The sequence below is a fragment of the Saccostrea echinata genome, unplaced genomic scaffold (genome assembly GCF_033153115.1).
Source record: "Saccostrea echinata isolate AGI-Se365-2 ecotype Australia unplaced genomic scaffold, CSIRO_AGI_Sech_v1 ptg000057l, whole genome shotgun sequence".
Classification (NCBI taxonomy): domain Eukaryota; kingdom Metazoa; phylum Mollusca; class Bivalvia; order Ostreida; family Ostreidae; genus Saccostrea; species Saccostrea echinata.
The window spans coordinates 424,794-496,882 of NW_026889806.1; the positions used below are offsets into that span (position 1 = coordinate 424,794).

Consider the following 72,089-nt stretch of genomic DNA (forward strand, 5'->3'; position numbering starts at 1 on the left):
TTTCAATAATCTATAATATTTGCACATATGTGATAACGAAGTTCTGATTTACAAATCTATTTTCCTAGGTTATATAGCCCTTTAACGTTATTAACGCTTAATGATTGAACAAATTTAAACACGGAGAGTTTTTTTTTTCCAATAATATTTTTAATAATTTTTGTCTATAATAATTGTATAGCTGGCAAATAAGAACAAAGTGGTATTCATCTTCAATTTCTGCACGTTTCACAACGTCTATAAATAGATAAGGTGAAGATATTTTTTTTCTTTGGTATATGGAATTGTTTTTTCTAGATCGTACTGCAGAAAAAAATATCAACCAGATGTCTATAAAAATGTCATTCGACTTCGATATTCATGTTACTTAAAAGTGACGGATTGTATACAATAATTCTGATTCTTTGTTTTATTATGGGAAAACACTCATAAGTTTACAAGTTTTTATCATTCAACATACATCCAGTGCTAACATATTCAAACTATCGTTATACTTCGCCCAGTTTTCCTCTTTAAATGTTTGTAGACTTTTTTTTAGATCGATCACTGCACGTTTGTTAGCTTCGTCTTTATCATTTCATACTCGTTATATAAATGAATATACGTATAATGAAATAAACGATTGTTTGTATTCAAAATCTTGAACCAGGATTAGAACATTCTTAATAATCTGACATAAAACAAAGGTATACGACCAGTTTCATAATACAGCATTTACATTTGTGATTTTCGTATCCTAAGAACATGCCTTAAAAATCTAGATGCGCTTTTTCCATATATGACTTTTATGCATACCCCAAATTTCACAGCCATAGTTTACAAACATTTTTCTTAAATGATCCTACCAACATATTTCCTAAATGATCCTACAAACATATTTCTTAAATGATCAGGAAGTTTGATACTTTCTGGTTGGTACAGGCTTCCTTTCCTGAGGTGCACCTCAGAGTCAGTTCACCTTAAAATGAAGTTCCGGGAAGTTTATTCTTGACGAACCATAGATTTGCTTACATTTTTTCGACCAATCAAATTGCATGTTTAAAGTATGTGTCGTTTTGAATGTAAACTTGGCAGACGCCATTACCGAAGATACAAAACTGCTTTATAAGTAAATGATTGAGTATCTATTGTTTTATAATATTGTTTACCACTTTTAAACAGTTGTTAAACTGTTAAAATATAAATATAATGTGTTGTTCAACTAAACATTATTTTATGAGTCTTTATATTTGTTTGAGACAAGAACTGAAGTGTCAAAAAATGTTGTAAAATTCCTAATTATTTGATAAAATGGTCATTACTTTTGAATTCGGTCTACTCGTGTCTATACGGACCTGATCAGGTATTGGTTAGCCTCGGCCTTCGACCTCGGTCAACCAATACTTGCCATGGGTAGACCTCATCAAAAGTCAGTAATTGTATAGTGTCAAAACCGCAAAAGATGCATAGAATAGAAAACAATTTAAAGTGTTCTTTAAAATTAAACAAAAACAATGCAACAGTTGCAGTCTAAGTAGTGAACTGAAGATATAACATGTTAATATATTGATATCAACTGAGTGATGTGCAAATGCAAAAGTAAAATGATGATTAAAAATGCTCTGGAATTTGAAGAAAACAGGAAAACTTAAATGTCAAGCGATACAAGATAATCTAAAGCTAAGATTTTTTTGATCATGAAATTAAATCGCCTCGATCAAGAAATAGACAGGTTTAAAAGAAAGCTTTTCAGACGGACTATAAATTTCGACTAAAGTATTATAAATAGTTTCGTTTCTATGCACAGTCATAAATGATCTCTTTCATTACAATTGATCGATCACGACGTACCATTAATCAGATACGTTTAAACCTTATCTAAGAGATTTGCATCAAAAAAAGACAGGACACGAAGAAGAGACAGGAAGGTATGTTCTACTTCCATGAAGTTTGCTTTTATGTCTAATTCTTATTTTTTTAAAAATAATTCATTACGATATTTAATTTATTGATAAAATAATATAAACAGCCTTTAAAAGTAACAATCTTAAAATAAAGATATCTTTTTCTTAGCAATAATATGGTTTTTCAGTATGATTACAAGTGCATGTAAGTATTGCATCATAGCAATCCTATTTTCCTCAAAGATATCAAAAGTTCTTCCATATTCCACTTATACAACTGAAAATTCAATGCCGTCTTTATCACCAACACAAAGCAATATTATCACCAAGCAGGAAACGAATACTTCAAACACAACCATTTCAACTATAACAACTGAAAACTATACTGAAACGTCCAATAGAACTGGTGATACGACGCCGACAAACAACTCGTCTTTGCACACTACATCTTCTTCGAATCTTACTATAGCAACCACCTTCAATGCCGTTGCCACCAGTTCTGATGAGGATAATTCAGGCAATGTCTCAACTACCTTTTTAGCCACATTGACTACAGAGGGGGAAACAATGACCAATTTATTTACATCGCCACCGGTAGTATCGTCATCATATGAAACAACTGAGGATACATCGTCTCCGACAAACAATAAAACAACGATTCTTACAGAAGGTTCGTCGATTATGAGTTCGTCGTCGGCATTGATATCCACAATAATGACCAGCAGCCGAACAGCCCTTCTTTCTGAAAATACGCCTGAAACACACTCTTCAAATACCGTTGTTAGCTCTCATCAGACAACTAATGAATATGAGAGCACCGAAATTTCAGACACGTCGAGGGCCACCGTACCAACAGTTACAAACTCTGTAGAGAAAAATAATACTACGCCTGAGTCCACAGGAGGTTCGGAACCACACTCGTTCTCTTCAACATATTCCATAACTACTATTACTGCAACTCAAACATCCTCTTCCGCTCCTCAGACAATGACATCAATTGAAAATAATGGAACGAGCGTCTCAAAGAAGATCAGCACCATAGTACATAGCAGTATGCAAGAGTTAGTAAGAACAACAGAAATGGACACGACCGAGACTGACATCACCGGAATATCAACACACACGCTTTCATCTTCAACCCATTCCGTACTAAGTACCACTCCATTGCATACAACTACTCGTCCGCTATCTTTTACTCCAAATATTGGTGAGAATGTTCTGTACATAGTATTCTTTGCTCACAGAATATTATTTCTTTTAATCAGATGGAATTATAATCGTGAATGCTTTATCACTTACGTTAAATATGGCCATTAACCAGACTTTTCAGATACATTTACTTATCATTATATCTATGTGTAATATATACTGAACAAATACGTTCAGTATCATTTCCACTTAGAAGACTCCTATTATCACTAAGCCCGTGTGAAATTGGTAGATAATTTAAAGGAGATTTAGTTGTTTTCATCGGAACATTTTTCAAATAGAAATCAACTTTTTCTTAATTTTTAGCTCTACTGGTCAGATACCAGAGGAGCTTATGCGACGGTAAGGTTCTAGTCGTTCGTACATCTAGCTGTCTGTCTGTAAGCAATTTTTTTCAAAACGCTATGCCTCCTACAGTTTTAATCCAATTTCAACATTACTTGGTACACAAGTAGACTACATAAAGATACATAACACTGGATAAAGAGCAAGGTTCACTTTATGCATAAAATGGCCCTGTTGGCATACCAATTTATGAAATAACACTCTATTTTCCATTTCAAACATCAAGATATAGTAGAAACTTAGTGCTTTCATTTCCTATTAAAAATTTTCTTCTGAAAATTCAGGTATTGGAAAACAGGCTTCATGAAATTGCAATGTTCTTGGATTTTAAAGAAAACAGGTATATTTGAGTGCTTTGAGAGAAGAAAAATAATATGAGCGCACTTCTTGATCCAAAAAATAAAACACGTTTTGTTATCCTCAGAAAAAAGGTTTATCATTTGATAGTTACATATTTTAGATCAGAGGTTGCGCTCTATATGAAATATCGAAAAGTTGCTTTAAAAACTGGCCGTTTCGTTGAAGTTTCCAGGATATGAGGAAAATGACGCAATTCATGACGTCATAATGAATTGTCTAGCCAGAGAATTACATCATTTTTGATAGATTCGCAATCAACAAGAGTCTAAATGATATGTAAAGCATTGTCAACTAAAACAGAGCAGTTTCACTTTTTCAGAAATTCACAGGGCCTAAAAAGGCCCTAAGTGAACCTTGTTCTTTATTTTGTTTTGATTTCTATGAACGGTGTTGCTATGGTTACTAAAAATAGAAAATTCTGCCAAATTCTTTCAAAATTCTACTTCTCCTACAATTTTGAGTCCGATTTCAATATCACTTGGTACACAAGTAGACTTAACTAAGACACATTATTCTCTGTATCAGTTTAAGATTTCGTTGACCGGTGTTGCCATGGTTACTAAAAACAGAGAATTTGTGTGAAATTCTTTCAAAACGCCACTCCTCCTATAGTTTTTGTCCCATTTCAATATAACTTGAAACACAAGTAGACTAGGCTGAGATACAGGTCTTAGATTTTCTTGAAGAATGTTGCCATGGTTACTAAAAATAGAAAATTATGTGAAGTTCATTTAAAATGCTACTCTTCCTTCACTTCTAGTCCGATTTCAATATAAATTGGTACAAAAGTAGACTACGCTAAGATACATTATTCTTTCGTCGGTGTTTGATTTTATTGAAGGGTGTTGCCATGGTTACTAAAAATAGAAAAATCTGTGAAATTCTTTTAAAACACTACTACAGTTTCAGTCCGATTTCAATATTCCTTGGCACATAAGTAGAGTACATTAAGATATATAATACTATTTATTAGTTTTTGATGAATGGTGTTGCCATGGTTTCTTAAAATAGAAAATTCTTGTGAAATTCTTTGAAAACGCTACTCCTCTTTCAGTTAAAGTCCGATTTCAGTATATCTTGGCACACAAATAGACTACACTAGGCTGCATGATTCTGAATATCGATTTTTGATTTTTATGAAGGTGTTGCCATGGTTACTAAAATTATAAGTTTTTGTAAAGTTCATTCAGTTTTAACTCTTCCTGCAGTTCTAGTCCGATTTCAGTAAAACTTTGTACACATGTAGACTACACGTAGATACATAATTCTCTTTTTTTGATTTCGATGAATGGTGTTGCCATGGTTACTAAAAATAAAAACTTCTCTGAAATTCTTTCAAAATGCAACTTCTCGTACAGTTTTAATTTGATTACAATATACATGTAACTTGATAGACAAGAAGACTACACTAAGATACATAAATATATTTATCTGTTTTTGATTTCAATGAGTGATGTTGCAATGGGTGCTTAAATAGAAAATTGTCGCCGACGTGGTGCAGTGGGTTCGAATCCCACTGTGGGACGTGAAGATCGTTCATTCGAATTAGACCGTATAAACCGAGGTCCCCTGTCGCAGTAGGTGCTGGCACGAAAAAGATCCCTCACTGCTCAATGGCTCTCAGTGCCGAGTATAGGTCAAAATTTGCAGCTCTCCATCGGCAAGTGATGGCGTCTCCATATGAGTGAAAAATTCTTGAGAGGGAGTTAAACAACAAACCAAGAAACAAAAATAGAATAGAAAATTCTTTGAAATTTTTTCAAAAGACTACTCCTCCTACGGTTTCAGTCCGATTTCATTTTAACTTGGTACACAAGTCGACTACACTAACATAAATGATTCTGTATATCAGTTTCTGATTTCGGTGTACGGTGTTGCCATGGTTACTAAAAAGGAAAATTTGCAAAATTCTTCCAAAATTTTATTCCCACTAAAGTTTTTGTCTATTTGCAATTAAACCTGACTCTGAAAGAGACTTAACCAAGGATCATTATTTTATTTATTGCTGTTCCATAGTTTCAAGTCCAAGGCTACTTTTTTCTACTTGTGTTAAGTAAAAACCAGTAGATCCACATTCTCGTCAGAAACTTCTTGTTGAGATTTTAAAGCAATCATATTACATCAATTGACTTAATATATATTTTTTCTTTTATTTGAATAATAGCCCAACAAATTCACTGATTTCATTTATTTATTTGGGAAGGTTAATGTAAGTTTTCGAATTATTTTTTTATAAGTACACTGTATGTCTACCAATTTAGTTGACAAAAACAATTAAAGTAAGTGGATTCAGTGTCAAATTTCATTCCTGTTGAAATAAATAAATGTGTACAGTTTATAAATATCAAAGATGCATCATACTTAAACACATTTAATACTTAAGTTTTAATATACCTCAATATAATTATTCTATGAATCGAATTATCTGATTGGTTCTAGACAGTCAAATGATAGGCCATAAAACTTATTTCCTTGTCGTCGTCATGTACCCACTACCTCTTCGGAGACCTCTTCCATTTATCCACAATACTTATCGTTCGTTGAACTAAAACTTTCGAGAGCAACAGACGTCACAAAATTCAAAATAGTACAAAGTTGTCATCTACCAAGTAGTGACAAAATTAGCAATCTTTTTTTCCAAAAATAATGTATTTTAAAATCAAAGATATCGGAGCTAATTGTTTGCGAAGTGACCATGTATTACATTTACCAGTAAAGTGTTGACTATTCGTTAAACTGAAAGTGAAATTGAGAGCGGTTCCGAATTTGAAAATTTGTTTTCGTATATCTCAATTTCTGCTTCTAAAAATTGCTACAGAACAATGATTTTAGCTAAACAAAGGCATATAGAAATTTTTGAAGTAATTGGAATTAATAATTATTGAGTTTTAAAATTTTTTAAAGTTTTAAAATATATCAAATAAATATCGTAAAATGATGATTTTTCAAACAAACGACAATCTTATTAAATTTTGAAAGCTTCCAATATAATAAAGAGAACTGAGCCAAAAAAAAAATCATATTCCCCTCGTGCGAAGCCCACTAAAAGAATGATTTTTCCTGACAGAATAAATCTTCATACTTTCAAAAAATTCAAGTAAAAATACATATTTTTGTCAATTGTACAACATAGCAAATGGTGTGGGGTTTATTATTATTCCAAGGTTATAGTTACAAATAAGACAATATAAAACATAAAGGATATTCGTTTTTATGTTTGATTCTAAAACCTATTGCAAGTCAAACGTTGCAACACTCGATCTTTTCCATTTGCATTGTAAAATTTTCCATTTGTATTGTATAATTTTTATTTGTATTCTATAATTGTCCATTTGTATTGTATTGTTTTTCATTTGTATTTTATAATTTTTATTTGTATTCTATAATTCTCTATAATTTTCTATTTGTATTTTACAATGTATAATTTTCCATTTGAATCGTATAATTCATCGTTTGCATCTTATATTTTCTATTTGCATTGTATAATTTCTTATTTATATTGTGAAATTTCTTATTTGTATTCGAAAATTTTTCATTTGTATTGTATCCAAGGATTGTTTACTTATTTCGTTACGATGGATTTCATTGGTCAAGATTTAGTCTGTATCGTGTTGAAAATGAGCGAGATGCCCCGGGTGCTCAAAGCAAACTTAGCCTGGTTCCCTATCTCATCCTTGCCTTGTGTCGCGGAGTATTCGAAGCATAACAGGGACAGGCAACCATGCTAAAAGCAAACAGGGCGCCTGTTTTTTTTTTATTTGCGTGCGTGTTAGAGGACGGCCATTTAGATGAAAAGGGAGCGCTGGCAGATGGCAAATAAATAATCTGTCCTTAGAAATGTTGTCTGAGAAAATAAATAATTTGATCTTAACTGGTTGAACCCCCCCCCCCCCCCCCGAAATGGAGATTTACTTTTTTTCTTCTCCTCCTTATCTCTAGTCATCTTGAACATAAGTATTCTCTCCAGCAAGAGCATGAAAATAAATAATCTGATTTGTCACCCCCCCCCTTAAGAATTAAATGACCGTCCCTTAGCATCCACGCATATAGAAGAACCCAGTTCGCTTGTTTGAACACTATACTACAAAAAAGACTAAATCTTGACCAAAGAAATCTTTTGTTTAAAAAAAAAAAAAAAAAAATAAAAATAAAAACAATCCCTTATCGCATACAAATAAGAAATTATAAAAAACAAATAATAAATTATACAATACAAATGTAAAATATAAAATACAATTAAATGTCATACAATCCAAATGGAAAATTATACAATTCAAAAAAAATTTACAATACAAATGAAAATTGTACAATACAAATGAAAAATTATACAATACAAATGGAAAATTATGCAATACAAATGGAAAAGACAAAATATTGTAACGTTTGACATGCCATTAAAACCATTATCTTACTTGTTAAACCCTCCTGGCTAATACTTGTTTTATTCAGATAATGCTGTGTTCACTATTCATTTCGATATTTCACTGAAAGAGTGTGTAAATGAATCTGCAGCTGATGAAATAGTAAGTAGTTTGTTTTAAATACTGCAATACATTATTCTTTTGGGAAATATGCTGTTCATTTCAAATATCTGAATCATTTAATTTTTTTTCTAAAATCTGTGTATTTTGTAGGAATTACACATCAAGAAAAATTTGACTGAGAATATCATTGAACTTGTCTCTGTTAAATTATTGCGCCTTAAATGCAGGTATGAAATTTTAAAACGAGAATTCAATTACTTTTTTTAAATTAATAACTTGTATAAAATAGTGGTAAAATGAATTATGTAGTATCGCACAAATCATTTACTAATCATTGCATACTTCAACGTACACTACAGCCTCTTTTGTGTGTGTGTGGGGGGGGGGGGGGGTCGTTTAGAGCATCTGTATTGCTTTTTTGTAAGTCAAAACGATGATTTAGCCACCTAAGGAGTACATTATTCACCGAGAATTTAGGGCGAGATGAAGGTGGTTGAATCATCTTATTGACTGAAAAAAAACAGCAAAAATTGTTTCATTTTATGATTCAATGATTAAATGGTACAAACTCTTTAAGCAATTCATGCTTGTTTACATTTGTTGAAGTTCTAGCCAAACGCAATAAGAGAAGCAGGTTAACATAAACAGTACCAGTTGTATTTAATAATTTTGAATTTTTTTTATCAGTTTTAGTTGTTATAAAAATAAGTCAGGCTCTTTTATAGGATCGATTTTGAAATTTCCCTAGGAACCTGTTTTTTTATGACTCTTGAAATTTCCCCAATTTTTAAGGATTTATATGAAATGTAAATAATTTTTTTTTTTTTTTAGTGTAATAAGAAAGATACATTTTAAAAGTGTTCTATCAAAGTAATAAAAGAAACTACATTCGTAAATATATTTGCTATAAACACACGCAGATATACATAATTTCCATTTTGCTGATTCAGCATTTTGCTTTATTTTACCAATAATCAAGTCGTTATTCTTCATTTCACCTTCTTACTACAATTGTTGCATCTATCTCACATAGAAGCAGAGGAAAGCCTCTGCAATTTTTAAATTCCTATCCGTTTCCAAGCAACAAAAATGGATAGTTTGGTATATTAATATAAAGATGTAAATTGTTGGGGGAAAAATCGTATAAATTATTTTCTTTGAGTACCAAAAACAAATTTGAAGAAAATGAAATATACAGTAGTCTTCTGTGTAAACTAGACTATTTTAAAATTTTCTCTGTCCCTGGCAACAGCAAATTTTCCTTAGCAGCTATGCAAAGGAGTTGTATTCAGCACATATTTATTTAATTTAAAAAAAAAACAACAAAAAACCCATATATTTGAGGAAAAGAGCAATTGCCCAGTGAGAATGGCGCCTCCACTTCTTTGTCGAACCTTCCTACGTTATTGAACATTGCAACAAATATCTTTATATCCCACGCAAACGAAGTTAGGGGAAAGGGGGGAATAGAAATCACCTTGACCGTCCGCCTTATGGAAAAACACTGGAAGCTCATACTTAGTACAGAGATTGCATAGGACCCTAGAGTGTGTCTGTTCTTGACACAAGGTCATGCCGTCAGGTTCAAGGTTACAGTCAAAATTTTTTGTCCATTCCATAACTTTGTAATGGAGAATCAGTGGAAGGTCATACTTGGTGCAGGGATTGCTTTAGATCCAAGTGTAATATGACCTTAAACAAAGGTCATTCCGGAAAGTTCAAGGTAACTGGCAAAAATGAATAAAATTCTTGTCTGGGCTATAACTTTGATTTTCTAATGGAGAATCTCTGGACGCTCATACATGGAACAAAAATTGCTGATGATCTAAGGGTGTATCTTGACCCAAGGTCATCTGGCGAGTTCGTGGTCACTGGCAGAAAAAGATAAGATTTTTCTCGGGCTATATTTTTGTAATGAAGAATTATTGTAAATTCATACTTGGTACAGAGATTGCTTTTGACCCGAGAGAATCCGACCTTCACCCAATGTCATTTTGACAAGTTTAAAGGGACACTGTGACGGACAAACGGGAAAATTGACAACAGTAGAATTTTTGCATGACACATGCAAATTTTGTTCAGTTCCTGAAGATACAAGGTTTCAGAAAATTACAGGTTTCAGAACCTAAAACATCTAATTTAATGGAGAAAAATAAAAGTAAAAAATCTTTGTATAACCCATCACAAAAAAATTCCTTTAGTTCTTCCTCTTTATTGTACGCATGCGCTGAAAAGTTAAAGAATTAACCATGGTTTCAATTCCATAGATATAAATGTCGGATGATCGAGAATTTTGATACAATCTTCAAAAAAGATGATCATAACTTATTCCTTACTTCTGCTTGCCCCAATTCAATGGCAGAATGATAAAACGTACGCTCAACTAGGACCTTAGGTCACCGGCTCAGTTCACAACTATCAAACCTGTTTACTCCGCGACAAAATGTAGTGCATTGAAACCGTAAAGTGAAAATAGAATAAATCGCACTACTGTGAAGCCTTTACAGTGTAAAACAACAATCAGAAAATCTATTTTTGTCAAAGGAATAATCATCTGATATGAGGAAAGATACAGGGGGAGCAACATTGACTCTAATATATTATAAAATATAAGTTATACAGCAATGGATTACGTAGGGTGACCTGCGGTCTCCCTAATGATATTATTATTCCATGTAAGGCAACGATATCTATTTAACACAGTATCTTACCTCTGATCTCCTTATTGATATATCAGGGTAGGCGACCTCCTGTCTCTGCATTCGCAGATCTAACAGGCAGGAGGAAGAGGTACATTGTAGGTCTTGCCCACCACCCCGCTCGGACTCTTCACTGATCCTTAAAGATAATGGAATAATTATTTGGTAATAAATTATATTAGGTGTCCTTTGGTCTCCCTTTTGAGGTCATACCTCAATAGGCGACCTTATCAGTTTAACACTCTAGTAAACCTCTGGTTAATATTAATCTTACAGAGTAGATGTATGCCCAGTCTTGCAAGGATGGAGGCTGAAGTTCTCCTCCCCTTTCCCTGGAATTTACACTTATCAAATTCATAAACGAATCAAAACTACTAGTATATTTTCCAAAATAATAAACTTAAAAAAACATGGACCCATTGTCAATTGCTTGTGGGATACATATACTGTATATGAAGGAAAAGTTGTCTAATATCATCCCCCATCCAATTACATAAATTTAGAGAATTAATTTGAAGAAATTGTGAAATTGTTTGCTTGTAAAAAAAATCAGGGTCTCAATTTTTGTTTGGAGTGAATTTGAAAAATAATTCTTCACATGCCACATTTTTTAAATTGTCTTCTTATTACCATGATAACTTCAAGTGACCTCATGTTTTCCTAATAATAAACAATATAAGATTACCTCTGGTCTACTGATTCATATACCACTTCGTCTAACCTTTGATATCCTTATTGATGTACAATATAAGACAAACTCATGTTTCCATATTCTTTATGTGGGGAGCAGAGGTAACATAAAGTTTATATGAATAGGGAGACCATAGGTCCCCTTATATTGTACATCATTAGGAGGACCAAAGATCACATTGTATTGTACATCAAAAGAAAGACAAGAGGTCCCCTTATATCCTACATCTATAGGGAGACCAGAGGTCCCCCTATATCCTACATCTATAGGGAGACCAGAGAACACCTTATATTGTACATAATTAGGGGGACCAGAGGTCACCTTATATCCAATATTAATAGGGAAACCAGAGGTCCCCTCATATCCTACATCTTTAGGGAGACCAGAGGACACCTTGTATTGTACATCAATAGGAAAACCAGGGATCATTTGTACATCAACAGGGAGACCAAAGGTCCCCTTATACCCTACATCAGTAGGGAGACCAGAGGACACTTTATATATTACATCAATAGGGAGACCAGAGGTCCCCTATATCCTACATCAACAGGGAGACCAGAGGTCCCCTTATATCCTACATCCATAGGGAGACCAGAACACACGTTATGTTGTACATCAAAAGGGGGAAACGGGGATTTATTATATTGTACATCAATAGGGAGACCAAAGATCCCCTTATATCCTACATCAGTAGGGAGACCAAAGGATACCTTATATTTAACATCAATAGGGAGACCAGAGGTCACCTTATATTGTACATTAGTAGGGAGACCAGAAGTCACATTATACTGCACATGAATACGGAGACCTCGGGTCCCCTTATTTAATTAATCATTGGGGTGACCATATTTCATATAAAAGTGTTTATAAATACGGAGACCAGATCGCATCTTATGTTGTACATTATTCAGAGACCAGAGGACACATAAAGTTGTGTATGAATATGAAGACCAGAGAACATTTTATATTGTTCATCATTTGCAGACCACTGATCACATAAGGCTGTGTATAATATGAATATGGAGACCAGAGGTCTCCATATGGTGTACTTCATTAGGGTGACCAGAGGTCCCCCTATATTGTACATCCTTGGGAGACAGAAGTCACCTTATATTTTACATTAATAGGGAAATCAAAGGTCACCTAATATTGTACATCAATAGGGAGACCCGGGGTCACCTTATATTGTACATCAGTAGGGAGACTAGAGGTCACCTTATATTGTACATAAATACGGAGACCAGAGGACACCTTATAGTGTACATCATAAGGGATTTCAAAGGTCACTTAAAATTGTACATCAATAGGGAAACCAGAGGTCACCAATTTTATACATCAATAGGGAGACCAGGGGTCACCTAATATTGTACATCAATAGGGAGACCAGAGGTCACCTTATGTTGTATATCAGTAGGCTTATGTTGTACTTCATTGTGGAGACCAAAGGTTACCTTATGTTGATCATTAGAGAGACCAGAGGTCACATAGAGCTTATACAAATGCCAAGACCAGAGGTCCTCTTATATAAAACATAATTAGGGAGACAATGCAGAGGTCATGTAAAGTTGTGAATGAATACGGAGACCAGAGGTCTCCATATATTGTACATTACAGTGTTATAGGGAGACCAGATATCACAAAAAGTTTATATGGATGCAGAGATCAGGCTTCTACGATACTAGACTCTGTTTAAGTAAAAGACAACTCAAAAACAAAATAAAGGCAATAATTATGGAAATAAGCTTCTGAACATTTAATCATGTGAAGAAAAAATTACTTCTTTCACTCCATAATTTCTCATATCTTACATAAACAAAGATTGCAACAGTTCTTTTAGATCAGTACACAAATAAAGATTATGAAATATGTGGAGATAACGAACAGTATTCGAGCTCAAAAGTCCATTAAACATTACAAAATAGGAGCGGAGCAAACACGGACCTCCTAAATATCAGAGGTGGGATCAGGTGCCATGGAGGAGTGAGCATCACATGCCGACCTGTCACACCCGCCGTGTGCTCCTTATAATGTTCGGGAAAAAACGGAAAAATCCGTGGACAACTCAGTGCGAATATTGGGCTAACAATGAGTTTGAAAAAAGTCAGTCAGCATTTGACTTAATTGCCAACAAGGTCATTGTATCGACCATAGAACTTACGAAATGATAACTTTAAACGAGACTACTGATATTCTTGCTTCATCAACTGTTTGTCAATAACTTACCTCGTTTTAAAAATTGTTCATACGTAGAACATGCTCTTCCGTATTTCATCAACTGAGAGATATCATTATGGAGATCAACTTATAAAGTACATTAATAGTACAATAGGTACATTAATAGGGAAACAAGATGTTCAATATAAAGTAATCTCTGGTCTCCCTATTCATGTACAATATACAATATTAGGTGATCTCTGGTCTCCAAAATTATGTACAAAATAAGGTGTCCACTGGTCTCCCTATTGATGTACAATATGAGTTGACCTCTGGTCTCCCTAATTATATACAATATACAGTGTCCTCTGGTCTCCCTATTGATGTACAATATAAGATGACCTCTGGTCCCCCTAATTATGTACAATATAAGGTGACCTCTGGTCTCCCTATTGATGTACAAAATAAGTTACCTCTGGTCTCCCTAATTATGTACAATATACAGTGTCCTCCGGTCTCCCTATTAATGTACAATATAAGGTGTCCTCTGGTCTCCGTATTTATGTACAATATAAGGTGACCTCTAGTCTCCCTATTGATGTACAAAATAAGTGACCTCTTGTCTCCCTATTGATGTACAATATAAGGTGAACTCTAGTCTCCCTATTGATGTATATAATAAGGTGACCTCTTGTCTCCCTCTTGATGTACAATATACAATATAAGGTGACCTTTTGTCTCTCTATTGATGTACAATATAAGGTGACCTCTGGTCTCTCTTATCATGTACAATATACGGTGACCTCTGGTCTTCCAATTGATGAACAATATAAGGTAACCTTTGGTCTCCCTATTAATTACAATATGAGGTGTCCTATGGTCTCTTTATTGATGTACAAAATAAGTGACCTCTGGTCACCCTATTGATATACAATAAATGGTGATCTCTGGTCTCCCTAATAATGTAAACTATAAGTTGAATACTGGTCTCCCTATTGATGTATAATATAAAGAGTCCTTTGATCTCCGTATTGATGTACATTATAAGGTAACCTCTGGTCACTCTAATTATGTACAATATAAGTTGTCTTATTGTTTCCGTAATGATGTACAATATAAGATGGCCTCTGGTCTCCGTTTTGATGTGCAATAGAAGGTGACCTCTGGTCTCCCTAATTATGTATAATATAAGGTTACCACTGGTCCCCCTATTGATGTACTATAAAAGGTGACCTCTGGTCTCTCTATTGATGTATAATATAAGGTGGCCTCTGGTCTCCGTTTTGATGTGCAATAGAAGGTGACCTCTGGTCTCCCTATTGATGTACAATAGAAGGTGACCTCTGGTCTCCCTATTGATGTACAATATAAGGTGACCTCTAGACTCCGTTTTAATATGAAACATTAGTTTACCACTAGTCTCCACATTGGTGGTATCTGGTGACTGTTTTGCACACTCTTGTCTCCATATTGATATACAATACCTGATGACCTCCGGTCTCCGCATTGATATGACACATTATTTTATCATTCCATATGCAAGATATTGCTCAAAGCAGGCTTGTGACAATAAATTTGATGTGACAAGGGATGATCCCTCCCATGCATCTGATCCTATCTCAGGAATTTAGGAATCTGTGTTTTATACTCTGTTTTCAAATTCCTTTGTTAATAGGATTTTTGAGATCAATCTCTGTTTGGTATCTCAACCTTTTTATTTGAATTTGTAGTTGAAAATCAGTTAATTTGAAAACAAATTCAGGATATTAAAACTAAATTTGGACTTAATTTTATTCTCATTTAAAGTTCTTAAAGTCTGTGGATTTTCCTTTTTCCTTTTTCTATAGGAACAGATGTAAGATAGGATAAATTATAGAGTGAAAGAAATATTTTCATTCTTTTTTCCTTTATTTTTTTTTTCGTTGTCTTTTAGTTAAGCAGAGTTAAGTATCGTAGATGACTGATGATAATACTGAACCATTGACCTAAATTAAACACTTTAGGTCTATGACTGAACGAATGAAGAAAAAGTCTCAATTTCCCTGTGTGTAATTTTTAACACAGTAACAAAGACATTGGTTCTCAAACTGCTGATAATAATACATGTATTGTTTGATAAAGTTAACCAGTGAAACATTTGTGAAAGGGGGAGGGGGGGGGGGGACGTCCGACACCAAGCCTTAATTATGACATCAATTTGTTGTCATGTTTTAATGTTTAAAACCATACCTTCACGTCTCTGTTAATCTATTAGAAAGATCTATATAAAGTTATTAATATAATTGTATTGGAGTAAGACAGAGAAAACTGTTTTTTTAATAAAATTCAATCAAAATATAGGGTGACCTGAGGTCACCATATTGGTACAGATGAATTTACTTTTGTGCCTTTAATGCCTGAAGAGTTCATATAATGTTTTATTACTACGCAAAATGACGAACTATTTGCGGGTGACCCGAGGTCCTAGTTGAGCGTACGTTTTCAATGTTTCCTTTAGTTCTTCCTCTTTATTGTACGCATGCGCTGAAAAGTTAAAGAATTAACCATGGTTTCAATTCCATAGATATAAATGTCGGATGACTGAGAATTCTGATACAATCTTCAAAAACATGATCATACCTTATTCCTTACTTCTGCTCGTAACTTTGACATTGTTGACATTGACGATAAAAACAAAGCGATAGATACAACATTTGTTTTTCCGGCACTTATATTTTGCAGTTTTTTTTCTTGCTTTACAGTGCAGTTGAGTTGTCAAAACTTTGCTATATTCATATTTCACAGAAATCTTTTGTTTTGTGATACAATTTTCTTAAAAGAAACACATGGTTTTGACTCATTATGCAACTTTAACAAATTAATGTATTTATCATTATTTTCCATTTTCAATTTAACAAACATCTTGTGTAAATTTTAAATCAAATTTTAGATCTATAATAATTATAAAATTTCGGATTCATCTTAACATATTTGGAATCAATCAAATCAATTATTCAAAAATTATCTAGAAAAAAGTCACAACAGCTGCTAATACATTGAGGTATCAATCAAATCAATTGAACTAGCAAACAATAATTAATCACTTACTTAGATTTATAATTATTCAAAATCATTCTCATTAATGTTAACTAGAAAAAAAATCACAACTGCAACTATACTGTTCCTTAAATACTACGTAGTTTTTAGCTCACCTGAAACCTTGAAAGCTCAAATTTATGAGCTTTTCTCATCACATTTTGTCTGTCGTCCGTCTATCTGTAAACTTTTTACATTTTTGACTTCTTCCCTAAAACCATTTAACAAAACTTGCCACAAAAGATCCTTGGGTAAAGGGGATTCAAGTTTTTTTTTTTTTTTTTTTTTTTTTTCCAAATGAAGGGCCACATCCTCTTTCAAGGAGAGATAATTAAGAATTAGTGAAAATTTCGTGACATCTTTTTTTAAAAAAAATTGTCCAAAGAACCATTGAGCCAAAAAAATTAATCTTTATGAAACCTTCATTACATAGTGTAGATTCAAGTTGTTTAAATCGTGACCCCGGTGGTAGGATTGGGCTAAAAGGAGGAATCGAAGTAAGAATATAAAGGCAAAACTTTTAAAATCTCAAGAATAGCAATGCAATGATGTCATACTGGTATTGAAGTCCTCAGTAAGTGTAGGTTCAAGTTTGTTTAAATCATGACTCCTGGGGTTGGATGGGGGATCAAATTTTTACAAATAAATATATAGGGTAAAATCTGCTGATGAAGAAGAAAAGGGCCATATTGACTTTGTGAGCGATGAACGTTGTGGCCCATGGGCCTCTTGTTAAATAAATTTAAAGAATACCTCATTGATATAATTTCTAAGGAGGGCATTATCTCTCTTCGCGTACGCCCGCGAAGTATACTCATTCATGATATGTTGCAAAATCATTTTATTCCATACGTATAAATGTGATGAAATATTGAAAGTCTTAGTCATCATTTACACTTCTACTATTTTAGCGTGCATTCAAAAAGAAATCGGAGGTAGGTTGTCTTTTTTCAGACTTTTCATTCTTTCATCTTTTAAATATTCTATCTTTCAAAAACTCCTTTTAACAAAACTCCTTATAAATAATATTCAAAGTTATTTTCAATGATACCGTCTTTATACCAAATTGAATAATAAAATAATTTCATTTGAGCTTATTTTTTTATTTTTTCATTAACTATCACAGAGTTAATTGTCAATACCATTCTGCGTGAACATCTCTTTTATACCCACATGTACACATGTATTTAATATCGTGAGAACACAACTGATATTTCACATTATACACAGATCTAGCCCTTCTGGGGAAGCTGAAGCTTTTACCGTGACTACAGGGTTTAGAAAATCTGCAAAGGGTAATGAAAGTCAGATTGCAGGAACCATAGGAAAAACAGTAGGAAAAACATATGAAATAAATGTGACAGGTATATATATATATATATATATATATATATATATATATATATATATATATATATATATATATATATATATATATATATATATATATTTGTTGTTTTGTTTATTAGAAATTACAAAAATAATTGGAGTAATTATTTTCTTTGATGCTAGCTAAAATGGCACGTTACTTTGAAAATCATTGGAGAGAGATACGAGCATATATGAATTCTTCAGACTTGTGAAATATGTGTGAAAAGACCTTAATATTTAGTTATAGTGAAATGGTTATGAAATCGATATTGCATTTCATTCAATTTTTTTTATCACTGTATATTTTAGTTAAAGAATGTAACATATGATTTGTTAAAAATAAAATAAATGCCTGATAAAAAGAAGTTAGCTTTTGACTCCTCTAAGAATTTCGAATTTAATTCAGGAGCATTTTTTACAAGAAATAATTTTCAAAGCTGAATTGGTCATGAAAAGTAGGCATGAAATGTATATTTTTACATGTTTTCTATTATTGATAGAAATTGAAAGTAAATTGGAAAAAGAGTTCAATAATCCGTGTGGGTCTGATGTGTGCAAACATGGAGTACTCAACAATAAGGGATACGAATGCAAAGCAACAGAGAATGGAACTAAATGTCTCATACAGTCGGTATGCCTCTATGAAGAAGCTTACTGTAAATATGGTGCTCACTGTGAAATCAGAGTGGTAGGAAATTCGTATCAGCCCGGTTGCAGGTGAGTTTTATATTCATACCGTGTCATTTCAAACCTTTTTTAAAATTATATTAAAGAATTAAATGTTTAGAAGGCATAAAGCTTTAGTTCCATTTATGTTCTTTTAAGGGAATGTAAATCAAACAAAAATTGAAATTTAGAATAATAACCACTGTTTATAATTTTATTGGAATCTGGTATATATTTTTGAGTTACAAAGACGTTTTATTTTTACGTGCCAAAAATAATAGCATGAATCAACTCTTATTTACACGTATCCATATTTCAGCCCCATGTACAGTCATTATCCATTTATGGATTTTCTCTTTTGCCTTATAATTTCTATGATTTGAAACCACCTTAACCCTCCATCTTTTCCTTGCTAAAATAAACCACACAAATACTTTAGTATGTTGCACTTCGCCACTTCTGTGACTTTAATTATTGATGCAGATAATTGTAATTGATTAAGCAAAAATTATTTTTTAAAACAATAAAATTATGAATTTGGTATAATTATATGCCTATTAGGAATAGACTCAAATAAAACCAGATGATAAATATGATTTGAAATTCAATTATATTACAGATGCGAGGACACTCTGTTCTTCGCATTTACAGGATTACATTGTGAGAAGAAGTCTCTGAAACTGGACGTATCTCTATACACTGCCGGGGTTATCGGGGCTCTTATTATCATTACGTTTGTAGTGATCATTCTGTTAATGAGGAGATCATGGCTAAAGTAATTATCTTTTTCTTACTTAATCATATAAAATAAAGGAAGGAGTTTTTTCCCCTGATAAAAGGAACAGTGTATTTTGATCAATTTCATGCTTAAATTTTTTTTAAAAGATCTGTGTACTGTATGGTATTAATTTACTTTCAAATAAAATTAAATCCTAATGCTCCACTTAAAAGGAAATCCGTTCAGAAAGAGCCTTTGATGTTGGAATCTCCAGATGGTCATGAGGAGTTAACAAACATTCAGGTACACATGTACTTATCTATATACGTATACTTAATTTTTATAGGGCATGTATCATAAATGAAGTTGCAATGCGATATTACCTTTTTGAAAATAACCATCTACATTAAGCTACTGTTTATACAAAATATCACACACTATTAATGTTTATTTATAAAAAGCATGTGCAAATAAATTAAACTGGCAATAAACTTTTGAATACATGAAATTACTCTTCAATGTTTAGAGCTTTGACAATCAGTCTTATGACAGAGACTATGAGACTAACTGGGATATAGAGAAAAGTGCTCACACTTACGATTATATAGACACTAAGCTAAGCGAAGTCAACTACAGCATGCAGGTATACAACATATTCGAAATATATTTAAGAAAATTTTCTAGTCCTGAAAATAAGTACGTGGGTTTTTAATGATGTTCTTATTCACTGTCTTCTTTTTGTTGTTTTCTAGATCAAACGTCCAAAGCTGGTCAGCACATACTACTAAGTAAGGTGTAAGTAAGTCATTTAGTAGTACTGATGTCTCAACAAGTCTCCACATGCCGGGCAATTTGGTTTTTATGCCCCCGGATCGAAAGATCCCGGGGGTATATTGTTTTTGTCCTGTCTGTCTGTTTGTCTGTTTGTTTGTCTGTTTGTCTGTCTGTTGTCAACTTTAACCTTGCCCATAACTTTTGATTGGTTGGATCTATGACTTTCATATTTCACATGTGTATTCCTTGTGACAAGACCTTTCTTTGGGTACCATCATATTTGACATTTTGACCTTGACCTTGGAGTTTGACCCACTTTTGCAAAATTTTATGAGACTTTAACCTTGGCCATAACTTCTGAACAGTTGGAGCTTGGGGTTTCAAACTTCACATGTGTATTCTTTGTGACAAGGCCTTCTTTTGGATACCAACCACTTTGACCTTTTGACCTTGACCTTGGACTTTGACCTACTTTTGAAAAACTTTAACCTTGGCCATAACTTTTGAACAGTTGGTGCTTAGGGTTTCAAACTTCACATGTGTATTCCTTGTGACAAGACCTTCCTTTGGATACCAACGACTTTGACCTTTTGACCTTGACATAGGAGTTTGACCTACTTTTGAAAAACTTTAACCTTGGCCATAACTTTTGAATGGTTGGAGCTAGGGCTTTCATACTTCACATATGTAATCCTTGTGACAAGACCTTCCTTTGGATACCAACGACTTTGACCTTTTGACCTTGACATAGGAGTTTGACCTACTTTTGAAAAACTTTAACTTTGGCCATAACTTTTGAATGGTTGATGCTAGGGCTTTCATACTTCACATATGTAATCCTTGTGACAAGACCTTCCTTTGGATACCAACCACTTTGACCCTTTGACCTTGAACTAGGAGTTTGACTTACTTTTGAAAAACTTTAACCTTGGCCATAACTTTTGAATGGTTGGTGCTAGGGCTTTCATACTTCACATATGTAATGCTTGTGACGAGATCTTCCTTTGGATACCAACCACTTTGACCTTTACCTTGACGTTTGACTTTTATTTAAAAAACTTTAACCTTCACCATAACTTTTGAACAGTTGTATCTAGGTCTTTCAAATTCCACAGGTGTTTTCCTCGAGACAAGATCTTTCTTTGGGTATCAACATTTTTTATCTTTTGGCCTGGATTTTGACTTGCATTTGAGAAACTTTAACCTTCGACATAAGCTGCCATACGGGGGCATAGTGTTTCACAAACACATCTTGTTTTTTCTTTTAGATGACGGAGTTACTGTACACGTATTCCTTTTATCCAGTTGTTTAAATCAAGACATTTATAGCTGTGGATGGTACATGTACCGTATGTTATGACTACTTTAATAACGAATCAATTGGGAGAAACAATGTATAAATGTTAAGACTTTTCATTACATTTTTTTTTTCATGAATGTTATGTGTAAATTTATATGATTTTGAACTATCAAACTTGAAAGCATAAAAATATTTTAACAGTAATTACAATTCTTTTCCACTTAGCGAGAAGTGTTAGTTATACAAAAGTATAAAAACAAATTGAGAAAAATCATAATTATTTTTTTCCTGAAAAACAAGAAATTGCCAAGTCTATTTTTAACTGGTAATTTTAATGAAGGATTCTTTCGTTTGATGTTCTCTATATATTACTAAATGGCCACTGCAAAGGTCTAAAATTAAAAAGAATTTAGCAGAATAATAACTTGACTTACAGATGATGGCACTGTCAACATGATGATACATACCATGTATTGTAAATAAAGATAATTTAATTTGTGTTAATATTTCTTTACATTGTCCTGACAAGAAAAAAATATAAATGTTAATCTTACATTTTTTGTAATGACAACACGACTATCTACGCTCGTCTTATACAAATTCTACTCCACTGTATTGATATTGCTTGAAGCTGATTCATTATTTGTACTTTTGACTTCTCTCAAACCCCGAAAAATCAGTATTCTCAAACTGAATTCAGCTCCACAAGACCACTAAGTATGTCCACACTCAGTGACATAATTTCTAAGGGATATCCTGACTTGAGGTAATTTATATATTTGTAACTCTGTCATATAAGATAAATAATATGCTGAATTCTAAAAGAATTCTTCTGAACAGTGATGCTCTTTGTGCAAGTAAATTTTTTTTTTCAAATCGATATTGACGGCAAAATTAAGATTACGGTCTGAAAATTAAAGTTAAGCATGCTAGTATTTTGTTAGTAGAACAACGTCATTATTGACAATGTGTGACGAAATCACACTTTTTTAAAAATATAAATGAAAATTAAACCATCCAAAATACACAGCATATTGTGTTAAAAAGAAACTTAGAACTTCGTCGAATACAATCGCACAGCGATCAATTAAAAAAATTAGTGACATACATGTATACGTTACCCTTGTCATTTGATCAAATGATATAATTGGCACGTCATTTTTCCCGAAGTCAGTTGTGAGAATTCTGCTAATCACACAGTAATAAAATTTCATGCATATCTCATAAACTTTTTTTCTGTGACACAAAGGCGTAGTCGTTCAGCACGTATCACCTGTCTAAGGAGGATGTCATGTGTAGTAATCCTATCTTGTTCCTGAACTGTGTGTTTCCCATCAAGTTCATGTCTTCATAAAATTTCGGTACAGTAAGCGAAATAAATGAAAAGAATTTTCTCTATTACGTCATTTTTATTATACATTTAACATCAAATGTATCTGAATTTTAAAATACAATGTCAATAGTTAAGTGAAATAAAAACTGGTTTAATTAGAACAATTTTCTCAAGCAAGACACGCGGAAGACTCGAAGACCACGTGGATGCTGGGGAGACAACAGATCGATAGACGAAGGCATACCTGTGACTTATTGATCTAGCACAGGCGCAGTAAAGTAGAGGTAGGGTCCAGGTAAACACAGAGAGAGAAGGCACTGTTACGCCGGATATACTGATCTCATTTCATGATAGGACATCAATTACCGGACCAGTACCTTAGTACAGCAGTAACAGCAACAGAGAGGATCTGTAACTGAATATAGAAGATTTTATCATTCGATATAAAACTTTACCTCATAATGTTGATGTACATGTAACTGTACTTTCACTGAATTGAATGATGCGGAACTTTAAATTACTGTGATTTAGTTTAGACTGTTTTGGGGATATTTGAAATTGAAGTTCCCGGGTAAGTAAATTAAGTTTGTCAGTTACCTCTACTTGGTAAGAATGTTTTTGAATCTTAATGATTATCTCCTTCAATATATTGCTGAGATTGTTGCAATGAAAATTTTAAGACTTTCTTTTGGTAACTAATTTTAAAGATGTAAAGGGCCCTTATTCGCTGTAAGATGCAATCCAATACTAATGAAAAGGCAAACTGAAAAACAAAACCAGATTGTGTCTATCAAAATAATCAACGCATTTCATTGATTTCTGTGAATGTGAGTTTATTGTATTTTGACACCATCCCTTACTCGAGGATAACTATCGGGTGCACAGCTGTTGATTTTTTTTTCCTGTATCGCCATCAATTCCATGAATGTTACTGATTTTAACTGTAGTGATTACCACTACTAATACTTTAAATTTAAAAAAAAAAGCCTTATTAAAATATCAGTTTAGAAGCTGATTCATTTACTGAATTCATAAAATTTAATTTGAGATGACTGTTTATCAAATTCAAGTTCTCTATTTGCGTATTTGATTACTCAACAACGCTTCAAAAATTGTATAAAAGTTTAAATGTAAACCGAAGTAACCTTCTAGTGATGAAATCATTTAAACGTTGGATACAATACATTGTGTAGCTAGTCATAATGAATAGGAATGAATTTTAAAATTGACATTATAAAATATACTGTGTGATTTTTGTAATTCTTTATGACCTTCATATCTGACTATAAGCACATAATCAATGGTACTGCAAAAAATCTGTTGTATTGTGTAAGAGAGAAATGCGGGTGCATGTACGCTTAGGTCTCATCCGCTTTAAAGAAAACAAATGTATTGATTATATTCCGGGTGCAGATTTCAAAGTCTTTATCACATTTCTCAAGAACTTACATGCATTGTGCATTTTTATATGAATTTTTTTAAATTTTGAGTAATATATGATATCAGTTGAAAACTATAAAATTTTACTTTGTAATTCCTTAAGCTTTCGGTTTGTAGTACATTTACCTATCCTTCCTGAATATTCCATCTCTCAAATTCGGTTAAACTATATTTTGTCTTTTTCTTTGATACTGATGTGGTATATTTTTCAGAATGTACTCCACAGGAGGACCTTCTACTTTAAAGTACTTATGTGAGTATTGAAATGTCTAGGAAAAGCTTAGTTGATAATTAAAGTTAATGTCATAAAAACTTGTGTAAGCATAAAGTTTCATATGGTTAAAGTTATCTAAATATTTTTCAGTAGCAGTATTAATTGTTGTCATAAGAGTTGGATCATCTACAACACCAGCAGAACCTCAAACAACGGAAAGTGTATCACCCTACACCACAACAATTGAAACCGCAACTGTGTCAACAATGTCTTCAACAGTCTCTACATTGGCATCGACTGAGAAAGAAACTATCGCATCGACGAGCGGACCTACAGATAACGCGACACAACCAACAAGCGAGCAAATGACAACAATAACAACAACTCTTAGTAATGGTGATGATACAGAAGGGACACGGGAAACAACAACAGTGATTACAAGCACGGATACAGCACAGACACAAGAAACAACTGAAATAAGTACCACCAGAACAACAGAAAATACAACTTCCTCCACTGATCCAACAACATATTCACCTAATTCAAGTGGAATTTCTACAAGTAATAATGACGTATCTACCGAATTAACAACTAATGACTCTTACAACACTACTAGCTCAACTGAAACAACATCACTATCTAATGACACGACCAGCTCAACTGTACCAACTTTACTACCTAATGACACAACCACAACAGCTCTAGAGTCTAATACCACAGCAATAACAAGTTCACCAAACACAACATCTGAACAACCCAACACAACAACTGAGGAACTACTTACCACAGACATAACAGAACAAAACACGGCCTCAACCGGTAGTGTCGACAGTACAACTGAGATGACATCCACGATTAAATCAACCAATCAGCCAATGGTAACAACAACAAAGAAAAATCATATTGAGGCTATCTATCCTAGCATTGGTGAGTCTCTTTTTCGATTGTCTCGGTATGAATTGTCTGTGCTTCAGGTTTTCAAGCAATAATTGAAAATTGATAACGTACATTATATGTTGTGTCATATTGCATATTCAACTTTTCTACATTGGTTGTGGTTCTATCTCTGTTTTAAGATTTTTTTATGCCACAATGATTGTTCTTTCAATACTAGTACAGGAACTACTTTCTCACACTTTTTTTCCCTAGAAAATGCTGTGCTGGATTTTACATTTAGATTACAGTTTGAGGATTGTTCATACAATAAAACATCAATTGAGAAAGAGGTAAGCCTTCTGACCTTAAATTTAAGTTTAAGAAAATATTTGACGATTAATGAATAGTTTGATGATATTTTCGTTGTTGATAGGTAAACAGTGAAAGCTACAAGTAAAAAAAAATGGGGTTCTAGGTATCACACCGGTAATTGTTTTCACTATATAATTCTATATAGAATAAAAAATCATCAAAAATCAGGTATTCGAATTCATGATAAAATATTTAGCAGGAAGTGTTAAACGTTACCAGTCACATCAGCTGACACCAAAAAATAGGGTACGTACACGGCATTTTCTGATGTTTTCCATCCACAAACAGGAATACCCTCAAAACCACGTGTATTCAATGTGTTTATAAACATCCTGTGTGCACCCTAGGAAGTGGCCTCCTATGCCCCGAAAGAAATAGTTCCTGTCAAACACCTTTAATACTTCACAAAGTACATAAAATATCCTAAGCACAGATACCAAAAATGTAAAAATAGAATAAGGGAAAATATAAAATTTCTCACAATAAAAAAAATATTTCTTTATTATGTATGGAACTAAGTTCATTTTGATTGGTCAATTACCGGTGTGATACCTTGAATTCTAGGCATTTCACGATTTCCGTGTTTCTGTCATTCAGATCAAGATATTTATATCTCCCGCAAACGAAGTTTGGGGGGATATAGGAATCACTTTGTTTGTCTGTCTGTCTGTTCAAACCTGTCCTGTCAGTATCTTTCTTACGGAATAACATTAGAATCTACTACTTCTCACAAAGATTGTTCATGACTTGCGGGTGTGTCTTGACCTTGAACCAAGGTCATTTGGGCAAGTTCAAGGTCAATGACATAAAAAGTTCTTAATTCGTGTCCAGTCCGTATCTTTCTTATGGATAATAATGTTCGGATGTTGGGAGTTCCCATTTTTTACAAAGATTGCCTATGACCTGAGGATGTGTCATGATCTTGACCTATAGTCACTGTAGAAAAAATGTATAAATAATACATTCATACTTTCCAAAAGAGAAATACTTGAAAGATTGTTTGTTTGGTTTGTTTTTTTTTTTCAATGTAATAAAAACAATATTAGTAATACTAATTAGTATTGATGTTTTATTAGGCTGCACCTTAGTTTCATTAATTAAAAAAAATATTATGAGCAATTACCGGTAAATTTTCAATCTAAATGTTAAAACAAATTATGAACACCTCTTAGATCCATCAAATACTAGTATTAGTGACTTGGAACTTCTCTGAAAAACCCTGCGAGGGTATTTGTCCATTTTGACAGTCCTTGTTTCTTACAATATCCCCTGGAAGGTTTCATAAAACCTTATGATTTAACGTAAATTATTAGAGTTTTTTTAAAATATGTAAAAACCATCGCTTTTCGTCGTATCGTTTTCATCGAACACTATTTGTTGATACATGAATATGCTAATACCAATGCCTAATCAGCTAAAAAAAAATAGTAATAAAAATAGATTTAAGACAAATAAAATAGAAATTAAAAATTCGCCTCTTGTGGATTTATTCAAAACTTCCAGATATTCTGTTCAATTATAGTAGGAATTAGGTCACTTACGGTAAAAAATCATGGGAATTTGAGAGCTCTGTCGAAAATATCTCCTACGTATTTGTAAAGGAACATTTCTCATAGAGATATCGATGCTTTTTTAAGGTGAAGATAACAAACAATGATCGATTTAAAAAAAGAAAATCAAAAACAATACAAATCTGTGAGCAGGGCATAAAAAACGGATCCCCTGAAATTCCAGAGGTGGATTCAGGTGTTTAAGGGGAGTAAGAACGATTTACCCCACCTCTGATGATTTTTCGATGAAATCCTGGCTTACGATTGGTTGAAGTCTGTCACGTGAAGGGGGTGTATTAATTATACCTAGTCGCTTGAAAATCAATACATGGATGATGCGGAGTTATCGTTCTTTTGTAACACTTCGAGCAACTCAAATGCACGAGGTTCGCGGGTATCTGTTGATAAGTAAAAAGTTAATCAACGTAAGTAACGAGATATAACCTTTTTCTCACTTTACTGAAAGTCTTCGAAACAGTACTGTCAGTACGTTATGAAACACTCGCAAAACAACATTACGTAAAACAACTTGACGTCATAATAGGCATTGTATGAGTGATGAAACATATAGCGGAGAAAAACAATTTTACAAGCCACAGACAATACATAAATATTTCATCGGTGGGGTAAATTCGTTACATAGTTTTGTAGTGACAGGGTACGGGGTTCTAACCAGGTATCATCCCGTACCCTGTCACTACAAAACTATGTAACTAATAATACACAATGCAACAAAAACCACTAACTTTTAATGTCCCGTGATTTTATTTATCTACAATATTATTAAAAAAATGTCTTTATTATACCAAATTTCTTATTTATATGAAAAATTCTATTTCAGCTTACAGTTGTAGCCAGTACTGTAAATGGATGCGAGTACATCAGGGTGAAAAGCATAAAAAGGTATCAGTTTTGATAAGCTTATCATAAATCCATTAAAAAGATTGTTAATACAGTATACACATTAAACGCACACAAAATTGTCCGCTTGAACACTTTTTCCAGAAGGAAACATGATTGTAACTTAGCTTATTGACGTAATACATTATTGAAATTTGAAAAAAATATTTGCAAGCAATAAAACATGTTGTAAATTAATTCATCTCTAAATATTTCAAAGTGTTACTGATCAATACATTTGCAGCTGTGCTTCTGGGCGGAGGAGAAGGTAAGATTTCTGACTAATCTATTTACGTTATAATCCTCTATTGATTCCCTTGTCTAACGTGTCCAGAAACTATTTATTACTCTTCGGTCACCGGGAAATGATTAGTGTCACCGTGACAATCCGATATGATTTCACAAGAGTTTGTAATTCTTTTGATTATTTTCTAAAACTCATCTTGGCTCTTCTCAACCTCTTTAAATCTATGACGAAAAGGAGAATTGCGTTAACTAAACCATAATAATAGTATCATGTTTAAAAACGGGGTTGTCAGCCCTTATTTCCTATTTCCTTCATTAAGTCCTTATTTCTCGGAACTACACATAGGTTTTACTTCTTCTAAATTTGCTGGGGAAAAGGTCCCCGCAAACCATTACTCAATCCTACAACAAAATTTACAGAAATTTATAGAGAGATTTATTCTTTAGCAAATTTAACAATTATTGTTTTTTATGATTTTCCCCCTCATTAAAACTATCCCTCAGTGTCGATGTTTTGAAGATTTCATAATGTAACATTTACATATTTTCCGATGAAAAATATAAACCATATTCATATTGAAGTGTTTTAAAGAGACAGTAAATGTGGTGCCATGTAAAAGGAGATTTAAAACCCAGAAATATTATTAATAAAGAAAATGTCGACTGAAGCTTATTGGTGTTATATTTTGTAAAAACAAAAAAAAAACATTTTGATTGTACACACAAGTACTCTGAAGTTGATATTACAAAATGCTTAAGTTTCTGAATAGCAATATCTATGTGGTTTCTGGAGACCAGGTCTTCCAACATCTATTGGAATTCCCATGGGTACCATTGCGCCCTATTATTAGCAGATCTATTTTGTATTCTAATGAAGCAGAATTTTATCAAAATCTTATATATAAGAAGAAGAAAACACAAGATAATTTTTCAGGTTATCTAAGAATAAGAAAAAAATAGGTAATGATATAACAGCAGATCATTATTTTTTTTAACATTTTAAGAGTGTTTTTGAGAACAAGAACGAATCCAAAAATATTGATGACAGTGTTGAACAGTTTTGCTGTTGCATTGAACTCGACATTTAGATATATCGTCAACGTATTAACACTTATTAGTTACTTCCATTCATATGTCGACACAATATATCCCGATGAGCTTGAATTAAAAGATACCACAGATTCTGACACATCCGTTTCATATCTGGATATTTAACTAGAAAAAGACGTTAATGGTAGCCTAATAACAAAGACAAAGCTTTCTGATAAATTTGATAACTTTAACTTTCCATTCATTAAATTTCCTTACTTATGTAGCAATATACCCTTATCACCTGCATCCTGGGTATGTATCTATCAGTTGATTCGATACGCAACAGCATGCTTTACGTATGAACAATTTCTAAAACGATGTAAGTTATTGACAAACAAGTTGATTAAACAAGGATATCAACAGTCTAGTTTAAAGTCATCATTTCTCAAGTTCTATATGGTCGATACAATGACCTTGTTAGCAAATACAATCTACTATTAAGTCAAATGCTGACTGCTGCTTTAATGCCCCTGTATCGAAGATTCGGGGGTATATGTTGTTTTTGCCCTGTCCGTCCGTCTGTCTGTTTGTCTGTTTTCCTCAAAAACTTTAACATTTCCCATAACTTTTGATTGGCTGGAGCAATGGCTTTCATATTTCACATGTGTATTCCTTGTGACAAGACCTTTCTTAAAGTACCATCTTGCCTTGACCTTGAGTTTTGCAAAATTTTACCTAACTTTAAATTGGTGCTAGGGCTTTCATACTTAACATATGTAATTCTTGTGATAAGACCTTCTTTTTGATACCAACAACTTTGACTCTTTGGCCTTGACTGAGGAGTTTGACATACTTTAGAAAACTTTAACCTTGGTCATAACTTTTGAACAGTTTGTGCTAGGGTTTCTTATTTAACATGTCTATTCCTTGTGACAAGGCCTTCGTTTGGGAGCAATTGCAATCCGATACCTTGACCTTGATGTTTGACTTACTTTTGAAAAACTTTAACCATTTCCATATCTATTCAATGGTTGGTGCTAGGGCTTTCATTCACATTTCTTTATTTCTCGAGACAAGACCTTACTTTGGGTACCAACATATTTGATTTGCAATTCAGAAAGTTTAACCTTTGCTCTAAGTTACCAATGGAGGCATCAGTGTTTCGCAAACACATTTTGTCATACTAATTGTTAGGCCATTATTTACACAATGAATGATCTACAGTTTCTTCTGTTATTTCCCGATCATGACAAGGAGCGCACGGCGGGTGTGCCTGGTCGGCAGGAGATGCTCACTCCTACATGACACCTGATCCCACCTCTTATGTTTTAGAGGTCCGTGTTTGCTCTGTTCCTGATTTGTATTGTCTAAATGGACTTTTGAACTTGAATACTGTTTGTTATCTCTATATATTTCATTGTAAATATTGAATTTTCAGGGTGGCAGTAACTGCTACCCGGTAAATTCAAAATTTTCAATATGACAGTAAGATATGTTGGTGTTCTTTAGATATCTAGAGATACTGTAGTTCTTTAATACTTAATTGGCAAAAAACATAATTAGGTAGAATTGAGGCGTACTTTTTTTTCCTACATCTTTTTGACAGTGATTGAAATTTCTGAGTCAAATTAGTCAGATTTATTGAATTAGGAATCTGTGAGTTTATGTTTGGATGAATAATCTAGCCTAGAACAAAACAACATGGTGTCATGAATTATTTCAATAAAAGTTCCATTTTACTAAAGAAATGCCAAAAAGAAATTCCATCCAAATATGAATTTTACTTTCTATCACTGTATTTTCACTGTATATTAATTCTTTAGGTCAACAACAGGATTGTATGTGTCAGTAAATAGTGTGTTCGGTATTGACGCCAAGATCGGAGTGGGAAATGGGTCAGATGTATCCAACGAATTGTATACCGCCTTATCGAATGTACCTGGCATTGATGGGGCGTATTTAAATGATTCAAGAAATAATTTAAGTAGTAAGAATATCTCATATATTTAGATAGATATTATTAATACCTTTCATTATGAAGGATTAAATTATATTAGGATCGTGAATACGGTCTGCAGTCCTTTAATCTAACTATCTATATTTGTTTCTCCAATACCATTACATCAATCAGAGAAATGCAAGTTACAATGCTGTTTAGTATTTTTTTTTTTTTTTTTTTTTTTTTTTTTTTTTTTTTTTTTGACCAAGAAACTTGCATTTTATAATAAAACTAATTTATTGCAGATGCTTTAACGTCACAGTCTATATGTGACGCAGACACCTGCAAAAGTGCACTGATTGGTCGACCAGGATATGTGTGCGTCAGTGAGAATTTTAACAACACGCAGAGATGCGCAATTATGTATTACTGTTACCGTCAACCTATTGACTGCGGAGAAAATGGAGAATGTTATGTGGAAACTGAGATTCGATCTGGACAGACGTCCTATATCTCTAAATGCAGGTGCGATGCGATTGATTTTAATTGATTTACTTCCATTGTTTTCAATTGATACGAACCATCTGTTGCCTATGAATTGTTTGTACCTGAGGTAGATTTAGGAACTGTGTAAAAAAAAATATATGACCCTCCCATGCATATATGAATCTTTATTGCACAATTAGTCATATGAATACATTTCTGGTGGTGAATAATGATTTTAAGAAGTGGGGGTTTTACTTAAAAAGAACTACTTGAGGAGCGTTGTTCAACCATTTTTTGAAGAAAAATTTATCATTAGTAAGCACTTATTATCTTAACAAAAATGATTTTTCCTTATCGCATTTTATTATCATTATTTTTTTTTACGAATTTTAATAGTACTGTGGTTTCATCAATATTCGTTGAGCACCAATTTTCGAGGATTTCGTTGTTAAGCAGATCGACGAAATTATATGTTCATCAACTTAGGAAATATGTTACTCATTTGTATAGGCATTGTTTTTGTCCACGAAATTACTTATCCTCGAAAACTTCTGTTTTACAAAATACACGAAAATTGATGCCAACGAAAATTGATGAAACCACAGTATTCATGAAACATTTTCAGATGTAAAAAAGAAGAGTACTATTGGTATGAAGGCACTCAATGTACTGAAAGAGTCATCACGTGGCAATTAGCTGTAATAATCTGTGTTTCCGGTGCTGGAGTACTAATTCTCATCCTCCTTTTCGTCATTATATCACTCTGCTGTAGAAACTCTTCTAATTCTGCTGATGTGTACGTATAAAAATGGAACAATTAACCTATATTTTCCTTATTATTCATCGACATTTTGGTTGGGTTGGGATGAATATTAAAACTCAGTTACCATTTATATTTTAGATACAAATACTCATCTGAGATCAATAATAAATTTCATTTAATTTTTAATAGGAAAGTTTCCGTTTAAAAAGCTTCTATGAGTTAATCGATGACTCAATCGACTTTTTTTTTTAATCTATAAAGAGAATTTGTTTTTCTTAGAAGCTTTGATGAGTCTGAATTGATATACAGTCCATCCGGGATAACCAGCCTAAATCAATATAAAAATGGAAGGACGAGAGAATCTTTCAAGGTAAAATAATGAATTTATTATGCCTTATTACTCAATCGATAAACCTACAGAATGAAAATTGTGTCTCTTCTTTGGAATTTTAAGATCGAAATAAAATTATAATTAAAAGTACATTCGTAGTAAAATTCAAATATTTTATGAAAACATATTCTAATACTTTTCACATGTGTGTAAGTGTGTATTTATATGTGTCTGTTTATTTGGTGTGTTATTAAAATAGCATTATTCCAATATGTTTAGGGAAAAGATAATGGGGCTTATATGGAAGTTCGCGAAACATCAGCAGGCGGAAGTTGGAGACCCGAGGACAGTGCTAACACGTATGCTAATATAGATTCCAAGTTACGAGAATCTAATTATAAAATACAGGTAACACCTGCGTGTCTGAAAACATCTAATGATAGATTCTAAAGCCGAGAATCTTATCATAATCTACAGGTATCATTATCTGAATTGAGTATTTGGAATCACATAGTGTCATTGTCCAAGCATCAAACCTTCAAGTGGTATAATTATATATATATATATATATATATATATATATATATATATATATATATATATATATATATATATATATATAATCATCTTACGCATCCATACAATTGCTATATGACCATCAAAGAATCTATCTTATATACAAAAACGAGTAGTCTGTCGCCGAGAAATTAATCACAAGTGAACGACTAGAAGAAGTTTTATTCAATACTTTAAAAAAAATCCCTATAATATAATACTGACTCTTACATTTGGTGTTCATAATGCTTTTACTTAATCAAATGGCCCTCTCTGCATTTACCGGTCAACGTCCCTTATCTGAAAATAGAGAAATTAATTATACCATTATCTTAATGATGTTTGTACAGCATGATGAAAAGTTCAAAAGTGTTCAATACTTCAAAGCAATGAGTATAGACAGTAATTTGGCTCATTAAACAAAATTATATTGTGTTTAGAATAAATATGGAATATAATTGTTGGCACGCTAATATAAAAATAATGATTATCTCAGTCTATACTTAACCTCAGGTATCTTATGTGAGCAAGACAAAAGACAAAATAAAATAATTTTGAAATTTTGACTTGTACCCAAAACTAGCATATTCAAGTTCTTACTCCATCTGTGACCACTATTATTGACTGAATTGTTTAAAGGAAATGTCACCTTCCATTAAAGATTTGAAATATTGGATTTTCTTTGAACTATTTGAAATTCTTTGATATTTTTACAGATAAAAAGACCACAGGTTTCGCAGTATCGAAAGTCAGACGAAGTGAGTATTAATAAATACAAGATGTCTATAAGCAACAATACTAACCTGCATTCCATGAACTTCAATATTGTCACAGTTTCTTTATAACAAATATATGTATTACATCTTGCTGTTGTGAAGGTTAAGTGTCTTCTACGGAAATTTTATTCTACCTTTATTATACCCCCCTTGCTTGAAAAACGGGAGTATAAAGTGATGGGATGTTCGTCCTTCCTTACGTCCATAACACTTCGGGGTCCCCATCTCTTATCCGTAACATATACTATACCACTGAATAAAATTTAATGAAACTTTCAGAGAATCTTTGTTACATAGTGCCATTGTGCAATGTGCACGTAATAATTTCTGTTCTGATTGGACAGATATTTTGGGGTTTTCATAGCAAACTATGGACTTTACCAGTATACTCATATGGGAGCGGGTGATATCATTTTGTGAGCTCAGTGCTCATAGTACCTCGAGTTTGTGAATTATAATCTAGTCCATCTGGAGTCCAATTTTAACATGTAGACTTAACCTTCATTACATATAAAAATGCGTACAAACAATAATTTTCTCTTTCTGTTGTTCTATGGATGAAAATACCTCAATAAGACTCTGACACAATTATCATGCCACACTCCAGTCCAAGAATCAATCTAAAATTACATTATATGAGGATATGTATTATATATATCCTGCTGATTTTTTTTTCTTCTTGAGTGAAATATGGAGATAACGAACAGTATTCAAGCTCAGAGTCCATTTAGACAATACAAATCGGGAGCAGAGTAAACACAAGCCTCCAAAAACATTAAAGGTAGGATCAGGTGCCATGGAGTGAGTTTCCCCTGCCGACCGGTCACACCCGCCGTGTACTCCTTGTCATTATCGGGGAAAACGGAAAAGTCCGTAGAACAATTCAGGGGGTAATTGATGGCCTAACAATCAGTATGTAAAACGTCAGTCAGCATTTCATAGGATGTATTTGCTGACAAGGTCACTGTATCGAACATAAAACTTGTGAAATGATGACTTCAAACGAGACTGTTTATATCTTTGTTTCATCAACTTGTTTGTCAATAGCTTACCTCGTTTTAGAAGTTGTTCAGACGTAGAGCATGCTCTTGCGTATCGAATCAACTAGGAGACAAAAACTCCATACGCAGGCAATAAGGGTATATTGCTACATAAGTAAGGGAAGATGACAATTGAAAAATTGAAACCATCGTGTTTGTCATAAAGCTTTGTCGTAAGTTACCATTAAAGTCTTTTTCTAGCAAAATATCCAAATATGAAACAGATGCGTCAGACTCTGTTGTATCTTTTATTTCAAGTTCACTGGGATATATCTTGTCCACATATGAGTGGAAGTAACCATTGTTAATTGATAATACGTCGTCGATATATCTAAATGTCGAGTCCAGGGCCACAGCAAGTGTTTTCTTCTTCTCATGTAGAAGTTTTCAATAAATTCTTCTTCATGTGAATACAAAAATAGGTCCGCTTAATAGGGGGTGCAATTGGTATTCATGGGAATTCCAACAGATTTTGTCAACAGACTGTTGAAAGACCTGATCTCCAAAAACTACATAGACATTGTCTATCAGAAACAAGCATCTTTTTAATGTCAAATTCAGGGTACTTTTGTGTATAATGACCTATGACAAGGTAAGTTGTTTTCGAGTTCCATTTTTATTGAAAAAACAGCTGTCTGTGATGTCAAAAAGCCTGGACTTTAATTCATCATGGGAAATGGTTGTATAAAGTGTTGAAAAGTCGTACGTTTTGATGTTACTGATTTTGTTAAAATTTGGTAATTTCAAATTTTCCAAACCTTCATTGGAGTTTTTAAGTATCCACAATTGATTTACACCACTTCTCATACTGTTGTACAGTACTCCTGAAGCAAGTTTGCTTTTACCCTCACCAAGTAAATTCAAAATTTACAACACGATATACCTACATGTTTTGTAGTATTTATGTCCATTTTTAGCCATGAAGCAATGATTAAGACTTACTGGATATGATGCTTCATTGGAATTTCGTCAGATTACTTTACTTTGATTTATTATTTCTCTGCTGCTCTTAAGAATGGTTTAAGATTGTTCCTATATTTCTCCCTATATATTCATATGTAAAACTTTTACCCTTGTTGTGGTCCAACCTTTCTGCACTGGGATTTTCAATTTGGAAATATCTTTATTTACACAAATGATGGGATGCATGACTAATAATGGAGCTCCTGTTATCGAACTGAAAATTTTAATTCTATATTAATTTTATGTTTGAGATTATGAAGAAAACAAATTAATTCGTTGCTCCAGATAATGACATAGATATTAACGTAGACTTAAGTAATGAAACTAGTAGTATCCTTAATCAAGCTATCACATGTGAAGAAATTAAGAACACAGTAAACAAGCTAAAATCCAATAAAACCCCAGCATGGTGGTGACTATCTTGTACACGAGTATATAAAACAACTATTTCAAGCTTTTTGCCGCTACATGTAGAATTATTCAACGTAATTATTTTTAATAATAGAAGTAAGAATTCGAAATATGATTAAAAAAAATTAACAGAAAGCTTGCAACTTAATTTTCTTTCTTTTTTTATGCCCCGGATCGAAAGATCACTGGCGTGTTTTGTTTTTGTCCTGTCTGTCTGTTTGTCTGTCTGCTCGTCTGTTTGTCTGTCTGTCTGTCTGTTGTCAACTTTAACCTAGCCCATAACTATTGCGCTGTCAAGGGTAAGGCTTTAATATTTGACATGAGTGTTCATTATGACAAGACCTTTCCATTGGTACAGAAATTTTTGATCATGTGACCTCAACTGTGACCTTTGACCCACATTTGAAAAACTTTAACATTGGCCATAACTATTGCACTGTAGTCTACGCCCCACACCAGAATTGTGTTACCATCGGGGCATAGTGTTTCACAAACGCATCTTGTTTCTTCTCTTTTTTAGAAAATGTGTTAAGTTAGAGTAGTGAGCTTTTACCGATTCTGCAATAATTCTGCAATTACGAAGTAATATAATTTTCGACTTCTCCAGACCCATGGACCAATTTTAGCAAAGCTCCCTACAATGCATTATGAACTGAAGGATTTCAGTTTGTTCAAATGAAAAGGCACATTCTCTTTCAAGAGACGTTAATTGAAAAAAAAAATACAAGCGAAAATACATGTACGGATGTCATTTAAAAATCGTCTGGGCCAAAGAAGGCAAAACATATTTGAAAGCTTCCTTAAAATGTGTAGATTTAAATTTATTCATGATCCCACGGGTAGGGTAATTGCTTCAAAAATTCATTAGTGTGACCAGTATTCATGAATTTACGTATCCTCGAAACTGGATTTTCCTAAACCAACGAAAAATTAAGCCCACGAATTTTGACGGAGGTACAGTATATAGGAAAAAGTATCTTTATTTTTTTTAAACAAGATTATTCATATTAACACGCAAGAATCCTCAGGTAGTGCAGGTTCAAGTTTGTTTGTTTAAATCATGGCCACAGGGTGGGGCTACAATGTGGGGTCAAAATTTTCTACAGGAATAAGAATAATGGCGAGATGGTGAATGCTTTGGCCCATTGCCTCCTTTTGATAATGATAATGTATATATGCAGAATGTTATTCATGAAATTAGGATTTATACATTTAAAAATTTAAATAACTTGTAAAGACTAGCAATGTTACTCTAATACCTTTACTTGGAAAATTTGGTGGAATTTACTTTTATTTTTCCAGATCACCGAGTTTTAGAGACAATCAATCAAACATGCATCTATCGACATTTTGAGATACGTACGACCTCAACTAGCAGTCTGGAATATTTATTTAACTGCAATTGTTATTCCCCACACTGATTACAAGTGGAACATACCTTTTTTAATTGAAATGACAAAGTGTGACACAAATAAAAAATGTGATAAGCAAAATATCGTCCATTACTAAAATCAAATAATAACATTTGCTGTAACAAATATGTATTATTCATGTAATTTGAAAGGGACAAAGTCGAAAATAATGTATACTTTATTTGTAAAAGGATTATTTAGATTAAGTAATGAACATTGAAATTTTTAATGTAAGGTATGTGCCTTCGTTGATTTTTGTTATTCATTTGTAACATCCTCTCAAATTTGTAAACTAACTAATATTACCTGTCTAACCATTAAACTGGTGGGTTGTCTTGATCATTTGTATTTCCCAAAAAATGCTTACTTTTAAAAAAATTCCTGTATTCCATATATATATATATATATATATATATATATATATATATATATATATATATATATATATATATATATATATATATATATATATATCATCAATATGTTTATGATGAAACTTTATATTTCATGTACAATTTGAAATGTTTTTATACTGTGAAAATTCTGTGGTGGATTTAAAAGGAATTGTTTTATTGCAAAATATAAATTATTTGTAGCAAATTGTATGTTGGCTAATATTGTTATGATCAATAAAATATTTAATTTTTGAAAGTGTGCTTTAATCACCTGGTCACTTTTTCACTTTTTTCCTGCTATAAAATATAGCCAGGTGATTCACGAGAAAGTGTAAATATGTAGGTATGCTGACATTTAAGATTCTTAGAGCAAGGCCAGGTGCAGAATTTGAGTTGTTTTACATTTCGAGTCAACAAATGGACATTCCTGTCATAGCCATGTGCTCTAGACCCATTAAACAAGAAATACAACAAGGGTCATGTGATAAGTTTCAAGGCTATAATCTATCATTTTTTTAAATGAGTGAATTGTGTTATTTTACCGTTTTATCGGGTTTCTAAAATCTTGGCTTGTCATAATATCATTTATAATTTTACATAGGGGTACATGTAATTAGTTATTGTGTTGAAAACTTTGTATTTTCTTTGTTTTGTTAATTCAGAATGGTTGACAAGCTTGAATTTTTTAATCTACCAAGAACAGAATAGCTATAATATGTAATTTGTCACAATTATATGTATACCGGTATTCAATAATCTTAATTCTTAAATGATTTGTTCAAATATGACTTCAAGGCCTAGAGTGGAGCACAAAATGGGGTCAAAGTTAACAAAGGGGGAAACATAAAAAAAATTTCTTTAAATTATAAACTGCATGATTAAGAACAGAAGGGTTAAAATTAGTAATAATTAGATATAAATATTTTCATATGTAGATATCAGTGGCAGATCCAAAAGTTATTGTAAAGGGAACGGGGGAGGTGGGGTTAAGACGTCAGGCCAATGACAGGGTTTTTCCCCTTCCTTCATGGGAGGGGGGCTTCCCCTGAGATGCTTTTTGAACGGATCAAAATGGTGCTTTTTCCAGCATTTAAGATTGAATCAGTTTGAGTTTTAATTTTCTTCCTGAGGAATTTTTTTAAAATTATGTTTTACAGGAATTCGCAAATGAATGCAAAGTTTTTAACTTTCTTAGATTATATCTTACACGGTCATATTTCATGGTAAAATTCAAAACTATTTGAAATATATTCTACAAATGTTACATGTCAGTTATTGGACTCCATAATTATTCATATTATTGGAATTAATTCTAAATATTCAACTCTTATATTATATAGCATATGTTGCTCATGTGAATTGGGTGTTAAAATTCTTTTCAACTCTTTTTGTCTTCTGGGTGAATCAGTAAGACCGTGCGTTCTAGATAGCGTAGCTGGGGTAGATTAAATATGAATTTCAAACTAGAATTTCAATCCAATATTTTCTCGGATGTCCGTGTCGAATTGTACCCGCCCATTTCATTTGTCTTAAAAGTTTTGACTAACTGATGGAAATGACGTAAGCTGCATACTTTCACTCTATTTGATCAATTGGAACTCATGTACGTCACTCAATTTTAAATTTGTTTAATCAACACCATAAGCAGTTGCACGCTTAACAACATTGTAACGTCCAAACCGACGTCGAGAAAGTTTCTCAAAATTACTATATAGCCTTTTCACTTCACACATGATTTTTAGCGTCCTACCCATTCATAAAAATGTATCCATAACACTTGACAATTGTTCGAGTAGCTGAAGTTAGATTGTCAGTCTTTTCAAATTCTTTACTGTGTAACTCTGCTTTCACAAGTTCCGCAAAGTGAAACGCACATCACGTTTCGTGACGTATAATTAACTCTTGTCAAGATTTTCAACTATAATCTATTTCTTCGTCCGATTCAAAGTCTCTACCACTTAAAAACTGTCTTTTTCATGTATATACAAATGTACGGCTCATTTCTGATATAGTTCCTGATTCCTCCAGGATTTCAGAGTTTGTTTTGTCCCTCCACGACATCGTTTTTTGCTTTTTTTTAATGAAGTCTTTCTGTCTTTAGAATTTGATATCATGTTAACGATGGAATTTATTATTATTCCTATTAATTTTAAACAAAAATAAATAAATATACAATTTTTAAGCTCGGTGTCAAGTTTTAACATAATTTAAATTTCTGAAACTTTGGAATTGAATAAGTTGTTATACACTAAAAGAAGTTTCATTTATCTGAATATCTATTTTTTAGAAGTGAATGTTCTATCCCTTGGAGCCTCTTGTTTCTATTTATGTACAGCCACTAGGTGAGTCTAAACAGTAAATATGTAGTGACATTCATTGTATTTCAGGAGATGCTACAAGAAAAAGGGTTAACTTATTTTTATTCAAGCCAAGGTCAAATCCAGAGAACAGAAATCTTTATTTTTATATCCTTTTTTCTCTATTGAACGAATGGACATCCGTATTATACCCATGTGCTATTTCAACAAGAAATAAACATTAAATTAAGGGTCATGTGACACATTTCAAGGCTAAAATCTATTTCAGCTTTTTAAAGTATTAATGAAATATGTTATCCATCCAATCATTAACCTTGGTTAAGATGTCGGCACCTTTAGTCCTTAAATGAATATGTATACTTAAAAATGAAGTGTTTAATTCAATTTTTTAACTTAAATATGCATGTACAGGGAGAAATCTACACATTGCAATTACATTTTATCTAAATTATATTTATAAAAGTGCATGACCATTTATGTCTACCTGAAATGTGCATAATGATTAAATTAATGCATTAAAATAATTAGAATGGTTGTTAGGAAAAAATGGGGATATTTTTATTAACACATTTTTAGAGGACTAGTGTAAATCGACAATAATATTATTGTTAGAAGCCTCTGCTAACCTCTGGGTTCGTCTAATATTTGTAAACAAAAGGTTTCACTTCCTAGAAAATGTAAATCCTAAAACAGCTGTAAAATAAACAATAATTTAGAAGTTTGAAAAGGGGCATCATTAATCGGGTACACACTTCTGATAAATAATATTAATCTATACTTGTAAAACACAGATGGCATGAAGGGGTGATATTTAACAAGACAAATAAATAACGCTATTTCATTTCTTTGATTTAACTTTTTATAGGTAAATAAATATAAATAAATATCTCAGAAAAAGGTCTTATATGCATTTATTCATCACGTGGTTACATATTTCTTGATCGCCAGTGTAACCTTCGCATTCCTCATGTGCCTCATCTGATCGGGCTCGGTAGGGTGTCCTTGACCGTAGATTATAAATACGTTTGGGACTCCTCGGAGTTATACAGTAAAGCAGGAAGTTTTGATGTTCTGACACGTGTGTTTCAAAACAGAAAATTTTTAACATTTCCCCGAAGTTTTTAGGAAAATGGAGACTAAAAGTGTTGTCAAAGTGGGTTCTCGTAAAAGTCAGGTATGTATTACTATTTGTTAAACATTATTTTACACAGAAACACTGTTAAAATGTAAGAATTTCGAAAAACAGATGGTGCATACATCCGTTTCTGTTTTGTTTACATTTTGCGATCTAAATACTGAACTAGGGAAAGGCGAATGAATGTCAAATAAACAATTTTGTGTTCAATAAAAATATTGATAGGCAATTTAAAGATAAATTAAAATAATGATATTAAAGCATTGTAAGATTTAAAATTTTATTTAATAGTGTGTGCTCCCCTTCCCTGATGTATGCATGACATCCTTATCTAATATCTTCTTCTTGAGAGCTCCATTAGTAAATTAATGTATTAAGATCGCACTATAACAGAGAAAATGAAGAATATTTAATTACATACATGTAAAATTTAGTGCATTCCAAAATTTTCCAATTAGTGAACAACAGTCAATACAGATGTTGATCAATGACTAACATGCACTGAACACTGTTGAGGTGTTGTAATAAGACAAAATTTCAAGCTTGTAATGTTTAATTCCTATAAGTTAAAAACTGCTTAAGAAGTCAGCTTTTTGAATGAAGATTAAAAAGTTATTGTTTTCAGTAGTTTGGTAGCTTTTTCAATCACTTCTAACAATAATCTGTTTAGTCCAGGTTCTAGTTTATTAACACCATTTCTTTATTCGTGAGAAGTAATTTTTAAAATCTCTGTTTTATAAATTTATATTATATACATGTACAGTCAAATCTCATTATCTCGAACTCGAAGGGACCAAGAAAATACTTCAAGATAACCAAGGATTCAAGATATCCAGGGTAAAATACTCAAGGAATAAACAGTTGGGATTTCAACATGACTTCGACATATCCATGGTATTCGAGATATCCGTGTTCGAGATAGCGAAGTTCAACTGTATATATTTTTCTTTTCATACCCCTATGTACATGATATAAGAAGATTTATGTTACTTATTCTGAGTTATCCATTAGGTTACTTCCTTCCTCATAGTACCTCATTTCCTGTTCTAAAAACTTATGAATGTACTTAGAATGAGATCATTTACACAGGCATATTTTTGTCTCTCATTCTATCCCTCAAGTGTGTGTAGTTTTGAACATTGATCCTTAGATCACGTACAGAATAGATAGCAGAGTAGGTCAGAAACCAGTTGTGTCATTCACAGATTAATTCATCGTTTACCTGTAGAGGACTAGATTCTACCTAGAATTTGTGACTGTGTTATAAATAGTTTCTAAATAATGCCATCCCCAGTATGTTTTAAAATTGAATATTTTTTCATAACACCCTCAGAATTACATATTCCAGATTTATTTAAGTACAGGGCATGTATACATGCATTGTACGTACAAAAAAATAGATTGACATTACATGGAACCAAAGTACATTAATGTACAGTAGATTTGCAAAATTTCACTCTCAGTTTGTATAATACATAATTCTAAATAAAGTGTTAACAAGATTCTTTTCTCTCTTGTATCATAAATATACGTAAGTGCATTTTTTATTTTGGATTTGTTTTTTTAAATGTATATGCAATGAATAAGAACTGCTTTTTGTTACTGCTTATCAAAGCTCAGTTTTAAAGATTGTTATATGTGAAATATGTATATATAGATTAGTGTTTAAAAAACACAGGAACATGTTTGTACTTCATTTTTTAGATTTTTAGCTTTATTAAACTAGTATAATGTTGATATAGATTATAGGTGGTTAAATTCAGGTATGACAAGCACATACACATAATCAATAAAATATCATTAATGTACATATTAAAATCATTCAGGTGTTTCAAAGGTTTGTAGAATATTTCTACTGATGATTATGAAGCAGACATAAACAACACATTTTTTTTACTTATTTTAAATTTGAGCAGTAAGTAAATTATTAATATTCATATAATTGATATAAAGTCCCAAATTTGCTCACAGTTACATGTTTAACACTATGTCTACCTCTGTATGTCTACTAAATACATTGATTTGATGATTAATATCCAGATCTTGATATATTTTTGCTTTAGCCTTTGTAAACTGAATGTTATTTCTTTCTAAGAAATGTATTATCTTTCAGATGTAGGTATCAATATCAACTCAATTTTCTTTTCTTTTTCTTTCTTTTTGTGTTTCATTATTTCCCCTCCCCCTTCTTTTTTTAATCTAATCTTCTTTAAAAACTTTATGGAGATATAATGTACATGTATTTATAACAGTAAAAATTAAATGACCTTCAAAAATCATGTGACGATTGACAAAATCTCATCTTCAGAAATGTTTTGTAAATATGTGTGGGATCTTCTGATCATGTGACACATGCTCTGTTGTCTTTTAAAACACCTATCATGTGACAGCATATCCATGAAAACTATACCTTCAGTGAAACACTTCACTGACATGGAATGGCCATTTTGGTTGTTTCTCACATGACTTCTGGCTTGTTTTGTTCTTGTGGTCATGTGACAGTAACTTAACATGTTGCCACACTGTTACCACAGGACTTGTGTATTACCTCTCTAAGGTCATTTTTACCTGTGTTTACCTGTCAGTAGATCATTTAAGGACATACAGTCTGAGTCATTAGTCGATAATTTCACGGTCTATTGCTGCTGAAGTGACAGTTTATGTTTCATTCATGTTAAGAAGATAAACATAGCACATAAACAAGATTGTAAGTGAATTGTGTCCTTAGAAAATAGCTGAAAGTAACTGTCAATTGCTGAGTGATAATGTCTCAGTGTCTGTGCTGTATAGATATACAATTTTTCAGTTAAATTAACAGGTTTCAGAGTTGTGGAATGTATTATATGTACTCATGCATGAATATGCATGTAGTGTGATAATTTACATTTTAAGGACTACTCTTTGCAGGTTCAATAACACAATATCTGACATGCAGAAATACCAGTTAACCCTTTAAATAGTACTCCACTGATTGATTATACATAACTCTTCTTTGTTCTTAAGATACATAGAGCTGGGAAAAGGGGGACAACTTAGGTTCTATCACTTCAGTACACAAACAGAAAATAATATTTCCATGCTCAAATTGTTTTGTACATATAATTATAAGTTGACTTTGCCTTTCAATATTTAAATGATTTTTAGCATTTGCAAAAGAATCATTATGTAAAGAACAAATATTAATTTCCAAAACCTATTTCCTTCTATATGATTTCTGCTTTCAGCTTGCCTTGATACAGACAAACAGTATAATCAACAATCTGAAGAAACTCAATCCACACCTCACTTTTGAGATAAGTAAGTGACTGATACATGTACTTACATTGTACATGTTTTAGTTAATTTTGTGAACCATATAATTGAAATCTACATTTTGATATACATGTATATGTGTTAGAGGAAAGGATGAGAGGAGCTAGGTGATTGAATGAGGACTAAATTTTAAAATTATTTTTGAAAAATTGATTTATGAAAGATGGATTAATTTTGTAAATGGTTTATCAATGTCCTCCTATTAGTGTGACACCTGCAGATATTTTCTATTTAAAGTATGTTTGGAAAGATTTACAGAAAATTCTACAGAGAAAAGAGGGGGGATGACAAGCATGCAGTGTTGATGTTTTTTTTTATTCTTCCTAAATGATACCTCTTTCAACATGTTTATTATTTCTACAAGAGGCTGCACATCACTAATGATTTGAATATGTCTACAATTTTTTATCAACCTAAAGATGTTTTGTTTTTCTTTTTTTACAGTTTCTATGCAGACCACAGGGGATAAAGTTTTGGATGCTGCTTTATCAAAGGTAGCTTATATTATAATTGTAAATATTAGAGCGTACATGTTATAACCCATGTCAAAAACTTTTTGTTGTATTTTTTGTAATTTCTGGAAAAAATCGTAAATATCAAAGCATGATGTTTTTTAATATTCATGTAAATTAAGCCTGTAGTTAAGACTCATACTAAAGAGCTATATTAAATATTGACAAATGTGTCTATGTGTCTTGGTTTCAAAGTTTGTCCATTGTTATTTGAATTGCAAGAGAAACATAACATTAACATAATTCTGTTAAAAAAAAAAAATAAAAATATTCAGAGAAAGCTCATTATGAGGTAATTTTATATATATATATATATATATATATATATATATATATATATATATATATATATATATATATATATATATATATATATATATATATATATATAAAGTTATGGATAAATTTTTTTCCTTTTCTTTTTACTTTTTATTTTTGGTGTACAACAAGCAAGTTTACTCTTAAATGCATAGTAGAGATAAACATATCTGTATTAAATACTAAAGTCCTTTGTCTCTTCTATAAATCACTAAACAGTAAGTCAATCTTATAGATTGGAGAGAAGAACCTGTTCACACGAGAACTGGAGGTTGCCTTAGAGAAGAATGAAGTGGATTTTGTGGTTCACTCCCTGAAGGATCTGCCTACATTATTACCAGAGGGCCTTCTTATAGGTTGTGTCTACAAGTAAGTTTATATACAGGATCTGCCTACCTCATTACTATAGAAACTTTTTGTAGGATGTGTCTACAAGTAAGTTATTTAAGGGATCTTCCCACCTACATGTATTGGTCCTTATTCTAGGTTGTATCTACAAGTAAATATATTCAAAGGATTTTCCCACCTCATTATTATAGGAACTCCTATAAGTAAGTATCTTTGAAGGATCTGCCCTCCTCACTTCTATAATAGGTCTTTCTTATAGGGCGTGTCTACAAGATAACTGGAAATCATGACATTACTTTGACAGATGATATACCAATGTTAAAAAAAAATGCTAACATAAAACATAAATTTCAAAAAATACTTATATTTTGAAACTGTTGGATTGATTTTTAGGAGAGACAGTCCTTTTGATGCAGTGGTAATGCACCCATCTAATGCTGGCAAGAAACTGGAAGACTTACCATCTGGAAGGTATGAACAAGTTTACCCCTACTATTTGAATTGCTATAAAATTTGGAATATAATATGTTTTATATCATATGTGATATTCAGTATGAATTTTTGTCTTTCTTTTACAGTGTAATTGGAACAAGTTCTCTACGAAGAGCTGCACAGTTGGCCAGGAAGTTTCCGAACTTTCAATTTGAAAATATTGTATCCTTTATACCAGCCTGAGTACTAAATAATCATATCATTGATGTACAAGTATCTATAGTAAAGACAACATTGATTCTATGTACATGTAGAACAGTTAATATAGAAGTCTGTTATCCGCCAAGCTAATTTGCCCTATATGACAATAATTTTTTTACATAAAAAACTCTCATCTGGTTGATTCCTTATTGCAAAATTAAAAGGACGTTCAATGACAATAGTAATGGTAAGTAAAGCAACCCTCTCTTATTTATAATGACGACAGTCTCTTATTTATAATGACGACAGTCTCTTATTTATAATGACCACAGTCTCTTATTTATAATGACCACAGTCTCTTATTTATAATGACCACAGAGACTTGTACATTTAGTAATACAGTTGAACTTCGGTATCTCGAAAATGGATATCTCGAATACCATGGATATGTCGAAGTCATTTTGAAGTCCCAACTACTTATCCGCTAAGTATTTTACCCTGGATATTTTGAATCCTCATTTAAAATCTCAAAGTATTTTATCGGTCCTTCAAGTTCGAGATATCAAGTTTTGACTGTATATATAAATGTCCATGATTATACTATGGTAAAGGCCAAGAGTATTAAGTTAGTGAAGACATTTTGAAATGAATGTTCCAAACAGTGTGATTTCCTTAATGCTGGAATAGAGAGGAAACTTGAACACACGCTTTAGGAAGTTGGATGAGGATAATAAATATTCTGCCATCATTCTGGCTGAAGCTGGACTTCACAGAATGGGGTGGCAGGATCGAATCTCTCAGGTGAGCAGGAATAAAAGATAATATAAAGGGGGGAATGTAAATCTTCCTCATTGCTTACATCAGTAGGGATGCCTATTGAACAGATTTGCTACCTCCCATCATATGAACTTAAGTTTTATTTTTTTTCCTGCTGTAACAGGTTCTTGATAAAGACACATGTATGTATGCTGTTTCCCAAGGTGCCATGGCAGTAGAGTGTAGAAGTAATGACCCATTCACTCTTGGTCTCCTTTCCCAAATCCATGACCCAGAGACTGTGATTCAGTGTGTGGCTGAAAGAGCATTCCTCAAGAAACTGGTAAATACTTAGTGTAAATTAGCAATTGAAGCAAGTGGTTAACAAACCAAAAGCTTTTCAAATTTTACAAGATGAAAACAATGCATAATTTACATGGAAAACCAATGATGTTACAAAGCTTTTTTATATGATAGGAGGGAGGATGCAGTGTGCCAGTGTCAGCGTACACAGAAGTCAAAGATGGGAAGGTGAATGATGATTTTAAGTAATAAATGAGCTGATATTGATAAAATCTATTACCAAAGCTTGTGATGCTATACAATAAAGTGGACCATAATAAATAAAGCATTTATATTCCTAAAGATTTAACAATAACACTGTTCTCTCTTGTAGTTGTCTCTGACTGGAGGGGTATTCAGTATTGATGGTACTCGAGGCAGGATAGAGTGTGTTTGTAAAGACCTCCCAAAGTCATTTGAAGAAAAAGAAAAGGTATTTACATACAATCATATGGGTTTGAAATCTTTATTCCAACCTTATCATAAAAAGTTGAAAAAAAAAAATAAATCCACAAACTAGGAGAATTAAAAACTTCACATTTCGAAAGCTTTCCTAGTCATTTTTTTTCTATTTATAGCTCAATATCTCTCCGAATGGACCTAGACAATTTGCAGGAATTGTTGGAAATGAGAAAGTTTCTATTGAAACATTAGAAGTTGCCCAAAAAGTAGGTGAGGAGATTGCAGAGCTTATGTTGAAGTCCGAGGCCAAAGACATTCTCGCCAATGCCAAGGCTGAAACAGCTGCTGCCATCATTGCAGAGAAACAGAGAAAAGAAGCAGAGAAAAAGAAAAATGAGGCAGAGAAAATTCAAACTAATGGACATAATGCACATCTAGTAACAGCAAATGGGCATTAAATCTGGTTCTATGACATGTTTTACTGGGCATTGCATACCATTCTGAAGGAACATTCTGATAAGGATGTTATCAACTTGAGTGTCAATTAATGGCTAGTCTTATAGCTTATAAGCTCAAGTCCTTTATAAAGAATTGTTATAAATAGCTTAACTTTTTTTTGGCTTTAACTTATGATTAATTGGTGGGACTTATCTGCAATTTCCTTAATTTTGGGTTCCTGCAAAAGTTCTTGAAAATACATTATTAAGATTTAAATATTGATCCATATTAATTTATTAATGGTTTTTACAAATGACAATTTTTTTTCACAGGGGTGGGGGGGGGGGGGGTTTCTTTCAAATAAGACCATGGTAATTAGGAATGCAGACTGTATTTTTCTTTGTGTAATCAATGATCATAGTGAATGTGATTATAATTTACAAAGTTTTATTTATTAAGATGTGCTGTAGAATACAAGAGAATGATGCAAAAGGGATAAAACTAAGTGCTCTGCATGAATATATTTTCCATTAGGAGTTATCTTTTTTCCCCTAATGTACATGTTTAGAATGCGTTATTAACATCTCTATTCTGAATCTTTACAAAACTCCACTATTTAAAATATTATATGAAATAAAAGATCAATTGAGGATTATGAATTTACAGGAATTCCATGCTTTCTATGGTGTATTGTGAGGCATATCTCATTTTTATTCATTTATTGTATTCATTGTATATGAAATATATACATTAAGTGTATATAAGAAAAAGAAAATTCATATGAGGATCTTAATTGAATATGTATTTTGAAGTGCTGAATAATTTATTTCTCAAGTTCTGATTAATTTATATCTTATGTGATAATTTTACTTGTCACTGCCTGAATCCATGCATTTTTACATGGATCATTTGATTTAGTGTTTTCTGCTAGCATGACAAAAGAGGTGTATAGTAGTTTTGTGATCAGAGAGTGTGAGAGTTTAGAAGAAAGGACTTTTATATTTTCAGACACATTAAGATAATTAGGTTAGCAAAGTAGACTTTAAAGATTGTGTGTTATCCTTGTTCTAGTTACTTAACTAATTAAAACGATTCAGTGTAGTATTGACGAGCAATGTCTGAAGGATTTGAATTTCTCATTTAGCCTTTGAACTTTCGCTTGATGTACTTAAGGAGCTGTGTCTTGGGGTGCTATTTTCACTATGTCTCAGGCTTTGTATTAAGTGATATGGTTAAGGCTCCTTAGTAAGATCAAAGAACATAATCAGTTAATGGACACAAACAGTTTACGGAACTCATTTTACGAGTATCTGTGATGTTCAGTATTTATTTTTAGATTTTTTTTTTAAATATAAAGGTGAGGATACAGCTTTAATATCTCAATAAACCTAAGGAAATGATTTTCTTGCTACGCTTATTTTATAATGTCAGAGTTTGCCATATGTCCCAGTCTGTCTGTTAAAGGGTGGTATTACGTGTACACATTGTTTAAAATGTCATGAAAGGCAATTATTTTGTTTGAATTTTCCTGTTGAGACAAATGCAGAGAATGACAAAGATATGCATGAGAGTTTTTTTGAATGCTCACGAAAACATGATGAGTTTTGCAAATACCTGGAAGTGCCTTTCAGACTTCAGTTAAAACACAACTAAGTGTTAAGGTGTTAATTTCACGGAAGGAAAATATAACTCATTGAGAACCATTCCTGTAAACGGAAATATATACAAAACACAATTAATTCCCCACATATTAATTTTATTGCATTTAATCAGATTTACTAATGATATCTCGTTTAAGAAAACCAATTTAAAATGTAGTATTTGTATGCTTGTCTATGTTTGTGTTCTGACGTTTCTTGTTTTGTATGTTATTGAATAAATATTTTTTTATAAAAAAAAATCTAGTTTGCAGTGATTTTGGATTTTAACAGGAGGAAAAGTATTATTTATTATTTTGGAAAAATATTGCATGGATTTTGTGTAATGATTATTTAGAGTCATGATTATCTAGCCTACATCTCTTAAACACTAATGGAATTCTCTTGCATACATAGTAAAAAGTTTTTCAGATGAAATCTCCAGGGACAAGTGAGGTTTTGCAAGCTCGTGCATTTTACAGCCAACTCGTGTCAATATTCACCAATATAAGTTCAATAACCCCATAATACTACACCAACAGAACAGTTCAATATTATGAATACACTACACCAACAGAACAGTACAATATAATGAATAGACTACACCAACAGAACAGTAAAATATAATGAATGTACTACACCAACAGAACAGTACAATATAATGAATAGACTACACCAACAGAACAGTACAATATAATGAATATGCTACACCAACAGAACAGTACAATATAATGAATAGACTACACCAACAGAACAGTGCAATATAATGAATAGACTACACGAACAGAACAGTACAATATAATGAATGTACTACACCAACAGAACAGTGCAATATAATGAATAGACTACACCAACAGAACAGTACAATATAATAAATAGACTACACCAACAGATCAGTAAAATATAATGAATAGACTACACCAACAGAACAATTTGGTTTAGTAAGAACATCGAAAACATTAAGTTTAACATAATTTTTTTTTTCTTGCACCGTCCAATAACCGACTCTCCTGTTTTTAATAAAAACAGCACAATAAACTACAATTACATGGTGTTTGCAGAAGTTTCGCCTTCTGTTCTTTTGAAACACGAGAAACCCGCCAAAATTATTAGTGTAGTATCTTACTGAACAGCAGTTTTTGTGGCGTATAGTAAATAACTATAGAAGCGGAACCAATATATTGATCGACAGTAATACTAAAACTACCGATATTACACCGATTAAACCGTTCTCTGTCATTTGATTTCTGTAATTTTTTTATCAACTCAAACTGAATTAGTACTAACTGTAACGGAAACCGTTACATATGTTCTCCAAACGGCTCCTCAGACCTAAAATTTTCACCCGAATAAAACTATTGTCAACCGAGGCACAGCCGAGTTTGACAATAGTTTTCGAGGGGTGAAAATTTTCAATGTTACACTCAATTACATGCAATATTTATTATACTGAATGTTTTATACAAATACATGTAACAGTGAACCTTGCGCGCATAAATCCTCGCAGTCACTATTTTTTGGAATATCAACTGTCGTCAAGCAATGTTGACTGTTGCTACGCTGGAGGGCGTGGCTTCATCGTTCAGAGGGTAATAGTTTTTTTAACAAATGTTTCTCGAAGAATCAGATTCAACTAATTTACATGAAAGTATAATATATATGGTGCCTCATTCCCTACAACCTTCATTAGATTAGACATTACTTTTGTACTAGTCGCCCGCGTGGCGCAGTGGTTAGAGCTTTTGCTCTAGAGTCGCGGAGTAGGGAGTTCATCCTTACGTCGCGGGTTCGAATCCCACTGTGGGACGTGGAGACCGGTCCTTCGGATGAGACCGTATAAACCAAGGTTCCATGTCGCAGTATGTGCTGTTACGAAAAAGATCCCTCACTTCACATTGGCCCTGGTTGCCGAGTATATGTCAAAATTATTTGCAGCTCTCCACTGGCAAGTGGTGGCGTCTCCATATGAGTGAAAAATTCTCGAGAGGGACGTTAAACAACAAACAAACAAATAAAACGTTTGTACTATAGACCTACACTTTATTTTGTTAAGTATTTCATTGGAAAACAACCCTGATCTACATGTAGCCTATGAGTATTAGCCAATCAGATTTCAACGCATGTGCATGCATGTGTTTCCTACATTTCTCACATATTTCAACCTACATTTCTCACATATTTTAAATTAAAGTGTCTCGATCACAACATATATACCTTTGTTTTAAATTTCAAAGAATTCAATTTTAAAAAAAGACATTTAAGAATTAGTCAATTAAAATTTAACATGTCCTTGCATTCATATTTGAGTGTACGTACATAATGTAGGGACATTATACTTATCTATATTTCTAAATTTTGTCCTGTTTTGTTAAAAATTAAGAAAGTTGTATCCATTTAAAGTTTCAGCCAATCAAATTGCAGACCACGTGCCTGATGCGTTTTCAAAAATTGTCGTATATATATATCGTATTTTAGAATATAAGTAATGTATACTTATATTTTAAATTTTAAACTATCTCGTCAAAAAAGAGATTTTTGTGCCAGCCAATCAGAGCCAGACACAAGTGCAAAGTATTTCAATTATAATAGTCATTTCACTCATTGCACGCGCATGCATGTAGGCGCAAAATGACTTTTTTTTTCCCCATCTACACAACATGCCTGTTAATATCCTAAAAAGGCTTCACTTCAATCGGATGAGTAGTTTCCCATAACATTTGCGGACAAAAACGTATCGGAGAAGAAATTTGAAAAAAGGAAATTAGAAACACTAAATATTACCAAACTTCGTTCAGGGAACAAACCGGTCTCGGTAGACTAGTGGAAGGGTTCGCATCCTGATCGGGGGGCCCGGGTTCGATTCTCCTCAAACCGTAGAAGTAAGCATATGTAGTGGCTGTTCCCTTGCCAAGCGCCTGGCATTAGAAGTGAAAGTCACGGGTCTTTCTGATGAAACCTTAAAAACCGAGGTTCCCTATCACGGTAGGCGTTCCATTTCAACTTCAACTTTTCTATCGTCAACTTCCCTTATTAATGTAGCAATGTATCACCTGCAAAAGGAATTTATGATTCCATGTTGATCGATACGAAAAACCATGTTCTAAGTACGACAAGCCGAGGCAGGCTATTGACAAAAAAATTGATGATGCAAGGATATCAACAATCTCGTTTAAAGTCATCATTTCGCAAACTCCATGGTCAATACAATGACCTTGTTTGCAAATACAATGTCGTTAGGTCGATGTTTACTAATGTCGTTCATACAAATTGTTAGGCCATTATTTTCACACTTTTTTCCCTTTACCCGATCATTTTAAGGGGCACATGGCGGGTCTAGCTGGTCGACAGAAAATGCTTTTTTCCATAGCACCTCCATCCCACCTCTATTTTAAGAGGTCCGTGTTGGCTCTGTATTTGTATCATGGTTTTGTCTCAATACATTTTATATTGTTATATCGCCGCTTGAAAAGCGGGGGGTGTATAGTGATTGGTATGTCCGTCTGTCTGTCTGTACGTCCGTCTGTCCGTCCGTTTGTTACGCTTTGGAGTACACATCTCTTATCCGCAACTCCTGTTATACCACTGAATAAGATTTAATGATATGTTCACAGAATCTTAATTACGTAGTGCCATTGTGCACCTCCTATTTTACTTTTTGATCAGATTCGGGTTTCAAATAGCACAACATGACTTTGCCATTATAAACATATGGGAGGCGAAGGGTTGTGAGCCCAGTGCTCACAGTTCCTCTAGTTTAAATGAACTTTTTAGCATGATCACTTTTTTGTTATCTTCACTTTTCATGTATAAAAAGGGTTGTTTGCTAGATGCCAATTATTAATTAAGCAGATTTTTAAATTCATCTTATAAAATGAAGCCCATCCTGGGGTCTTACTACCAAGAGGACATGAATTAAACAATCTTGGTAAAGGGCTCTTTGCTTATTATAATCATGCCAACAGTTTGCCTGCTAGAATTTCACGAGTAAAGAAGATTTTCAAAGGCATAATGTATTTTCGATACATGTGTATGGCCAACTTAGTTAGCTCCACCTTAGGACGTGAACCATGAAAAAAGAGGGCATGAATTTCTCAATTTTGCTAAAGGCCTGTTTATAATAATTATCGTGGAAAAGTTTGCTTGCGAAATGAGTAAACAAGAAGTCCCACACTAACCATAGACCCAGAAGCCATAAATTGATAACATAAATAACATGGGGCCATGAATTTCACAAATTTCTTAAGGACTCATTGCTTATCATAATCATGCCAACAGTTTGCCTGCTATATGCCAGGCGTAAAGAAGATTGTTTTCAAGATTGCATTAATCTTAATCTTTGATTGTTTTTGACCATCCCTCAAGTCCCAATAAGAGAGCCAATGAAATTCATTATTTTTGTCCCCCATAACCCATAGCATGGCTCTGATGACCTAAAATGGATTAGTAGTATGAATGATTACCCATTCTGAGACAATAGCAAAAATTAAAAAAAAAGAGAGAGAGAGAATGGTAAATTTCGAGAAATTTCAAAACATTTTCTTTGCTTCTACATTTTATGGACTTGCAGTAATTATAAGGTGTAGTGATTGTCAGTAATTTGGTTTAGTGCTTGAATATCTGAAATCTGACCTGATTAAGTATATATGTGCACATTTCAATTTATAAATTGTGTGTCAAATACCTTCACAGTATCTCACTCGGGACCGCAGGCTTGTCACGCTAGAAATTATTTCGATATCAATCAAACTGATTAATGGAGAGAAATCGCAAAAATATTTGTTATTTTGTATTATAGCAAAACATTTTTCAGATTTAGCACGATATATATCACTGGGTGTAACCAGTCGACAGGGGATGCTTACTCCTCCTAGGCATCTGATCCCACCCCCTGTTGATTCCAGTGGTCCGTGTTTTGCTCTATTCACGATTAGTTTTATCTACTGCATTTACGAGATTAATCTCTGTTCGTTATCTTTACCTTAATTTCGTTTAGAAAAATATCACTTCATCATGTTACTAGGTTGAACAAACAACCAGATACCTATAAAATTCAAATATTAATTAATCAATATTTTTAGGAGGAATATATCGTTTTATTTAATTAAAAAAAACTCAAAAATCATTTCGTTTCTATTGATGATGTATAAAAACTCATTTAGGATAAATGCTGGCAAAAACAAGAAAACACTGTTCAATTTAAAGGTGTTTGGAGTACGGTCAAGGTGTTAAACCCACCTTACCACCTCACTTGCTGTTCTCTTTTTCATTGATTCAAATGCTGATATATATCATATTAATTGTTAGGCCATTATTTACACACTGAATTGTCGACGGATTTTTCCGTTATTTCCCGATCATGACAAGGAGCACACGGCGGGAGTGACCGGTCGGCGGAGGATGCTCACTCCTGCATGGCACCTGATCACACCTCTGATCTTTTGGAGATCCGTGTTTGCTCTGCACCTATTTTGTAATGTTTAATGGATTTCTGAGCTTGAATACTGTTCGTTATCTCCATATATTTCAGTATAAAGGGCAAAGAAAGATACTGTAGATTCCTTATTTTACGCGAGTACTTAATATCGCGAAATGGCCCAAGGGCGTCAAATCGCGAGAAAAATAATTCGCGAATGGGTGATTTATCTAGAGATTTTACATATATTAAAGCGTCATGAAAATTAAAGCGAGTAATTTTATTTCGCGAGTGGTGCTTCTCGCGTAATTACGCGATAATTAATTCCTCGCGTATATTTAGGAATCTACAGTAATTTACTTCAACTGCTTGATTAATTGGAACATGAAAATTTCAAATTGAACATATGCTTTTCAAAGAAAGAAACGCAAAATAGGAAAAAAAAAATAACACTTCATCATATACGATAGTTTTGACATGCAATTTTTTTTTAAGATGGATACTATTCATTCGAATAAAATGCATTATTTTTTAAAGCTTTTGTTAACTGCAAACTTTACTGACAAAAGGACTTGATTTTCCAAAATGCTTAAAATTTGGGGGGGGGGGGGGGTCCCATTTTTTTTTCTTTTCTTTTGTTGGTTTCTGATCCACATCCTTCAGGTGCAAACGGGCTAGGGTTCTCGATATTTTGATTCTGGTTTTATCTGAAAATTGACGCTATTTAAAAATGCTGCATTTGAATGTTGCATATCGCAAAAAGGAAACTGGGCGACTGGAAGCTGGTGTACCACAGTGTACAATTGCAAGAGGTTTTAGTTTTGCACAAAGCACCATAGTTAACCTATAAAACAAAAACCAACAGCATGGTACAAAACATATGACAGACCACGCGTGACATCAGCAGCACAGGATCGCTTCAGTGGTTTGCATAATTTTCAACAATGTCCTTTACAGCATTAGCTATCCCTGAACTGCATAGAATATTAAATAAGACCGTTTGCTATTGGCTATGGAATGCTGGAACTATTGGCAGAGGACTTCTTCATGCCATTTTTCTGACCCCACAACAACAAATTTCGACTTCAAAGGTCTCAGATCAACAGAGTATGGTCACAACAACACCGCTGAACAGTTTGGTATAAGTTACTAGTCAAAAAATGTGAATTGCATACCCTGATGTAAGAGTCAGAGTGCAAGGGCTTCGTAATTAATCCGGGAGGTTGATAGATTTGGTGGTGGTAGAGTAATGATGTGGAAAACAGTATAAGGTACTAGTAGGACTGATTTGGTTCATATTCAAAGACTTTGAAGGAAAACGGTACTCTAACGATGGCCTACCTGCACAAAGTCATGCCTTTCCAATATTACAGCATCCCAGAGCCGTATTCCAGTCTAACAATACACGGCCACATATGGCACGTTTGACAAGCACATTCTTACAAAACTACAGCATCCTGTTCTGATTTGGCAATCTAAATCGCCAGATTTAAACCCCATTGAGTACGCATTGGACAAAGTGGATAGGTATGGTCCGCCAAAAACACTAGCAATCCGCAGACTCTGCAACAGCTGATCAACTGTTCTACATTTAGCGTATGATAGCATTCCCATAGTGTTTTAAATACATTCATTTGCGTTGTTTAGGATGCCATTTTAGGCTTTCATTGGTCTCTGTGGGGGGTATACCAGATCTTGAACTGTCTATGATTCTAAAGTACTTTAGTAATTGCTGTATGACATATGGACTGTAGACCTATTGTTTACCAGATATCTTTATTATTTTAAATACATCATTTTACTAAATAATCTTTATGTTCAATGTGTCACTAAATATATATATATAGAAAGCACAAAGAAATTCACTTTTTATAAGGATACCCACTTCCGCCCCAGCCCGGGGGTTGAACTCTCGACCAACGGAACCTGTCTCCTAGCAGTACAGGAACAGCGCGCTAGACCGCTCGGCTATCTAGGCAAGTAAAAACTTGCTTTCGATGCCGATGGAATTCTCGCGGCGCTGCCCTACACTACACAGTCATTGAGAATGGAAGTGAGATACAGTTATTTGGACATAAGTTTTATTAGAGGATCGTTACCAATACACGTTGTAATGTAATTAATTTTTATTTATAAAGCACATTTTACAACAACTCTTTAAACTAACATAACTGCCCTAAGTGAAGAAATATTATATATATCAATATATTATTATTATTATTATTATTATTATTATTATTATATATATATATATATATATATATATATATATATATATATATATATATATATATATATATATATATATATATATATATATATATATATATATATAAATTAAAATAAAATCCAAGATAAACAAACAGGTTCACATTTAATTATTACACTAAGCGCTTTCGCCGTGAGGCTCTTCAGAGTGTAACAAAGTTTATAAAAACAATACAACTTGGTTGTTATGACGTCGTTATTGTGACGTCATAAAGGCAGCATTATATATTGGCGCAGGTAAATGTCATTAGGGCGCCAAAAGTAGAGAATTGAATATATGTACATTGTGGAGAAATAGACTGCTAATTTATTATTTAACCCCCGGAACCTTAATATGTATAATTCCGTAAAACAGTGCTTCCCCATTCTACAACAATCCCAAAATCTAAAGGAATTAATTGACCTGAAGAACATAATCTATAGCCGGCGCCAACCCCCAAACCTGAAGAAACTCCTTACAAGAGCCAAATTTTCGTCAAATGAAGACATACGCACAGTGGCCAAATGTATGGACCCCCTATGTGGAACCTGTCCTTATTTAAAAACAGGAGAGACGTTTACTTTTAAATGTGGTAAAACATTTACCGTAAATGCGAATATGTCATGCAAATCTAAAAATTTAATATACTGTATGACTTGTACTTCATGCGGGGAAAACTACATTGGACAGACCGGTAACAAACTAGCTGACCGCGTAAGAGTCCACAAACAACAAATACGGGACCCTTCTGTCAGGAATACGCCATGCAGTGAACATTTTGATTCATGTGCAAATGGAAACTTTTTAATATTTCCTTTTTATAAAGTTCTAGAAAATAATGAACAATTACGGAGAGCCAAGGAAGATTACTTCGTTAAATTATTTAAACCTAAACTAAATGTAAATTGAACATTATAGCTTAAAATTAGCAGTCTATTTCATCACAATGTACATATGTTCAATTCTCTACTTTTGGCGCCCTAATGACATTTACCTGCGCCAATATATAATGCTGCCTTTATGACGTCACAATAACGACGTCATAACAACCAAGTTGTATTGTTTTTATAAACTTTGTTACACTCTGAAGAGCCTCACGGCGAAAGCGCTTAGTGTAATAATTAAATGTGAACTTGTTTGTTTATCTTGGATTTTATTTTAATTTATAACCTACCTATACCGTGGACTTTTACTACAATTTCACTATATATATATATATATATATATATATATATATATATATATATATATATATATATATATATATATTTTTTTTTTTTTTTTTTTTTTTTTTTTTTTTTTTTGAAGAGTATATATATATCTATATATATTCAATTTGTATTTTTTAAATCCCCTTCATAGATAAAATGAAGAGATTGTATTCGAGTGATAGACATATTATTTGTTGCATTAATATTAATAAGATATTTTTATATTATTAATTTAGAACCAAAATTGAATCCGGATAAATATTCTTTGTTTTTATATGCTATACAATTTAATTAATATACATATTGAATGTGTGATATGAATAAATTATGTGAGACATTGTATTTAGATATAAATATTTAGATATAAAGCACCCTGCGTGGTGCTGTAGGGATTACTATTATATATTGTTATAGAGAGAGCTTAGTCAGGGCCCCATCCCTGGTAGCTGCCCTATATATCATCTTTAATGTAACTAGACTTTGACCCGTGCGTGCACGGGTTGACATTGTTTTGAATGCATCCATGTGCATATCGGACATTTACAAAATAGATACATCGACACATTCATATTGTAAGGTACTTTTGAAATAAACAATGAATGTGAATATAATTCTGTTTTTTGTTTTTTGTTTTGTTTTTTGTTTTTTGTTCTTAAAATTGGTGCGTAACGACGTAGCGCAGAATGGGTTTGACCCCAAGTTTAGCTATAAATCAAGTCATGAGTTCGAATCACGCCGGAGCTTACATAAATTTCACCTTTCCAAACAAATTTAATAAAAGAAATTATGGATATTTATTGAAAATATGACAACAACAAAGAGTTGAGCACTGCTGATACATATCAAGCAAAGTAATGAAAATGAAGAAATGTGCTAAGCTGGTATTTTTACACAATCAGTTATTAAGCTAAATGTGTAATAGATTTTGTAACAATTTTAACACTGCAGGTCTCAACTTGTTCAAAATATGACCTCAACAATAAAAGAGTTATTAAGCACTGCTAATACGTATACAGGTTATAGGCATGTATATAATCTGTAAAAGCAGAAATGAAAATGGACAAATGTGCTATACTGGTATCTCTACACTATTTAGCAGATGTGAAGCAGAACAGATTATTTTGCAACAAATACCCCCCCCCCTCCAAAAAAAAAACAAAAAGAAAACAAGAGGCCCAAGGGTCTTAACGGTCACCTGAGTATAATACAACAATTTAGAAGTTAAATACATTGATAGATGAAGCTTTGTTGCCCTAAAGCAAGAAAAGTAGGAAGATCAAGATCAACAAAATAATTACTCTAGTATTCAGTATCAACTCATAACTTAAGTTCTAATCTTTCCCCCACTTAACACTATCACCATGCAGACTATTAACAAACTCTATTAGTGCTTCTGTACTGTTTTTAAACCCATATTAAGACCTCTAGCATTGACCTCTCTTATGGTCTTTGAAGAACTTTTAATAAGATAAGTTATTTTTGTCTCATTTTTATTTATCTATTACTTACAGGTCTACCTGATTATTAAAACTAAGAAAATACTTTTTGTATTATATGATAAACATTCTTGCATAATTATCTTATTCTATTAACCTTTCAAATACATTATTTACAGTGATTAATTATCAAAGGTGAACGGAAAAGGGGAATAGCTTCTCTCAGTAGAATACAAATTAATAGAGCCCTGCCCAGGACTAGAATGCTCAGACAAATGGTCCAGATGCTCAAAAATCTGGTAGAAAATACGCTTACTTATATCATTTAAACTTTTACTCAGTTTTCTTCCGATATGCCCAGAAGCAGAGAAGAATTTCACAGGTACAATGCATTTTCACTACAGATTCAACAAAGCCTTACCCTGACACAAGAACCCAAGACCAAGGGTCAAGAAATTTACAAATTTGGATGAGTTACCCTCATCATCATAACTATGGACTTCGAAGTACTAACACTTTTCCACTATATTATCAAAAGCCCCCCCCCCCCCCATTATGCCAGAACCCCTGACCCTAAGACCACAAGATTTAAAAATTCTGTTCGAAACTCCCATTTTCATCATAGCTAAGCAATTTATTTATCAGCTCAACGCTAAGGAGCAGACAGGATTAATTACTGATTAATTAATAGAATTAATGCTTTTTCACTATATAATCAATAGAGCCCCCCCCCCCTCCTTCCTCAAGAACCCCAAAAACTGAGGCCATATATTTAAAAATTTTGGAAGAGGCATCCTTGCCGATCATAATCATGCACTTAGTTTGTTTAGATAATCTCCAGTAGCAGAGAAGAAGATTTTCAAAGAATCAATGCATTTTCACTATATAATCAATAGAGCCCCACCCTAACACAAGAACCCCTGACCCTGGGGCCATGAAATTCACAATTTTTGAAAAGGCATCCTTATGCATCATAACCATGCACTTTGTTTGTTTAAATAATACCCAGGAACAGAGAAGAAGATTTTCAAAGAATTAATGCAGTTTCACTATATAATCAATAGAGCCCTGCCCTAACATCAGAACCCCTGACCCAGGGGCGATGGCTTTCACAATTCTGGAAGAGGCCAACCTCCTCATCATAACTATGTACTTAGTTTATCACCTTAATGCCCAGGAGCAGAGGAGAAGATTTTCAAAGAATTCATGCATTTTCACTATATAGTCAATAGAGCCCCACCCTAACACTAGAACCCCTGACCCTAGGGCCATGAAATTCACAATTTTGGAAGAGGCTCTCTTGCTCATCATAACTATGTACTTAGTTACTTTATTCAATACACAGGAACAAAGAAGAAGATTTTCAAAAAATTAATGCATTTTCACTATATAATCAAATGAGACCCGCCCTAACACCAGAACCCCTGACCCTGGGGCCATAAAATTCACAATTTTGGAAGAGGCTCTCTTGCTCATCATAACTATGTACTTAGTTACTTTATTTAATACCCAGGAGCACAGAAGAAGATTTTCAAAGAATTAATGCATTTTCACTATATAATCAATAGAGCCCCACCCTAACACCAGAACCCCTGACCCTGGGGTCATGAATTTCACAATTTTGGAAGAGACACTCTTGCTCTTCATAACTATGTACTTAGTTACTTTATTTAATACCCAGGAGCAGAGAAGAAGATTTTCAAAGAAATAATGCACTTTCACTATATGATCTATATAGCCCCACCCTGGGGCCAGAACCCCTGACCCTGGGGCCATGAATTTCACAATTTTGGTAGAGGGCTCAATGCTTGTTACAATGATGCCAACAGTTTGACTGCTTGATGTCCTGGAGTAAAGAAGAAGATTTTTAAAGATTGCATTATTTTTGGTGGTTTTAGCCCCACCCCTCAGGCCCCAGGGGGGCAGGGACCATGAAATTCACAATTTTTGTTCCCCTTCACCCATAGATGCTATATGCCAAATTTGGTTGAAATTGGTTAAGCGGTTTCAGAGAAGAAGCTAAAAATGTTCAAATGTTAACACACGACGCACGACGCACGCCGACGGACGAGAACAGATAGCAATAGGTCACCTGAGTGACTCAGGTGACCTAAAAAACATACTGGTTGTTCAAGAGATCATAATAAAAATTAAGAATATCAAATGTACTTTATCAAATATATGATATAAGAAAATGCTCTCATGACTGTCTGTTTTGATAAAAATTTATGTAATATCCTTGAATTAGTAATATCTTGAATCGATTCGATTAAAACCCAAACCTCGGTTTTTGAATAATTTTGATTCGATTTTTGGAAACAATATGTTTGCTTCAGTTGTGTTTAAACCTGTTATAGTTATTGAAAATTCGAAATAAATAGTAACCAATTTGAAAGTTTTTTTCATCTTTTATGATTCAACAAATGTAATGTGTTTTACCTTTTAGCTCACCTGAGCTGAAAGCTCAAGTAAGCTTTTCTGATCACATTTTGTCTGTGTCTGTCTGTCTGTCCGTCTGTCTGTAAACTTTTCACATTTTCGACTTCTTCTCCAAAACCACTGGGCCAATTTCAACCAAACTTGGCACAAAGCATCCTTGGGTGAAGGAGATTCAAAATTTTTAAAATGAACTACCACGCCCTTTTTCGAGGGGAGATAATTTAAAAATATTGAAATTTTTGGTAAATCTTTAAAAATATTCTTCTCAAGAACCATTTGGCCAGGGAAGTTGAAACTAATGTGGAAGCATCCTCAGGTAGTGTAGATTCTAAATTGTTAAATTCATGACCCCAAGGGGTAGGGTGGGGCCTCAATGGGGAGTTGAAATTTTTACATAGTAATATATAAGGAAAAACTTTAAAAATCTACTCCTCAAGAACCTTTTGGCCAGAAAAGTTTAAACTTATGTGGAAGCATTCTCAATTTTGTTTAAATCTTATCATGACCTTTCATAACCCTTGGGGGTACGGTGGGGCCACAGTGGGGGAGGGGTATCCATGGGAGTATTTATAGGAAATTTTTTTTATGAATTTTCTTTTCCAAACCTATTTGACCAGAGAGGTTTTCTGAAATGTAAATTCATATAATGTACATTCAAATTTGATGATGACGATCACAGGGGTCATGATAGGGTACAACCACAAAGGGAGAGGGGAGAACAAAATATTTACTGTAAATTTTACATATGAAAATCTTTGGAGAAAAAAGTTAGAATATGTTTCAAAAATTTAATATAAAAAAACTAAATTTGTACAGATATTTCTGATTTGTTAAAGCTGTTTGGGTTAGAGTAATTGACCATTAAAATTAGTTGTTCAAGTGAGTGGCGTGGCCCATGGGCCTCTTGTTTATGCTAAGTATAAAATATATGGGATACAAAAATTATCATTATCTTAGATAAGCCAAGCAAGGGTATCCTAAGTAGGAAAGTAGGAACTTGAAGGTACTTCTTGCTGCAATAATGAAGTCTTTTCCGGGGGGGGGGGGGGGGGGTTACAACTCTTTTTGGATCATACAATATCATTTCCATTTTTTAACTGAAATCATACAATGTAATCAGAAACATTTTAAAATAAATGTTTCTGATTTAATTATTCAGAGCATAAATTTTTTCAAAATATTTAGTAAAGTCTGAGTTTAGCGCAAACTTTAAAGTTTACTGACCTTGACCGATTTTATTTTGGGACAGCCACTGAGAATGCATGGTTAACTCACCCTATATTTTACAAATGATCGATATTTTAGCAGCATTGAAAGAATAAACTGTACGGGCCGCAAGGGCTGACTTCAGACTACCTATCAAGCGTAGTTACCATGACAACCTTTACATATTTTGAAGATCTAGCCTAGAACAGGCTGTCCCTTCTATATAACGTACTGAAGATCAATAACAATAATTTACATATTTCACCCACTTTTTTTAAAGTTAAAGAAATTTTTGGAGGTGAAGATATAAATGTCAGCAGTGAAGGTAATAGTAAATATGGCGAACAAATTCAAGTTGCAATCATTTAGACACATTTCAAATTGAAAATATCGGTTATATTGACGTTATTTAATTATTTCGATTTATTTCAAAGTTAAGAAATGAAAATAATGTTATTGTAATTTTTGGTGGAAAAAGAATGCCTACTTCACCAAAATGTGATTCTAGCTGCAGTTGTAACCCCCCCCCTTTTCCCCTCAAAAAAGCACAAAAGAAAGGAAGGATAAAATAAAATCGGGTAGTTACATTAATATTGCTTCTACGATCATGAGCTTTTTGCCTCCGTTGAGATGGCCAGAGACATAAACAACATAATTATAATAAATGTGTCTCCGAGATGGCGAATGATTACCCACGTGGCCAAAATATCACATTTGCATGGATAAACTCAAAAACAATAATACAAATACGTGTAAATTTTCATTGGAAATTTGTTGTATATTTTGTTCATATATATTTATAATTTCTTATTAGAGAAATTATATAAAATAACAAATATATATCTACTTAGTACAAATTACTTTTCTTTTCTCTGATTTGAACACCGTGATTTAGCGTGAATGTAATGCGCACGCGCAAGATTGTAAAATCCAAAAAATTCAGATGATTTCCGGATTTTTTTGAGGAATTTTCGTTGATTATTAATTAGCGAAGCTTAATTGAGAAAAAATAAAAACAAATTGGTAATCTTCAAGTACCAACGTTGTTTAAAATATATAAAACAAAAGACAGTACTCTTCCGATTTATCGGTATTAAAGGCCAAAAATTCGAGTCTATTATTTTAATATAATAGTATAGATAGTATAGATAGGTCTGGGTAATAAATGTTTTAAAAAAATATTTTATGTCCCCGCCATAAAATGCCCTGGGGCATATAGTGTTACTCAGTGGTCCGTCATTCTGTCATTCCAACATCATTGACTTTCCGTTCATTATTTCAGCAACAGTTGCAAACATTCAACTCAAATTTGACATATGGATACGTGATAAGAATACACAGGTCAAGTTCGAATTTGGTCATGGTCTAATGATTTTTGACAGAGTTATCCCTCTTGAACTTAGAAAAAAGAAAGAAATTTTCAGTTTCTGCTCTCTAACTTTTGTAGGGATGTATGTTTAAGGTTGATATTGCATATGCAGGTATTTTACCAGAAAATACAGGTCAAGTTCGAATTTGGTCATGGTCCGATGATTTTTGACAGTGTTTCCACTCTCTAACTTTTGTAGGAATCTATGTATAAAGTTTGATTTTGCAAGTGTAAGTATTTTACCAGAAAATACAGGTCAAGTTCGAATTTGGTTGCGGTCCGATGATTTTTTTTTTATCCCTCTTAAACTTAGACATTTTTTTATTTTAAAAATTCGGTTTCCGTTCTCCAACTTTTTTAGGGATGTATGTTTAAGGTTGAAATTGCATATGCAGGTATATTACCAGAAAATTTAATTCAGTAAATATGAACAAAAGCCGAAGTAGGATTCGAACTTGGGATTTGCGGTTCACAAGTCCGATACTTTAACCACTTGGCTATGATAATAGTTGACCAATCGGTCTATACAAACAATTTCACAAAACATTTAAATTGCCATCTTGTGACACAGTGTCTTAAAAAGTATAATCATCGATGTAGAAAGCCACCTTAATAAGGCTGACATTGTATAGTTTTTATCTTAGTTATTCCCCTTGAACTTAGAAAAAAAATCATTTGTGCAAACAAATTTAAAACTAAATTGGCTGCCTGCAGGGGGCATTCATGGCGTTACGACACATCTAGTTTGAAAAGTTTTTTTTCATTAAAAAAATTGAAAAAGCATTGAACAAAAATCAGAATTTTTTAATGCTTAAATTTCAAATGCATACAAATTTGTAATAAATTTGTTTTATTACGGATCTCCTTAATATATAAATCATATTGCCTTGGAAACGTTAAGATACTGTGCATGTACAAATCACTTTCAATTTCCTAAGAAATCCAGTTATACATGTACTGTCTTATTTCAAATCAGTATCAGCTTTTGGTACTCGTTATTTCAATTTTAATTTAATTCTCCATTCCCTAGATATATGTTACTAGAGGTCACAAAAATGTATGTCTATTGTTTGTAAGAAGATTAAATGTTTTGCAACAGCTTCTGGGAGAATTCCAATGAAACTCGGTCAATCAAACAAACAAAACCTAGAAGATAGAAGTAGTGGCGGTACATTTTATCATAAATTAAAATATGGAATTTTCTCCCTCCAAAAGGGATTGTCCTCTTTACGCGGAAACTTTAGGTAAAATGTTATAAAATGGTTCAGTACCAGGAAGCCTTATACAGGATCATCATAAACTTGAAATTTATTACCGACCTCACTTTTTTTCCATGTATTTTCCACAGGACGCAAAATAAGGATTAATTGCGGTGTTGGTCAATGAAAAACACAACAAATTGTATTATACCCACAAACGTGATCCGCTACAGAATAGATGATAGTCATTAGAAATGCATAAAATATGAATTAATCTGAAGTATTATGGTTTGGTATTGTTCTGTGTAAATACCGAGCGCCCTGTTGGTCCCGTGTTATCTCAACATCACGATCTCGCTCTATTCATCATTAATTGCTGCTTGCCTGGAAACCTATGCCTGTAAGATTTCCTATGAGGGATTTCCTCATCGGCGATTCACTATGACAAAATCGTAAAAGAAGGATTAATATTAAATATGTTTTATAAGACACCTTTGGGAATTATTTTCCTAAATAGGATAACTTGTAAAAAAAACTGCGTGTGACTTGGGGAAGCAATGCCGTATTTGGGGAGAAAATCTGATTTGTCTATAATTCAGATTTAATAAGATCCTTCCTTGTTAGTCTAGAACCCTGGAAAAGTGCAAGTCATTGTTTCTTTTTAAATTACTACAACCTGAATGAGTTTTTGTCTGTTGAAATAAAAGATATCCCATCCAGAATTGACAAAATCACTATTTCACAGATGACAATTCCGCTCAAACATTAAGTCCTTGAATTTTAGATAGCATCATACTCTATTTGTTGCGTGGTCATGCAAAGCAACTTACTTTGCATTTGCTATCTCTGACCCTTTCATTCGTCCCTGCCCTTCAAAGTATTCATCCTTGGCATGGATACACTTTTTTAGACCAATCAATCCACTTCTGGAAACATTTTTCATACTCCTCAATAGCGACACCCATCATATACTGATAAATTGCAGAGTCAAGGGTATTTCGTGATTTGTATTTTTTTTTTCCAGATAGGTGGAATTTAAGTTTAGAGAACAGAAAGAAGTCGCAGGGAGCCGAATCTGGAGAAAACGGGGAGGGGGGGCTAGAACAGTAATCTTTCGTACTTTGTGTGCAGGCGTATTATCGTGCAAAAGTTGGAGATACTTCATACCCGTTTTGGGGCGACGACTTTCGTAATATTTCTTAAATAACGTTTATATAGAAGTTACCTGTGACTGTTTTGTCCTTTGGCAAAGGAATTTTGCATGACAGGGACCTTCTTCACGGTTCGTAATCTTTTAGCAATACTAGGACGTTTTGTAATTTTTGATGCTCAGATTCTGTTAGAACTCTTACGTTTTGGCTCAAAAATATACTCTTTAAATAAAAAAAGGCATTGTAACATTTTAGTGACACATTGAACATAAAAATTATTTAGTAAAATGATGTATTGATAATAAAGAAATGTGGTGAACAACAGTCCAAATGTCATACAGTTATTACTAAAGAATTTTAGAATCAGAGACAGTTCAAGGTCATTAAAGATCTGGTATACCTCCACAGATACCAATGAAAGCCTTAAATGGTTCTATAAAGAACGAAAATGAGTGTATTTAAAACTGTATGGAATGCTATCCCACGCTATTTAAATGTAGAACTTTGGTCAGCTGTTGCAGAGTCTGCGGATGCTAGTGTTTTTAGCGGATCATACTTTGTCCAATGCATGCTCAATGGGGTTTAAATCTGGAGATTTAGATCGCCAAGGCAGAACAGGACGCTGTGGCTTTGCAAGAATGCGCTTGTCAAAGGAGCCGTATGTGGCTGTTTATTGTCAGATTGAAATGGGATGCTGCAATATTGGAAGGCATGTACAGGTAGAACATCGTTAGAGTACCGTTTTCCGTCAAAGTTCTTTGAATATGAACCAAATCAGTCCTAACTGTACCTTCTACTGTTTTCTACATTGTTAAGCTATCACCTCCAAATCTATCAACCTTCCGGAGGCAATAAATCGTTAATTACGAAGCCTTTGCACTCTGACTCATACATCAGGCTTTGTAGTCAAAATTTTGGACTAGTAGCTTGTACCAAGCTGATCAGCGGTGCTGATGTGGCCATACTCTGTTGATCTGAGACCTTTAAAGTCTAAATTTGCGGTGTTTTGGGGTCAGAACAATGGCATGAAAAAGTCCTCTGACGATAATTCCATCATTCCGTAGCCAATTGCAAACGGACTTGTTTGATGTTCTACGCAGTTCAGGGATATAATTATAGCTAATGCTGTTGAGAACGTCACTGAGAAACGTTGTTGAAACGCAAACCACTGAAGCGATCCTGTGCTGCTGATGTCATGCATGGTCTGCCATACATTTGGCGATCATTTGTTGTACCATGCTGATGGTTTTTGTTTTATAGGTTAGATATGGTGCTCTGTGCAAAATTAAAACCTCTTGCAACTGTACACTGTGGTACACCAGCTTCCAGTCGCCCAGTTTCCTTTTTGCGATAAGCAACATCCAGATGCAGCATTTTAAAATAGCGTCAATTTTCAGATAAAACAAGAATCAAAATATAGAGAAGACTAGCTTTAGATAGCCCGTTTGCACCTGAACGATGTGCATCAGAAACCAATAAAAGGGAAAGTTAAAACAAGACAAATTTTATGCATTTTGCAAAATCAGGTCTTTTTGACCGTGAAATTTGTAGAATGGCTGACAAGTTAAAAATAATGCATTTTATTCGAATGAATCATACCCATCTAAAAAGAATTGCATGGCATAACTATCGTATATTATTCAGGCTATTATTTCTGTTGTACTTTTCTTTTTTGAAGAGTATTTGTGATAAATAAGTATATACATGACAGTTAGATCAGTAGTATGTACATGTATGCATAGTTATGTGCATAAAATAATGGGCCCTTCTACATCCGAGCTGTGAACCAAAGTCAATCCATATTTTTTATGCCCCCGGAATAGAAGATTCGGGGGCATATAGTTTTTGCCCTGTCCGTCCGTTTGTCTAGCTGTCTGTCTGTCTGTTTGTCCGCAAAAACTTTAACCTTGCCCATAACTTTTAATTGATTGGAGCTATGGCTTTCATATTTCACATGTGTATTTCTTGTGACAAGACCTTTCTTTGGGTACCATCATATTTGACCTTTTGATCTTGACCTTGGAGTTTGACCCACTTTTGCAAAATTTTATGAGACTTTAACCTTGGCCATAACTTTTGAACAGTAAGTGCTTGGGCTTTCAAACTTCACAAGTGTAATTTTTGTGACAAGATCTTTTTTTGGATACCAATACTTTTGACCCATTGACCTTGACTTTGGAGTTTGACCTACTTTTGAAAAAACTTTAACCTTGGCCATATCTTTTGACCAGTTGGTGCTATGGCTTTCATACTTCACATGTGTATTTCTTGTTAAAAGACCTTCCTTTGAATACCAACAATTTTGACCTTTTGACCCTGACCTTGGAGTTTCACTTACTTTAATTTTGAAAAATTTAAAGCTTCCCCATAACTTTTGATTGGTTGAAGCTATTGCTTTCATATTTCACATGTGTATTCCTTGTGACAAGACCTTTCTTAACTATTAATATCATATTTGATCTTTTGAACTTGACCTTGGAGTTTGACCCACTTTTGCAAAAATTTATGAGAGTTTAAACTTAGCCATAACTTTTGAACACTTGCTGTTTTAGCTTTCAAACTTCACATGTGTATTTCTTGTGATAAGACCTTTCTTTAGATGCCAACAACTTTGACCCTCTAACCTTTACCTTGGAGTTTGACCTACTTTTAAAAAACTTTAACCTTGACCATAACTTTTGAACAGTTAGATCTAGAGCTTTCATACTTCACATGTGTATGCCTTTTGAAAAGACCTTCCTTTTATACTAACAACTTTGACCTTTTGACCTTGACCTTAGAGTTTGACCTACTTTAATTTTGAAAAATTTTACCCTTAGCCATAACTTTTTAACAGTTAGTGCTAGGCTTTTCATACTTCACATGTGTATTCCTTGTGACAAGACCTTCCTTGGATATACTAACATCTTTGACCTTGACCCTTGAGTTTGACCTACTTTTGAAAAACTTTAACCTTGACCATAATTTTTAAACAGTTGGTGCTAGGGCTTTCATACTTCACATGTGCATTCCTTGTGACAAGATCTTCCTTTGGATACCATCAACTTTGACCCTTTGACCTTGACCTTAGAGTTAGACCTACTTTAGAAAAACTTTAACCTTGGCCATAACATTTGAACGTTTGGTTCTAGAGCTTTCACTTTCATGAACATGTGTATCACTTGTGACAAGACCTTTCTTTGGGCACCATTTGACCTTGCCTTTGACGTTTTACTTATTTAAAAAAAAAAAACTTTAACCTTCGCAATAACTTTTCAACAGTTGGTGCTAGGGCTTTCATATTTCACAAGTATATTCCTTGAGACAAGACCTTTCTTTGGGTACCAACAATTTTTATCTCTTGACCTGGAGTTTGACTTGCAATTGAGAAACTTTAACCTTCGCCATAAGCTGCCATACGGGGGCATCAGTGTTTCACAAACACATCTTGTTTTCTTGGATCTGCATATCAATTTTACTTTTAAGCTAATTGATCTTGATAATTCTGGTAGAAATGTTGAATC

The 72,089-nt window shown here is 33.1% G+C and overlaps 3 protein-coding genes across 5 annotated transcripts; all 3 read left to right on the top strand.

Annotated features, from left to right (window-relative positions):
* Positions 1-2,083: 2,083 nt before the first annotated feature.
* LOC133174223 (mucin-2-like) lies at positions 2,084-22,227 on the top strand. 2 transcript variants are annotated; one of them, XM_061309297.1, is made up of 11 exons: positions 2,084-3,090; positions 8,247-8,320; positions 8,432-8,508; positions 17,812-17,835; positions 18,131-18,264; positions 18,772-18,988; positions 19,557-19,712; positions 19,889-19,958; positions 20,182-20,298; positions 20,408-20,450; positions 21,698-22,227. In XM_061309297.1, the coding sequence occupies exons 1-10, from the start codon at positions 2,172-2,174 to the stop codon at positions 20,441-20,443; spliced, it is 1,824 nt and encodes a 607-aa protein (XP_061165281.1). In that variant the 5' UTR covers positions 2,084-2,171; the 3' UTR covers positions 20,444-20,450; positions 21,698-22,227. The 2 variants fall into 2 exon arrangements, with proteins under 2 accessions (XP_061165281.1, XP_061165283.1); XM_061309299.1 differs by having other exon boundaries at positions 20,408-20,443.
* Positions 22,228-24,872: 2,645 nt separating this feature from the next.
* LOC133174120 (interphotoreceptor matrix proteoglycan 2-like) lies at positions 24,873-38,747 on the top strand. Its single transcript, XM_061309160.1, has 11 exons — positions 24,873-25,643; positions 25,866-25,942; positions 28,356-28,417; positions 28,659-28,682; positions 31,516-31,679; positions 31,937-32,156; positions 32,743-32,913; positions 33,160-33,250; positions 33,491-33,619; positions 34,483-34,524; positions 38,259-38,747. The coding sequence occupies exons 1-11, from the start codon at positions 24,983-24,985 to the stop codon at positions 38,271-38,273; spliced, it is 1,656 nt and encodes a 551-aa protein (XP_061165144.1). The 5' UTR covers positions 24,873-24,982; the 3' UTR covers positions 38,274-38,747.
* Positions 38,748-42,140: 3,393 nt separating this feature from the next.
* On the top strand, positions 42,141-50,678 carry LOC133174121 (porphobilinogen deaminase-like). 2 transcript variants are annotated; one of them, XM_061309162.1, is made up of 12 exons: positions 42,141-42,255; positions 45,441-45,513; positions 45,973-46,022; positions 46,594-46,714; positions 46,781-46,793; positions 47,100-47,177; positions 47,285-47,360; positions 48,027-48,140; positions 48,280-48,438; positions 48,573-48,626; positions 48,772-48,870; positions 49,016-50,678. In XM_061309162.1, the coding sequence occupies exons 1-12, from the start codon at positions 42,211-42,213 to the stop codon at positions 49,295-49,297; spliced, it is 1,164 nt and encodes a 387-aa protein (XP_061165146.1). In that variant the 5' UTR covers positions 42,141-42,210; the 3' UTR covers positions 49,298-50,678. The 2 variants fall into 2 exon arrangements, with proteins under 2 accessions (XP_061165146.1, XP_061165145.1); XM_061309161.1 differs by lacking the exon at positions 46,781-46,793 and having other exon boundaries at positions 42,146-42,255; positions 46,594-46,727.
* Positions 50,679-72,089: the final 21,411 nt, after the last annotated feature.

What these genes read in the sequence shown, in the direction of transcription:
- LOC133174121 (XM_061309162.1), top strand. Translation starts at nt 42,211, where the DNA reads ATGGAGACTAAAAGTGTTGTCAAAGTGGGTTCTCGTAAAAGTCAG. An exon ending in TGGGTTCTCGTAAAAGTCAG is followed by an intron (nt 42,256 to 45,440) that starts GTATGTATTACT and finishes TTCTGCTTTCAG; the next exon opens with CTTGCCTTGATACAGACAAA. An exon ending in TGGATGCTGCTTTATCAAAG is followed by an intron (nt 46,023 to 46,593) that starts GTAGCTTATATT and finishes TCAATCTTATAG; the next exon opens with ATTGGAGAGAAGAACCTGTT.
- LOC133174223 (XM_061309297.1), top strand. Translation starts at nt 2,172, where the DNA reads ATGCCGTCTTTATCACCAACACAAAGCAATATTATCACCAAGCAGGAA. An exon ending in ATATGAAATAAATGTGACAG is followed by an intron (nt 18,265 to 18,771) that starts GTATATATATAT and finishes TATTATTGATAG; the next exon opens with AAATTGAAAGTAAATTGGAA. An exon ending in AAGTCAACTACAGCATGCAG is followed by an intron (nt 20,299 to 20,407) that starts GTATACAACATA and finishes GTTGTTTTCTAG; the next exon opens with ATCAAACGTCCAAAGCTGGT.
- LOC133174120 (XM_061309160.1), top strand. Translation starts at nt 24,983, where the DNA reads ATGTCTTCAACAGTCTCTACATTGGCATCGACTGAGAAAGAAACTATC. An exon ending in GGCTATCTATCCTAGCATTG is followed by an intron (nt 25,644 to 25,865) that starts GTGAGTCTCTTT and finishes TTTTTTCCCTAG; the next exon opens with AAAATGCTGTGCTGGATTTT. An exon ending in AGGGTGAAAAGCATAAAAAG is followed by an intron (nt 28,418 to 28,658) that starts GTATCAGTTTTG and finishes ATACATTTGCAG; the next exon opens with CTGTGCTTCTGGGCGGAGGA.